Source organism: Panicum hallii, chromosome 3, assembly GCF_002211085.1.
Source record: "Panicum hallii strain FIL2 chromosome 3, PHallii_v3.1, whole genome shotgun sequence".
In the NCBI taxonomy this organism is placed as follows: Eukaryota; Viridiplantae; Streptophyta; class Magnoliopsida; order Poales; family Poaceae; genus Panicum; species Panicum hallii.
Window position 1 is genome coordinate 25684082 of NC_038044.1, and position 72089 is coordinate 25756170.

The 72089-nt window shown below is 45.5% G+C and overlaps 2 protein-coding genes and 1 pseudogene across 4 annotated transcripts; all 3 read right to left on the reverse strand.

Annotated features, from left to right (window-relative positions):
• Positions 1 to 10274: 10274 nt before the first annotated feature.
• LOC112885380 lies at positions 10275 to 33378 on the reverse strand (annotated as a pseudogene).
• A 680-nt stretch (positions 33379 to 34058) lies between these two features.
• LOC112887459 lies at positions 34059 to 36379 on the reverse strand. 3 transcript variants are annotated; one of them, XM_025953634.1, is made up of 5 exons: positions 36011 to 36379; positions 35623 to 35815; positions 34959 to 35081; positions 34634 to 34736; positions 34059 to 34475 (listed from the first exon to the last, which is right to left on the reverse strand). In XM_025953634.1, the coding sequence occupies exons 2-5, from the start codon at positions 35715 to 35717 to the stop codon at positions 34230 to 34232; spliced, it is 567 nt and encodes a 188-aa protein (XP_025809419.1). In that variant the 5' UTR covers positions 35718 to 35815; positions 36011 to 36379; the 3' UTR covers positions 34059 to 34229. The 3 variants fall into 3 exon arrangements, with proteins under 3 accessions (XP_025809419.1, XP_025809420.1, XP_025809418.1); XM_025953635.1 differs by having other exon boundaries at positions 34959 to 35070; positions 35623 to 35875; XM_025953633.1 differs by having other exon boundaries at positions 35623 to 35875.
• A 17137-nt stretch (positions 36380 to 53516) lies between these two features.
• Positions 53517 to 63591, reverse strand: LOC112885381 (vegetative cell wall protein gp1-like). The gene is made up of 4 exons (XM_025951013.1): positions 63390 to 63591; positions 63244 to 63316; positions 53808 to 54271; positions 53517 to 53695 (listed from the first exon to the last, which is right to left on the reverse strand). The coding sequence occupies exons 1-4, from the start codon at positions 63589 to 63591 to the stop codon at positions 53517 to 53519; spliced, it is 918 nt and encodes a 305-aa protein (XP_025806798.1).
• Between the last annotated feature and the right edge of the window lie 8498 nt (positions 63592 to 72089).

Genomic DNA, 72089 nt, shown 5'->3' on the forward strand with positions numbered 1-72089 from the left:
GATTATCAGAGTTATACAGCTTATTCTGGAAACGAAAACTCCAAACTTCACAAGCAATCGACCGGGGGTTGCGTACACCTGGAACTCAGCATCATCTTCAACAGGCTGCACATCAACTTTCTCTTCTGAGCAGTAATTATAACAAGCATGAGTACACTTATGGTTAGTACTCAGCAAGTGTTTGAAATTATACAATATGAAGACCAAAAGCAAGGAAAGGCTGACTGGCTTACTACGATAAGCAATTTTAGTTGGTCAAATTTTATTAGCACCTGATTACTAAGGTATAATTTCATACCAACCCACATTAAAAAGAAACAGAACAGATATAGCAGAAGCATGACCATAACCATAACATATGGACCACGATTTATTTTATCTTCAAGTTCAATTATCATGTGAGGATCCAAGCCACTTTTAATCGTGAGCACGATTGATATATCAGTTTTCACTCTGTAGAGGTTGTACATTTTACCCACAATTCGTATCTCCCATGTCACCCAGGTTAGCTAGCCTCTTAAACACTTCTAAGATGAGTAGCAAGAGATTCACTACGAGGCCTTTACAAAGATTCTCTAACTTATGACAATCCGCTAAGGTTTCAGGTCAAAGCGGTCATAATTCTTCCTAATAAGGAAGTGCCTTAGCCAAGGACCACATATCAAAGCCTCAAGAGGACCGAGCTATACCCCACCGATACAGCCTCTGTTGCCCTTTCGGTAAGATTATCATAAGATAGAGTCTCTAATTAATTAGCCAAGACCAGAGCCATGTAGTATTATAGTTGCACTATTTTTCTGGGTGGTTCTCCATGTTCCAATTAAACAGATATGATGTTGTGACTAACAACACAAAGAGCATGAACATGGATAAAATAAGTGTAGCATCGTCATTGTTATCATCATGGTTATTGACGTTCCCAAACCAAACCGGAACCGGTTATAGCAACTAAGCAGAAGCTACCCAACAAGAAGATAAAACCTAGGTTGACAAGCAATGATCATAAACACTAGGCATATCCTTAATTAGGATCCATTAGATTAAGATACGTACATGCATATAGAAAAATTGTATTTATTATGATTATTAGGATCAAAGAATGATCAAGGAAACACTTGCCTTTCTTCTAGAGAATAGTTGCTCAGTGTCTTCAACACTTGTTCTTAAAACTCTTAATCTTCAAAGCTCTTGGATTGCGCTCCTTCTAACATCACACAAGCATCGGATCCAAGCACAACAACAAACAAATAAGAACAACTAAGAACAGATACACCAAATAAAAAGAAAGCTTAAAAAAAGTGAACTAAAGGATAGGGCTGGTTGCTACGATCACGAGAGTGCAAGAAACGCAGAAAACGGAGGTACGGTTGAAAAGAAACAGCTATCGGAAGATTTATGTTATAAAAGAGAACAAAGAAACTATAAGATTTATTTATTTTAATTAGAAAACAAATATGAAGGATATTTAAAAGAAATATCCAGGTTATAATTAACTTAAATTATATTTGAATTTGTAAAGACTTAGTAGAATTTAGTCAAATTTTATTTGTGATTGTCTATTTATAAATTACACTAATTAAATAATTAATTAGAAAAGAAACAGGTGAGAGCATCTAAACGTCGAACTTTATGGTTCGTGTTGAACTAAATAAATTAAATTACAAACAAATTTGAGTGGATATTAATCAAGTTACATTAGTTATGAAAATCAAAGCATAGATCTAATTAGAAGGTTACAAGGAAACTAAACATGAAACAAGGTTATAAGGATCTAGTCGCGATTAACTATAGATTTCAGAGGCTAGCAGGGAAGATTTGCAAGACACAGATACAGTGCTCACAAATAAATCAAAAGTTTAGGGTTAGATTTGTAAAACATCAGGGCTGGGCTAGGGTTGAACAGATCTAAACTTACAGGGGGTTTTCGGCAGATTTTGCATAACACAAGAAAGAACTTGAAATTACATGTTTCTTTCTTCAGGGACTGGACTAATCTGCAAAAGCTCGGGAATAGCATCTATGGAGGGCCTGCGGGTACTGTAGCATGAAATACCGGTGATTTAGGGCACCATAGGCTTCGGGAAGCGGGGAAAAAGAAAGAGGAGATCGAGGACGTTCCGTTTTGTGTCTTACCCGAGACGGGGATGCACCGTGGCAGCCGGATTTCGATCCGGGAAGAAGTGGCGTCGGTTCTGTTTAGAACAAACGAGGAGACCTGGGCGGTTGTGTGCTGCTCGGCGAGTTTCTGGGGCAGGGGCGGCTTGCAGGGGGGAGGGCGCGGCTGCAGGGGGGCACTGCTGCAGGGGCGATGCAGGGGTCTGGCGCATGATGCAGGGGCAGCTAGCGCTCAGGAGGACGGGGAGGCTTTGGCGCTCGGCCTGCTAGGGCGCTGCAGCGATTCCTGGCGGCACGTGCTAGGGAGGCGCTGCTGCCAGGGGCACACGGAGGGTTCGTGCTTCGCGAGGCAGGGGCTGCGGGAGGTGCGGCGGCGGCGGAGCAGGGAGCGCGAGCAGAGGGGACGCGGGTCTAGGGCTGCGTGCAGGATTTATAGAGCGGGTCGCAGAGGTCTGGGGTGCGTGCGGTTGCAGGGAGGCGCGGGCACCAGGGGCACGGGGAGCAGGGCGTCCGGGTGCGCACGGTTGCGGCTGCATCGTGCCCTGCGTGGTCTTGGCAGAGACCGGCTGCTGATGGACCAGGCTGCACGGAGCAGTTCGGGTCGGGCTGGGTTGAAGCAGGTTCGGTTGGTGCCGAGCTAGTATACCAAGCCGGGCTGCGTAAGGAAGAAGGAAAAGAAAACGCTGGGGCAAAAGGATCTGCGCAGACTGACACGCGGACAAAAAGAAATTGATCATATAGAGAAATAAAAGAGGGAATGTGAGCAGGCTGCACTTTTTCTTTTTTAGGCATGGGTTGCGTGATGCGTATGCTGAGGACAATAGCAAGAATCAATTAGTCTCGAATGAAGTCGAGAACAGGCACGAAGCGAACAGCCAGCTCAGCCAGAAGGTGGCGTACATGCGTACGATGTGGTCAGCATGTGTGGCCAGATTGAACTCGGTCAACGAGTCCCAGCGTGCACGGGTAGGAAAACCAAGCATTATGTGGTATGGTCGTCGTGGTGAAAAATGAAAGGGACTGGAAAATGAAAGGGACAAGAGGGATGATAAGTGGGACCATAATGTCATAGAGAGAAAAAGCAAGGGAGAAGGGCGATAGGTTGGCCATTGTGTTGAGGAAGAGAGAGGAAACGAAGGGCGCTCGATTGGGCTGATATTGATTCGTGCCAATGGATAGAATTCGGATCGCGGAGACAAGGGTAAAGAGAGAGGCAAAAAGGTTGGGTTGCTGAGAGAGATTGGGTTGAATCTAAGATTTTAGAGCGATGGCGCTAGTCACTGGAGCTGACGGTGATCGAACATTATCGAAAAAACACCGAAGACGAGCCACGAGGCACCGTTTCAAGCATGACTTGATTGGGAAGAAAGATTAGAGAATTGGAAGCTTGATGGGGCATCTTATGGTCTCAGATAGGATAGAGGAAAAATGACGGATTCTGAAGAAATGAATTGGTCCGACTATAATGTGATATTAGGAACTCTACAGAGAAAGAAAGAAAGGGGCAAACGGAAAGGCTTCTACGTAACTCCAACTTGTCAAGGAAAGATGATCGACAGTGAGTAGTGGTCAGCTAACTTTGAAGAGCTATTTAAGCTTCAGAAAGGAAGGGAAAATGGCGAAAACAAGAGTGTTTGCTTTGGTACTTCAACTAGAAACTTTGGATTTACTTTTTGTCGATAGAAAAATAATGAATTACGAAATCAGGGCGGTGGTTGAGCTCAAGCTTGCATGCGGCACGATTCTAGGATTTAAGGCGGAATAGACCCAAAACAAGTTGAATCCAGCTCGAGATGAAAAGAAAATAAATTTATTTTCCAGAACATATTTTCAAGATTAAAATCAATCTAGAAAAGTCTAGATAAATATTTTTAAACTATGAAAAATATATCCTGAAGAATCTCAAAAATTTTGAGGAAAATTCGGAAGGTAATTTGGGACACGAAGAATTCAAATAAAATACTCAGAATTTGAGAAAAAGATTTTTAGAACTTTCTAATAAATGGATTTAGCTCTACGGAAAAAGAGAATAATTGTCAGAAAAATCTGAAAAATTCTCGAAAAGCTCTAAAGATGGATGAACACATTCTAAAAGACATTCACATAGGGTGTGATAATTTTTCAAAATGCTAGGAGTTTTTTTAAGATGTGTGAGAAATCAACAACAGTTCGGTTACTATAGAGGGTGGGAACGTGAGTGTATTTGATTAAGCTAATCACTCCATTTTGATTTCTAGTTATTTCAAATAACATTAATTCATAAGTAATTTTCTCTTACAGCAACTTTGTACAATAGGAAAGCTATGGCCGAACCGCCCGAATTAATCCGGCTCAAGTGCACTAACCATCATCCATAAAGATGAACCGGCTACCATGCACTTCAAATGGAGTAATTCGACAGTCTGTCCGGTAAATCCCGATGCGACCACTTAATATTTCGATCGAAACAAAACGTACTCTTAACTCACACGAAGGCAAGTTCACAGATTACAACATTCAACAACTTTTGCCTTGCAAGTCTGACAATTATTTATTACAAGTCGAGTTTGTAAAACGAGTACTTTAAAGTTCAAACATAGAAACTTTATTCAGAGTTTGCAAGCAGTGGAAAGAAAACACGATCATCTATCATCGATTCGGATACCAGATGAAGCCCATACGTGGCATCACTCGGTAGAGTTATTGTTGGCCGGGGACGGATCCCACTCCACCATCTAACCAGGCGGTAAAGTACTCGGCCAAATTAAACCAGTTATCATATCTTGAAAAGACACTCCTGAAAACAAAGCCACAAATAAGGCTGAGTATACTACTACTCAGTAAGGCTTACCCGACTCGTGGTATGTAAGCATGCATGACTCTAAGGTTTTAGGGTTTCTTTTGCTGAAAAGCAACAAAGAGTAAGTTCTTAATTTCATCTTTTAGCTTTCAATATTCTAGTTCAATTAACCATTCTAAGTGAGCATCTATCTTTAAGCAAATATGGTGGAAAATATTTAATCATCCAACAAGTTTCATCATAGCCATAGTTCCTCTTGTTACTCTATGTGGCAGAAGTATTAAGCAGTCTCAATTACTGCAAGAAACGGATGATTCGAATCGAATTTCATAACCTTGGAAGATAAACCTAACACACACGCCTGGAGTACCGAAGAGTCACCCCAAGCAATTTTTCCCCTTTCTTTCCGGGTTGTGGATCAGGGTCACCCTCCCCGACTACAGAGCCACGCTCTGCACTCGCATGTGTATACCCATCTGAACTTTGTTCAAGTAGGGTGAAAGTAAAGTTCACTTGCCGGGCCAATCGAGTACTTAGCTTATTGAGTACCATATTTTTGACATGTGGTTAGCATGTTCAAACGCTTAACCACCACTACCACACACTGCGGCCTTAGCATTTTTCTCTACTCAGACGGGACCTCAACCTTGAGCATCGTACCATAGCCCCGCATGTCGACCTTATAGTTGCAGCATGTGGTAAAATCATTCAACCCCTGTAGTTCTCGCGGGTAGCAGGAAGAAACTACTCGACTTTTACCGAACCTATTAGCAGAGCATCTACTCGTACTCCTAGTTCTAGTATTCATTACATAGGTGCCTAGGATCATGCAGCTAGGGTTCCAATCAACTCCTATGAACTTAAATGCATAGGTAAAAAGGAACAGTAGTTGCATAAATTGAAATATTGGGATCATGCACCGGGCCTTGCCTTCTTAGCAAAACTAGTCAGGAGTTCTTCCGAATGTTGGTTCGGGTCTTCAGCGACTTTAGTTAGATTAACTTGAGCTTCATGTTGCTCACTCTCGGACTCAGGCACGAGGTCGTAGGTTCCATCGGCGAGTATAGTCGATTCTATATGAATGCACATGAATGAATGGTTTAATGGTACAGATAAACAACTATTTCACTATAAAGTAGTCATTCAACAAAACTCAGGTTAAGTAGTCGAGTACTGCATTTTGTTGCCCTTGGGCAGTCATTTATCGGGTACTTATCTGGATTAACTGACTTTATTAAGTCTGTGAGTGGTTTTGTCATGTTGTTAACTGTCATTTCCAACAGTAAGAATGGGTTAAACAAAACTACTCATAGAGATAGTTTCTGGGGTTGAGATTTTTATGCAGAGCATGTTACTTAAGTGCAAACTCACTGTAAAAGTTTTAGCCATTTTTATTCAGCAGGTTAAACATGAAAAGAATTTATTAAATAGCTATTGCTAGGATCAAGTTTTATTTGTTCAGAACCACCCATGCAAGAACTGCTGCTCAACTTTTTATCGAACAAACTTACTTGCATGAGTTAGCTACTGTAAATTTTATAGATTTTTCTATGCAAGAATTAGAGGCTAACATTTTAGTTTAACGAGATCTAGCATATAAAAAAAGTACTCAAAACATCTAGTTGTGATTGGATTCAGCGCATAAAATTTTTATAAAAGACTATACTCTTAGTACAGAAGCTACCATCCAAATTTTATGAGCGGTTCTTTCTTGAAACTCTTGGAACAATAAAAAGATATTTAAGCTTGATTTAAATCTACAGCTAAAATTATGTGAAAACGGTCCAAGATTTTTTTACAAAGTTGTAGATTTTAACTTAAGGAGTCCAGAACATCTTAGTTTGTATTTTTAGGATTTTTTTTGTGAGTTGTTTTTTTTCAAAGTTAATAGATTGGTTTTCAAAGTTCTAGTTCTGGTTTACAAATGAGTCCCTGAGATTTTACGGAAATCTTCTCGGAAAGATTAAAATCGAAGCAAAAAGGTTCTTTGTGTAGGGGAAAGGTGGCTGCCGGCCAAATTCCGGCGACTAGGGTTGCCGATGGCGAGGCGCGAAGGTGGGAGAGGCAAGAGGGGAACAAACCGCACTTGTTCGTGGCTTTGGGTGGGGAAGGGATGGACCGAGGCGGCTTGCCGGAGGTGGCACAGAGCCAGAGACGGGTGCGGGTGGTGGCGGCGGCGCTTCGGTGAGGAAGAAGGCGCGGGGATTGACTGAGCAGCTTCGGTGTGAGGCGGAGGAGGTGGTGGGAGGGTTGGTTTGGGCAATGTTGGGGCGGAGTGGTGCGTCCATGCGCCGGTGACTGCTCGTCGGAGTTGGTGTTGGGGCGGCGAGCTTAGGGGCCTCTGGTGGGGTTTTTTATAGGCGCGAGGGGGGATGGTGACCTTGGCATGAGCCGTAGGGGAAGGCCCGACCAGGGGGCAAAACTGGGGGCGCAGCTGCCTCGCTGGCGCTGGCTTGCCGTGGCGCCAGCAGCGCTTGCAGCAGAAGAATACCGCCGCGTGGAGGCTTCCTGAGGGCGAGAGCGAGATTTTGTGAGCTAGCGGAAAATCTCCAGGTGTTGGCAGGCCCACTTGGCCGGGGGGCCTCAGCTACGCCGGTTTGCACCGGCCAGCTAGCCTTTCGGCGATGGGACAGGGCAGTGGGAGGAGAGAGGAGGGAGAAGATGATGGGACTTATGCGCGAGAAATAAAAACAGCGGGGGACCTAGGTGAAAAAGGAGCTAAAACTCATTCTTAGGCCAAATCAAAAATATTTGAATACCATTTTTTTCAACTTTTCAAGATATACATTTTCTCTTTTATGACTATATTCATTCGAGCAATGTATAAAAAGTTATTTTGAATTTCCAAAAACTAGTATTTAAATAATATATCATTTCATGTGAATTTTTGCACCTTAGCTCTTGAGTTCAACTAGACTTTTGTTGCTCTTGTTATGACAGATATGCCATTAAATTTTTAGGGTTATGTGTGATCAACTTTGAAACTTACAGGGGTTTGTTTGCAAAGGTTCATATGTATTTGCATATATACATATACTCATATACATTTGCTTGAAAGTTAAATCTTGATAGGTTGTTTTATACTTTTATTGCTCTTTTATGCCTGATTTCATGTTATGGATCTTTGTTTAGTCTTTTAGACTCCTAGGGTGTCACAAAAGTAAGCATCCGCTGAATAGCAAATAAAATATTTAATTAAACTCATTTCTCTTATAAGTTGCTGCCTTCCTCTATTCCTCCACTGCAACGGCAATGTACCACTTCAGCTTTGGCATCTTGAAGCCCAAATTTCATCCTGCGAGACCACACCAAATTGGTTAGTTCAATAGTTCATTATATCGGATTCAGTAGTGTATAGCTTACAAGAAAAAAAAACAAACATGACTAGTGACTTGCAGAATTATTTCCATCTGAGTATGACATCTCATAGACTGCTGAAGTGGTCATGCAGTTGGGTGGCAGCATGGCAACGTGGTCACATGATTCACATGTTATGAACTACAATATAGAGTACGAAAAATACTACTCTAACTTATAAAAAATACTACGCAATATAATAAAATTACTATTCTAAATTGTGCAAAATACTACTATAACTTATGAAAAATACTACTTGAATATGAACAAAATACTACTCTAGCTTGCATCTACCTTGCAGCGTGGAAGCACAAGATTGAAAAACCATAAAAAATCAAATTTACAGGTGATATTGCCTTCACCATCAGAACTCAAGCACCAGGGACAGCCATGTGTGCGGAATAATTAATGGTCGATGAAAAAAAAAGAATCAAGAACGTAACTTACATGTATAGTCATTGCTCTTCTATCTCTGTTGAAGAACTCCAGCACCAGGTTTCAGTAATCCATGAAACTTTACCGAACTGATGACCATTGAAGCTCACACGTGGCTAAGGATCTGCTCGCTCAGTGACGATGACCTATTGCACTAGCAGCCGCGCCAAAAGAGGGCTGCGGGCTCAACATGCATATCGTCCGGTCGTCATGCTGCCAGAGGAAGTAGGAATCTGCATCAGGAATAAACTCGAGGACTCAGATCCGGCATTTGTGAGTGATTATGTGGTTTTTCTTTCCTCTTTGTTCTGGCCGTTGCTTCTCCTCCATCGCACACCTGATGCAGTTCCATCTAAATTGTCCGATCCATCAAAGAGCAACAACAGATTTGAGCTTACCCGCACTGGTGCTGTCGAGGAGCACGAGCACTACCGGATGTTGTAGAGGAACATGATGGGGCAGCTGGTGTTCCACGATGATGTACCTAGACCGCATGTACGACTCACAAGATCCAGCTCTCCAAAACCATGCTAAAATTGATCCTGGTGGTGCATCTATACACGAAGCTAATGGGAAAAATATGAATTTCTCTAACAATCTATGCGCATGCAAATTGGAAATCAAAGGGGCACGGGTGGGGGCTAACCTGCTAATCGCCGGCGGAGGGATTCCTGGTGTGGCCCGCAAAAAGAACAAGGGGAGAGATTATGGCGGTGAACGCGGAACAAAACACAGGTTGATTGCCCTGTGCAGGACTAACTTTACCGGTGTTCTCTAAATCTCACCCCCCAAAGTAATATTATATTCTCCTTGCATCCTCTATATCAATTCTCTCCACCAACACTTCCTATATCATGTCCTTTATACCCCACAATACAATTTTTAATAGTTATATCTGAAACAAACTCCAACTAGCTGCCGTCGGAGAGAGAAGGCAGAGAGGATGGAGGAGCTCGGGACGTCCTCTGCATTTGGGAGCACAGGCACCGTCCTTTAATTTACGGAGCTTTTTACGGGGTACCGATGCAGCGTTTACAGGACCCAATCGTCCTCTATAATAGGGAATAGGATCTTTTAGAGGGTACCGATAAAGACAGTCTTATATACCTTGCACTGTTATAATTTTACGGTTCCGCTGAAATTTTTACGGTTGCTGCTCTAATCCATGCATTGTTGCTTAGCAATTTGACGAGCGAGGAGGGTATTAAGGCAACAAAATTAATACCAGCTAATTAATTGCCACCAATTATGGAGCGACATGACCATATAAATGCAGCAATAATACTTATTTTGGCTCAATTTGTGTTTTTAATTTTGCGGGCTTGCGGAATGAAGTTGTAGTAAACAGATTGGTTATGGTTATGGGATTTAACGCTAGCCGGCTGACAGGGAGTAAATACTAAGAGGATTTTATGGTCTGATAGTAGCCACGTGATTGTGATTTTGGCCGGAAGGCCGACCCACGGGCGGCGCTCCGCCGGTGCGTTGAATACTATTTAATAACTATGAGCCAAATAGTCAATATGTATATATATATGTCGTTTCGAACTTAGAAGTTGCTATACATATTGTTTCACTTTCTAAGTAGCTACGGATAGAGCTCAATAATGGACATAAATCCCAGCAGAGGCTTGGCCTCGTAGTGCCTAAATCCTGCTTCCGTGAATATCTTGCGCCGCACCTCCTCATCTCTCTCCTTGCCCGATGTTACCACCATCATCAACAGATCCAACAAGACCTGGGCTCCAAACATGGCCTTGCAGGGAGAACCAACAATGGCATCTATTATGATAACTTTACCTCCTCCATTTGGTTCCTGTGAACAAACAGCCTTCTTGCATTGGGTTAGGATCTTCACGCAGACGTCGTCACTCCAGTCATGCATCACGTACTGCATGCATCAATTTGTTTTTCTTTAAATGATGGTTTTCATTCATCAGTACAATAATGTCGCAGATCAGATCGTCATTGTAGTAGCTAGGTACGATGTGAATAAATATATATGCTTATTAGTGTATATATATATTTACCTTAAGGAAGACGGCATCAGTTGGTGGGATGTAATCCATCATATCACCGGGGATGTACTCATAACTAGTGTGGCATCATCAGCAGCAGCATCAGCTGGTGGGCGTATGGTGCTGATTGGTAGTACTAATCGACTTGCACATGTCTTAGATTAGTTCGTTGGCTAGTTAGTTTGTCCTGGCTGATTAGCGCCACTACACCACGACACACTTTGGTCCACACATAGAAATGTGGGCAAAAGGTACTTGTGCAGACAAAAAAACTGTGGGCGAAAGTTTTCCCGACAGAATTATTACCGTTGCGGTAGAAGCTGTGGGCTTAGCCTTTGCCGACAGTTAGAACTTTTGCCGACAGCTAGTATGTGGGCAAAACAGGGACCTACACCGACAGTTTCTACCTTTCCCGACAGTTAGGTTTTCCCAACAGTAGAACTTTCACCGACACATGATATGTTGGTTAACCACATTTTCTACAGTAAGTAGAACCATCAGGGCACATGCACATATATATGTATATATCCACCACAATCACATTTTCTGCATTAAATAGTACCGGGGTACACCTTCCATCATCTTTTAAATCACAATTCCACCGTATACGCAATCACAACCCAAATAGACATTTCAACTTGCAAAAACTAAGCAATTTACACAGCACAAACATATCCATTAATATGCATGGTTCCATAGATAATTAACTCAGGATCCACCAGGTGGCATCAGCATAGATAGATGTCAAATACAGTACCAAAATACATGTCCAATATCAAACTGTTAGGTCATAAGTTCCAGCCTATTATATGGTGCCATATGCATATGACCCACTGGGAGAGAATATACAAGCTTCTCTCTAATAAAAAAAATCTAACCACACAATCACACAAAATATATTCTTGTTGCACAAAAGGTCACTCCAAAGCTTGTAACATGCCTTACTGCCAAAAGATTACTACGTACTCCACCAGCTAGTTGCCTGTTCACCTATCATGATAAGAAAGAATAATGAGCACACAATGCAAGCAAGAGAACATTAATCTGTATATATTGTTGCACTAGTGATACAACAGCAAGAAACATGGACATCATTTATAGAAGTGTCAAATTTAGTCATTGGATTCATAATTTTAAATCCAGCTAATACTAATACCAATGCAAGAATGTATTACCTGTGATTGCATGGGCAATTAGTACTTAAGTACCTGTCAAAGAAATGAATTGAAAGTTAAGCAAAGTAAATAATATAAAACATATATAAGTGGAGATGTCAATATAGTTTGGACTGCTAAGGTTGCAATCGTACCAGGACCTGGACCTTTTGACAGCTTTGAAGACTTCATGTCCTCCTTGATCTGTAACAAGTAAAGTTGTTGAGCAAGACTAGAACTTTCTTAGAATTATATATGTAAGCTAAAATATTACTCTGTCATGTGGCCAAGCAATGGATCTCCCACGAGCATCTCCAACAGACTTTAAGGCTCCATAAGGGCGAGGTAGTATAGCTTCTCTCATGAAAACATGATTGACAACTACCTCACAGTATTGAACGCCAAGAGGAGTGCCCCCCACTATAGATGATGGGTTTGTTGTTTGCATAGTTCCCTTAGCCACAGGGAGATTATAGGGCCTCACAACATTATACAAGATCACATCTCTTCCACCCTAAAGCATTAAAAAGACAACACAATATATCAGGTATGTTATGGGCATAAGGTAAACAATAAATTGTAGATTTAGCAATTACCTCTTCATGATGTGGTTCCTCTGGAAAAAAAACAGAGTGCCTAGTCATGAGCAAGTTTTCATCATCACTCAAGTGCATGTTATCTATTTCATCCTCAGCACGTGATCCCATATCATCATGATGGTTCTCTAGTTGTTCCCCAATAGTAGGTCGGTTCTGCATGTTGCAATAAAGAATGCAACTATGGACCAATTACTGCATTAAAAACAAAGGTATATATAATACAAAAGAATGACCAGTTACCACATGAGCGGAACTGTTTGATCCATTTGGAGTGCTAGAAGGATTTATTTGCTGCTGAAGTAACTTTTCTAGCAGCTGTTGCATATTGTCCAAACGGCTTTCTAAAGCTTCCACTTTCTTATCAGATTGTCGACGAGCTTCGATTTCCATTTGAAGCCTGGTTGATGTGCATTTTTTGGCCCCAGGCATCTCCAATTCAGCAGGTGTTGGTCCTAAGCCAACAACATGAACATATCCATTCTTCTCTGGCCCACAAACATGGAAATAGGCATCACCTTCCCCTATACTCTTCTCTACTAGTTCAGGATGATCTCTGACTGCATCTTTCAGTGCATTCTACAAAAAATAAAGATATTAGCATACAATTGTTGTTTCAGCTCCAAGTGAAATGCACTTACATATCTCCATGACTTACAATTGTTGTTTCGGCTCCCTTGTGAGGTACTCCATTTTTATGTGTGTGTGTTTTAATAAACAATTCATCTCTACGTGCTGGACGTCCTAGCTCTTCACACTGTATGACAAAACATACAATTCATTCAATTATCATATTGCAGCTAAGAAATCTGAATAACGGATACAAAATTACAAGAATAGTGCATACCATTTCAAACCCAACACGTGCATGGCTCTTGCTTCCAGATGTATGGTTTTGAGTCTTCTTTGACCGATTTGCTTTCCCTCTCATTGAACGAACCTATCATCAAGTGTCATTTATAGTACTCATGATTCATATATAATAACTCTAGAAGTAGAGAATTATAGCTTACAGCTCCATCTGGAGACATCCAATGATCAATTAACCACTTCCAATCCTCCTCATGCACTCTTTCGTCTCGCAATTCAAGCAGTTCTTCGTATTCCATATCATCATGAAAGACCTTCCTCAACTCTGCTTTGAACTCCCTCCATTTTGTAGCTGCTGTTTTCATAAACCAGTTGAAGGACCCATTGTCTATATCCCAATAGAGCTGCACAGAACATATAAGCATATAGGGTAATAACAAATCACAAGCTGAAAATGTTCATAAATCATTTTCATCCAATATCACTACCTGAGCATCTGTCCACAGCTTATATTTTTTTTGTGGGCAAACCTTCCTCCAATCATCATGTGCCATCGGAAAGCCCTTTGTTCTCACAAGTGCACCAATAAAGTTAGCAAATTCAGTGCTTGAAGGTCCACAAGGCTGGCCACAGTCATTTATCTCTAGTTTGAGTTTTGGTTTATTTTGTCTTGCAAATATGTCAGCCTTTGTAGTTGGCCCTCTAACTTTTTTCTTCTCTTGTTCTCTTAACTCTACATCAAAACAATGGACCTAATAAGACCAACAAAATACAACAATCTGTTTATATAGATCAGCTAACAAGCATACCTTCATTCCTTGGCTGTAGATGAGCACTTGCTCCACTACTCCCATTCTCTGGCTGTAGATCACCACTTGGGCCATTCCTTGCCTGTAGATGAGCACTAGGTGCACCACTCCCATTCCCTGGTTGTACATTAGCCCGTGCAGCACTCAATCTCGAGCTTGTTCGTAAGTTGTGCTGAATTGTAGCATTAGTTGTCGTCCTCTTTTCTTGATGCCTCACAGCTTCCACCTTTCTCTTTTTTCCTGTCATAAGTGATGAGGAAACTTCCTGTCCAAGCTCTTGAAGCTGCAAAGCTTTGAGCTTCATGTTATTGGCTAGGACATTTGCATTTCTTTGTGCTTCATATTCGCAAACTGGAACATCCTTTCTTTTTTCTCCTGCAGTCACCATCTTTCCTCCTGAAAATATATACTAATAATTCAGTAATTGAACAGTGTAGAGGTGTAAGTACTAAGTATAGGAGAAAAGAAAAGTACTAGAACATGTAGAATTTGTTAATGCACCACGAAATTGTTACAACACACAATTGTGACTTACTTCCTCTTTTTCTCAGCAACAATAGTCCCATCAATGTCTGTCCTGACATGAACCATATCTTGAAGAAAATTCTTTAGGTCATACACTTTTGTATGCAGATCAAGAATTGGGCTATGGAACTTATTTTGATGATTTGCTTGTTCACTATCGCTTGCTGTCATGTCATAAATTTCTCGTGGTTTTGACCGACCCACTGCACTCCATTCTCTATCAACATGATCTTGAACATAGTAAACTTGTGTGGCTTGCGATGCTAAAATAAAAGGCTCATCTAATAGTCTTTCTCCTCCATTATATAAGTGATTGAAATTAACAATTGTGACCCCAAATTGATCAGTTTTCACCCATTTATCTTGAATGCGGTTGTCAACCCAATCACATTTGAAGAGCACAATATTTCCCTTATTGCGATAGTTTAGCTCAATGATTTCTTTGATCCTACCATAATATGTCTTGTTATGCACTACCGGGTCCGTGTTTCCATTTTCAAAGCAAGAGGTTTGGGCAACTAGAGCTACTCCACTATTTTGATACGGTCTACCCTCATCACTAGAGTATGTATGGAAATCGAATCCATTTATAGTATAGCTATTGTACATTGTAGCAATCATGAATGGCTCATTGGCTAAAATTTGCATCTCTTCCGGTACTTCAATACCATTTTCAACTAATCCTTCCACCTGTGATATAGAACATTCTAATCAACTTAAATTTCAATCAGGTCTAACAAAAAGAATTGTAAAAACTAAAGTTAGGTCATGTAAGGACTTACATGCTTTCTAAACCACTCAGGAAACATTTCATGATGAAGATTATTTATTTTTCGCTGATTGTGATTGCCAATTGAGCGCAGGTAATCTTTATGCTTGCTGAAAATATTTTGTAAAATTAAAAGACCTATAAGTATATATATGCATAAGGGGGGGTCCAATCTATAAAAGAAGCTTGAGGATCTTACTTCAAATATGGTTCTATTTTGTCATAGTTGAACAACACGTATCTATGTGCTTGCAGCCATGTCTTATAGTCCAAAGATATAGTGCACCTGCCACTCAATCCTCGCCCAAGGCTTCTGAAGAAAGGATTAATATTGGACATTGCATTATCCAAATCCTCCCCATTTCTTACTTGCCTAGTAAATCTGGTCTCACAACCATGTAGAAATTGTGAGCAGAATGTAAGACTCTCATCAAATTTATAGGACTCACAGATTGATCCTTCTGGATGCCTTTTGGTGCGAACATACCCTTTTAACCTCATCAAAAACCTAAGAATGAAATTTTTTTCACTATATAAGCTTAGCAATAGTCTAAAAACTAAAAATATATACTACTAATGGAAATAATAGTATAGTACCTCTCTATTGCCCACATGCTACAGTACTGTACTGGACCACCAATTCTTACTTGAGAAGGAAGATGAACCATCAAGTGTACCATAGTGTCAAAAAATGCTGGTAGAAATATGGTTTCTAGAATACTTAGTGTCTCAGCTATTTCAGCCTCAAGTTTCTGCATATCGCTTACTCGAATAGTAGATGAGTATATTTGTTTGAAGAAATTGCTCACACGAATTAGTGCTGCAGTTACTCGTGTTGGTAATATCCTTCGTATAGCAAGTGGTAGTAATTGCTGCAACAAAACATGGTTGTCGTGGCTCTTTAGTCCAATCAATTTCATTTCTGAAACATGGACATTATTCTGAATATTTGACGCAACACCATCTGGTAACCTCACACTCTTCAATACTTGGCAAAATAACTTCTTCTCCTCTGGACTCATTGCATATTGTGCTGGAGGCATGTAGAACCTATCTTCAACATCAACAGGATGAAGATCTTCTCTAATGCCAAGATTTTTAATGTCCAAGCGAGCATTTAAACCATCCTTTGATTTTCCATCAATGTTCAGAAGTGTATTCACAATGTTATCACAAACATTTTTTTCAATGTGCATAACATCAAAATTATGTCGAAGTAATAGACTCTTCCAATATGGTAACTTGAACCAGATAGATCTTCGTTTCCAAGTAAGTGGTGCCTCATTTTTTCCTCTACGTTGTGGGTTTGTTGGCTTCTTTGTAGTTGGATCCTTTCCAAAAATTGTGTGCATGTTTTCTGTCATCTCAAAAATTTCCTCTCCACTAAGTGGGGTAGGTGCTGGCCTATGCTCCTCAGTACCATCAAATAGTTCTTTAGCAGACCTCAATATGTGATTTTCATCCAAGAACCTCCGATGGCACATGATGACATACTTGCCTCCCTTTTTTAGTTGGAGAGAACACTCATGTGAGTGGCATTCAGGACAAGATACTTTACCAGAGGTAACAACTCCATGCAAATAGCCTAGGCCAGGTAAATCTGTGATGCTACATAATATGGCAGCACGCAATTGGAAACACTCATCCTTGGAAGCATCATATGTCCTAATACCATCAACAAACATATCTACCATATCATTGACTAGTGGCTCAAGGTAAACATCCATATCAGCACCCGGTGCCTTATGACCAGGAATTACTAGAGATAGGATAAATTTGTTTGCTTCATACACTTCCAAGGTGGCATATTGTATGGAATCAAAATAACAGGCCAAATGCTATATTTTGAATTGTAGGTCCTAAAAGGACTAAACCCATCACTAGCTACAGCAAGTCTAAGATTTCGACTATCAGAGGCAAACTCTGGATATGTAGAGTCAAAATCCTTCCAAAAAGGAGCATCTGCTGGATGCCTAAGCAAACCATCTTTGGTGCGTTCTTCATCATGCCACCTTACATCAGCCGCTGTTTTGGAAGACATAAAGTACCTTTGAAGCCTTTTCTTTATAGGAAAGTACCGAAGTACTTTCATAGGAACCCTATGCACACGTTTTCCATTAGGACTTCTCTTTTCTGATTTCCACCTTGATGTCTTGCACTTTGGACACACATTAGCCTTTTCATGTTCTTTCCAAAATAGTATGCAATCATTATCGCAAGCATGAATATTTGTGTAACCAAGACCAAGGCATTTTACCATATTTTTAGCTGCATTGAAATTTTTTGGAAGTGATGACCCTTCTGGCAAAACATCCTTAAGTAACTGTAGTAGCATGTCGAAACTTTTATCACTCCACCCCCCAAGAAATTTTATATGCAGCAATCTAATCATGAACCGAAGCTTCGAAAAGTTTCTACAGCCAGGGTACAGTTCTTTGCCAGCATCTTCTACCAATCTGTGGAAGGATTCCATATCCTTATCATGTTCTTCTTCATTACCTTCTAAGTCACCCATGTCATCTAAACCACCAGCTAAGTCTCTAAGTAAATCAGAAATGTCATCTTCTTCATTGGACTTCTGCACTTCTACTCTATCAGGTTGTTGGGTATTTGCAAAAAAGCTGGAGCTTGGTTCTCCATGATACAACCAGGTTATGTACCCCTCCGAAAACCCCTCACAAATCAAATGCTCACGTACTACATCGCTAGCTCTCCAACAGCTGTTTTTACATACCTTACAGGGGCACAATATTGTGTTTCCTTTAGCTGACTTGCTAAAAGCATACTCTAAAAAACTGTCAACACCTTTTATATATTCATCAGTTTGCCTTGGTAAATCCATCCAATTTTTATCCATGACGCTCTTGCTAGAAGCTGAGTAAAAATCTCAACTATATGAACAAATCCACCTAGATAGCAACTCCAAACCTCAGATATATCTCATTTTGCCACATTCAAACGTCTATAGCACATATATTACTTCTGAACGAAAATTCATCTCACACAATGAGAAAGTCTAGAAGAAAAGGAACATACCAATCACTGTTCAATAAAAATGAGAAAGTTGCTCCTTCAGTCCTTGGTCCAGTCCTCTCTGAATTTTGCCCCTGAAACCAAACGTAAATAAGACTATGATTAGATGAGAAAAGGTAAGAAAGAACTGATAGCACTCTCACTAAATCTTTGGTTTCACAGTACCCTTCACCAAAAAAAAGTATATCTTAAATCAATAGGATTCCAGCAAAATAATAAGTGGAAGGTTCTGGATATATAACAATTTAAAACTGCAGCCATATATATAACAATTTAAAACTGCAGACAATATAATGCAGCACACAATTTAATCTACCACATAATATATTAAAACTGGAGCAGTTAAAAGCATTAGACACAAAGTAAAAAAAATAGTGAAACACATCTAGCAGAGCAGCTCTGTTTAGAAGACACAAAGAAACACATCTAGCAGTGTGCATCATAAGCAGCCTGGTCACACATGTTCGATTAGTAGACCTTGAAATCCAACAGCTAGCGGAGCTAATTCCATAAGCAGCCTGGTAGGCAGCAGAGGTACTAATTCCATCTCATGCGCAAGAACAAATGAACCAAATCCAACAGCTAGCTAGCAGAACCAAATCCAATCAATTTCTATGGAAGAACAGAATCAAGACAGCTAGCTAGCAGCCTAGGGTTAAGGCTGCAGTGCCTGCCCGCGTGCAGAAGCTGCAGGAGGCTGCCGTGGGTGTCTTTGCGCCGAGATGAACGAGGGGGCAGGGGCAGTGGGGATTCACAGCTGCGGTGAGGGAGAAGGCGGTGGGGATTTGGGGATACGGTGAGGGAGAAGGAGGTGGGGATTCGGGGATTGAAAGTTTTGTTGTGTGCGCGGTACTTTTTTCCTTTTCCCGCGCAGCTGAAAAAATGGGCGCCAATGATGTTTTTCGCCAGCTTGGACACCCCTACGCCGACACATAAACAGTAGGTGATTCGGCCTACGCCAACAGTTGAGCTGTCAACATTTTTTCCCGACACATTATCTGCCGTCGTAGAAATGCCGACACATAAGGTGTTACTTAATACTTCCATTGCCGACAGATAATGTGAGGGTACAAGGTCTCACTATTACCCACAGATTATATGTTGCCAATAATAACCTTTTGCCCACACATCACTGTAGCCAATAGTGTACCATGGTGTAGTGCGCATGCGTGTGTTGCATGTGTTAGTGGAGGTAGCTGCAGGCGCTGGAAGCGGAGCGTCCAGGCCTTGGCTCACGATCAGTTCGGAGGGCGTCCGGGTCTTGCGGCGGTTGAGGGAGTGACTCACGTACGTGAAGACCGGATCAGTTTGTGCGTACGTGCGCACGGGTGATCGCAGGAGTTCGTTGCCAGGAGCTGCGGCTATAAAACCACCATGTATTCAGTTTGTTCGGTTTGAGCCGAGCTGAGTGGAATACAAGAGAAACAACGGCATTCAACGCCGGCCGGGCGTTTGGCGCCCCGTGGCGAGCGTAGGTCGCCCACCAAATTGTGTGTCTCGTGTTCTTGTGATTGTCCGGCAATCCTTGGTTCCAACAATTGGTATCAAGAGCCAGTTCGTCGTCGTGGGATTTGTTCGTGCTTGTGGCGGCCGGCACGAGGTGGCGATCAACAGCGCGGCACGTTGAGGACCAGGCCGTGTGTCGGTCCGCGAGTGCATGCCTGTGGCGGCACGAGGCACCATGGCAATGGTCTGTTTGTCCGTCCCTACCTTGGTGCGACGGAGGCGTGCCGGTGGCTGCGATGCAATGAAGCTCCCGCCGTGTGTCGGCCTGTGGAGTTGCGAGGAGCTGCGGCTGCCTTGGTGAGTAGGAGGTGGAGGCGTGGCTCCGTGTCTGGGCGTGTTTGTTGCCAGAGCGGCGTGTGTCGCCGGAGAAGAGGCGTGTGTCGCTGAAGAAGGAGAAGGCTGCGGCGTTTCGTGCGGAGATGCACTACGCCAGAATCCCTAATCTGAGATGCGCCCTAGGCAAAATACGAGACGAGCAGGGGTCGCGTCCCCTATTATCACGTCTCAGATTACGCAAACGAGAGACGCGCCTCCCATAGGGCGCGTCTCGCATTTTTCTCCCCCCGCGCGCCGGGGGAGCCAATTGCGAGACGCGCCTTAAGTAAGGCGCGTCTTGCATTAGTCTACCTCCAACAGGGGCCTTTTTTCTTCCCGGCTGCATCCTGAAACTAGCCAGGATTTAGCAGCCGCAATCAAATACCTGCAAAAGATTTCAATTCACAGAATTCACCGTAATCATCGCACGCATCCATACAATTCACACAGTGCGAGACACACAAGCAAAGATAGTATTATATAACACATATACAATCATCCACAGCAATTAGCCTCGTCCAAAACTCAAAATAAGTCTCAACCTAACTTAAAACAACAATCATCGACAAGAACAATAGAAAAAAAGCAAAGCAAGTCTCAATCTAGCTCAATTTCGCCTGCCGTACTATGAGAAATGGAACTCCCCCTTTGGTTTGATCACCTCGATCATGAGGAACCCCGCTAGCCTCTCTTAGATATCCTTCACGTTATCAATCGTCGTATGATTGAAATAATCATCTTCGTCCTTCAAAAAATAATTACAAGCAGTTAGAATATAAGATGAAGACAGATATACTTAATTAGAACACGTGAGAATTCTTACCGTGAAATCTAGTACCGCTGCAACTAGAAGCATGTTGTTGCAAACATAGAACCCACATGCATTACCCGAGGGTTGCTGTGTGCACTACATGTCAAAGATAGATAGAAATTAGCATTTTGCGACACTTAGAACCAAGAAAATATCGTAATAGTTAAGCGATTTAGTTATATTAGTTACCGTGCGGTGTGATGTGTAAATACAACTTGACGCTGCTCTTTGTATCCTTCTGCGGCCCTAAGATGCCTGTCAAGAGATCTAAACACAGACATCCGGATGTTATATTAAAAATGATTGTGAAATGGGCAAACAATAAAAAACTAAAGCAAACAACAAACTTACTCGTCAAGGATTGAGATGACTAGAGAATAATCACGTATCTGTGGCTTTCCCCACTCATCTAATGGAATTCTCGAGTCAAGGTAAAGACTTGCTTGCTCTTGACATTGATGACGAGTGTAAGCCAATGGTTGCCTGGGTTGTACGGTACCACAATGCGCTCCTTGTCAGCATGTTCTCGCATGCACTTCACCATGTACCTGACCAAGTTGAAATGGAAACAAACGGTTACATGTGTTAAATGGAAACAAGTGACTACATATGGCTACAAGTTGAAATGAAAAAAAGTTTAACTGTTGCATGTGCGTACCTGACCAAGCCATCTCTATCTAAAGTCATTAGTGTCACCGTCATCATCTGTGGGTCAATGTACCCACACTTCTTTCCGGTTCGACGCCTTGTCTCTTGTTGCATGTGCCTACACGATCCATATGCATTGAAATAGAAACGAGTTAAATTGTTGAACGTATATCAAATGCATTGAAATGGAAACAAGTCTTAATCGACTTACAATGCAAAGCACCGAATAAGAGAAAGATCCAAAGTGTCGAGGTTGAAAAGGTCAAACAAATCAGAGAAGGCAACAGTAAAGATGCCTTCAGTGCCCTCAAGCTGCAGAAAGTGCCGCTCTTTGAATGCCACTATGATATCCTGGAGTTTACCGGCATTCTGTATGTAGTAGTTGTGCAGGTCCATACAATATTGACCTGCTCTCCGAAGCTCAGAGGAACTAAGCAAGGCCTTTCCAACCCTGTACTTTGGATTCTCAGAAGTGTAATGTAATGGAACCGGGTTTTTTATCTCCTCCACCTTTTTCTTACCCTCTGAGATCTCCTGCTTCCTCTGCATCGGCCTACTCTGCTTCTTCCTCACAGGATTAGCCTTGCTTGGCTTCTTGGGAGCGGTAGCTGGCTCTGTTGGAATAGGTGGGGGGGGGGTAATCTGAGGCTGAGTAGGGACAGGAGGATGCGGATCCGAAAACGCTTCCCATGGATCCGGCAGCTGTGGCCGTGGCTCAGAAAACGTCGGTGGCAACGGAGGACTCTATGGCTGAGGTTCAGTGGTCCGTACTGAATCTGCATTTGCTGGATCAATATCAATACCAGCTCTCCGCCACTGAACCCTTCTTGCAACTTCATCCCGCAAAGTGGTGGTCATGTCATCTGGTGGCACATCCAGCTTGATATCCTTAGCAAACTCATGCAGTAAGTCAATCTTGACCACAGCACAATCAGCACTGATCTGCAACAACAACAACAACAAAGCCTTTAAATCTCAAGCAAGTTGGACAAACCAAAAGAAAAAAAACAAAGAAACAGGAGAAAAGAAAAGAGAGGCAAAGACCAATGCACTGACCTGGACATCGTCAAGCTGGGACACACCAGGATACACAAGCCCTTTCCCGACCTCCAATCGAGATGATCCTCCGACCTGCACGAGAAGACTGCATCGGGTCGGACGAGCCAAGCCATCTATCATATCCGGCTCCACTGATGTAGGCACTGATGGCCTCTCTATCCCTCTACTCTAAGAAGCATCCGCTGCAGCAGAAGTGAAGCTGCTCCTTCGCTCTTCAGTCATCCTCATCCCCGGCAAATCAGGGAATGACAAACCCTGAGACTCGAAGATGGGCTTTAGCTCTCCAAACATCTCCATCTTTAGCTCCCTTTTGATCTCCTCTATGTCAACCTTTGATGAAGAGACTCGAGTCCGCTTCCGATAGCTGCCTTTGTGTTCAGAGAACCCCTCCTTCCAGGTCATCTGACTAGAAACACCACGGACACGACCCCGTTGCTCATAGGTTCCCAAAGCCCTGGTGAGCGCATCAAACTCCCTCTCTCCTTCATTTGAACCTTGGCTGCTCTCCATCAAAGCCCTTTGAGCAACTTCCTCAGCGCTCGTGCTGTAGAAACTGATACTGCCATCCTCCATGAGCCTTGACCTAGCACGCATAAATGGTGTCAGCCGTCCCTCAAACGAGTCATAAGGATTCTCAATGCCCCTCTCTGCCAGCATCTCATCCTCCTGCTCCCACTTGCGTTGCTTTCCAACATATCCCGTTGAGCCAAGGTGGTGGTCAAGCTCATTCTGCGCTCGGAGCTACCGATAATACTCACTTGACTGTTGGAACTCGTGAGTATTCCACTTTTGAACAAGCTCCTCCCAGGCTTCTGCTGTCAAATCCCCATACTTGTCGAAAGGGTTCTCGTTCTGCTTCCAACACTTTAAAAGCCTGCACAACAAAACAATAAATCTGCATTAGTAACAGTAGATAATGAAAAAATAACAGTAAATGACAATAGTAAGTGACAACACTTTACTTGTTCTTGTAGCTCCTCCAGGCTTTAGAGATGATCTTCATAGCATGCTTCGTAGCCTTATCATGCAACTCTCTCGGATATTCAACATAGGGTTGAATATCGTTTGCAAAGATATTCTTTTTGTCGTCCCAAGATAAGTCATCGAAATGTTCCAAAGTGAGTGGCACCCTTTGTCGGGCAGCAAGGCCACAAACCCGTCCTAATCTCACTTTGATTGACGGGTCTTCGGGTGCTGCCTCAGAATTGACCCGGCCACAACTTTTCACATCTGATGGCCACGTTGTCTGTGACCTTTTCTTTCTGCTAGCACGAGACGTGCTAGCTCCTAACTGCGACCGTGACGGCCATTCTGTAGCTGCTCTGTCATCTGTAGGTTGCTGCACACGGTCCTCACCACTGGGCATCATGCTACACGAGAAAGAAAAAAGAAAATCAGATACAACCATAGAGGAAGAGCCATCCATCTCTCTCATTACATTAGTTGATTGGAGGAAGAGAAGTAAAACTCTTTCCATTGATCACATCATACTAGGAAAAGGAAAACTGAAATCATAGCATCTACAGCTTTTCCATCGGGAACAGCAGCGTGCACAAATTCTACTGAAAGAATGCTACAAGGATGAATATGAGGTAGACTGGAAGCTGAAGCCAATAGACCAATGGAACTAATCAATCACTTGCTTTCCCGAACTGGATAGCAGGATTTTATCAGCACTGGACTTGAATCGAGGGTATTTACTTGCATTTCTTTGTCCTACTTGAGCTTTAAGAAGAGAGGATTTATTAGCACGACGAGCATCGCATGCTAACCAGGGGATTGAATAGGATATCATAATGTAGCATATTGTCTGAACTTATAGGGTCTTTCCTTACACTAACTATACTCTTTTCTGCTCTTCAAATATATATAATACCTAATTCAAATATATATAATACCTAATTCAAATATATAATACCTAATTCAAACACAGGTGATCTAGCTGACATGGATGAAAAGGAAAAGGAAAACTCTCATTACCAAACTAGGGCAAGGACGGCGGCAGTGGACGGTGCCACGGGGCCGGGGAGATCGGGGAAGGGCTCGGGGCGGCGCTGCGGGCGACGGTGGCTCGCGGCGGCGCCACGGGGCCGGAGATGACGGCGCGACGGCTCGGGGAAGGCTCGATGGCGGCGGCACTCGTGGGCGGCGCGAGAGGATGGCGGCGGCGGGGAGCAGAGCACGGGGATGGCGCGGGTGTGAAAATTGGACTATAGTCCCAAGAAGGCAGAGGGGCGGGCCAATTGCGAGACGCGCGTCCACTAAGGCGCATCTCACATTCGGTACATGGGGATGGCCCCAAGAAGGCAGAGGGGCGGGCCAAATGCGAGACGCGCATCAACTAAGGCGCGTCTCGCATTTGGCCCGCCCCTCTGCCCTCTTGGGACTTTAGTCCAATTTTCACACCCGCGCCATCCCCGTGTACCAAATGCGAGACGTGCGCCTTAGTTGACGCGCATCTCGGATTTTCTCCCCCCCTCCTACCCACTCACGCAATTCAGTCTCCAGAACTGAATTTGTTCAGTTCCAAAACTTTCATTCAAATATTCACGCATTACCATATTTCACAAAGGAACAATTAAAGTCACACAATTACCATATTTCACAAAGGAACAATTAAAGTCACAAAATAACCGTATTTGACAAAGGAACAATTAATATACATTGTGTGCCCAATCATTTTGCTACTTTCCACTGCTCCCTTGGTTTTTTGAAATTCTTGACTTTTTCTTGATGGTCGTTGCGCAAGTAGGGAGTTTTGTTGGCGAATGGTATTCTTGGCTTGATCATTAAGGTGGCGAAAGGAGGTATCTCATCAAACTGATCAATCTCTTCCTCATCGACCGCATTCTCAACACCGACGATTCGCCATTTTCCATGTATAACCACCTTGAGTCTTTTGTTTGTTGTGTCAGAAACATAGAACACTTGAGCCACATGTTGTGCGAGCATGAAAGGGTCCGTCTTGTATCCGTGATGGCTAAGATCGACACTAACGAACCCGTACTTATCTTTTTGTACACCTCTATTTGCATCAACCCAATTGCAACGGAAAAGAGCTATTTTAAAACCGTGAAAGTCAAGCTCCCATATCTCTTGTATTTGACCATAGTACGCGGTTTTGTCCTCTCCGTTAACATCGTAAGCATCAACACGTACACCACTATTCTGATACATGCTTTTCTTATCTTGTCGTTCGGTGTAGAACGTGTATCCATTTATGTCATACCCTTGGTATGTCATAACGGTGAATATAGGACCAAGAGCCAACTTTTTGAGTTGTTCACTTATAGGAGTATCTGATCGTGAAATTTGATTCCGGAGCCAACCACAGAATTTTTTCATGTGTTCCTTTGCTAACCATGATTCACTGTGTCCAGGATTCTCTCTAAGCAACAGCTCCTTGTGCTCATCAAAGTACTCAGACACAATGTCCATCTGTTGCAACACGTGGAAATGCGCCATATGAAATAAATCTCGATCTGGAATTATAGCCTTCTTCCCGATCGTCCCTGTGCCTATGAGCCTCCCCTCATGACGAGACTTGGGAACACCAACCGGGTTACTCGGGTCAGCGTAGTTTAGTGCCCACTCAATGGCTTCCTCTGTACAATATCCTTGTACCATGCTGCCCTCGGGGAAAGCTCGATTTCTTACTAGTGACTTCAAGATGCCGTTGAATCTCTCGTATGCATACATCTGGTGAAGGAACATAGGACCAAGTAGCTTTATCTCCTTGACAAGATGGGCCGTGAAATGAAGGCTGATATCGAAAAAGGCAGGTGGAAAATACATCTCAAGAACGCACAAAGTTTCATAGTGCTTCTTTTCCAATGACTCAAGATCTTCTTCACTTAGAACCTTTTGACCAATTGCATTAAAGAAAAAGCAAAGGGTCATAATAGCCTCCCGAACATTGACCGGTAGGATATTCCGAATTCCTACGGCAATCATCTGCGTCAGCAATACATGGTAATCATGAGACTTTATGCCGGGAGCTAGCTTTAGATCAGGCATTGAAACAAGCTTCGAGACGTTGGTTGAGTAGCTAGTTGGAACTTTCACACTTTTCAAGAACTCGCAAAACTCCTTCTTCTCATTCTTTGAAAGGGTGATGCATGATGTGGGCAGCTCCATTCCTTTCACGGAGTCATCATTGAGCCACAACTCTTCTCTAATTTTCATTTTCTTCAGATCAGCTCGTGCATGTGCGTGATCTTTTGTTTTTACGTCCATGTTAAGCAATGTGCCGAGAAGGCTCTCACACACATTCTTCTCCACGTGCATCACATCAATAGAATGATGGACGTCTAAGTCCTTCCAATACGGTAGCTCCCAGAAAATCGACTGCTTCTTCCACATCTCATCTTCTTCAACAACGACCTTCTTGCCTTTCTTCTCCCTTTTCTGCTTACCGAGGACAACATGGACATTCTTAACCATTTCATAGACATCATGACCTGAGAAATGCGGTGGAGGACGCCTCTTCTCGGTCTTACCGTTGAAGTGATCACACATGTTCTGGAACGGGTGTTTCATTCCAAGGTAGCGTCGATGTCCCATGTACACTATTTTTTTTTACTCACTCAAGTACTCAGAGTCTGTCTCTCTCAAACAATGTGGGCACCCGCAACCTACTTTCTTGCTCTGTCCAAACAAGTTACGTGCCGCTGGAGAGTCACTGATAGTCACGAACAAAATGGCTCGAAGCTAAAAGTACTCACGCTTGTACTCATCCCAGACCTCCACTCCTTTATACCACAGCAACTTCAGATTGTGAACCAAAGGCCTGAAATAAGTGTCGATGTCATTCCCAGGTTGATGTGGCCCTGGCAGCATAATGTTCAAGCCTGACAGCATAATGTACTTCCGTTTGTTACACAACTAAGGCGGAAGGTTGTATATCGTCAGAACAATTGGCCAGGTGCTATGTGTGCTATTGTTCATGAATGGGTTCATGCCATCTGTGCTCATTGCAATACTAATATTCCTCGGATCTTCCGCAAATTCATGATTTCGCGAATCAATGTTCCGCCACTGTGTGGCATCAGTAGGATGTCTTATCAACCCGTCACCCTTATGCTTCTCCTTGTGCCATCGCAACAATTCTGACTCCTTTTTGTTTGCAAACCAGCGCACGAATCGAGGAATGATTGGAAAGTACCAAAACACCTTTTTAGGTCCGCCCTTTGTTCTGTTGCAGTCCTCATCATCACCACCATCTTTTCTATGGTTGAATCGATCAAGTCCACAAACAGGGCACTTCTCAAGGTCCTGATAATCCGAGCCACGATAGAGAATGCAATCATTCTTGCACGCATGGATCTTTTCCACCTCCAATCCCAACGGGCAGATAATCTGTTTGGCCTCATAAACAGTCTCAGGGACGGTGTTGCCTTGTGGAAGCATGTCCTTAAGGAGTGCTAACAACTCCTTGAAACTGCCATCACTCCATCCGTGGCTTGCTTTCAACTGGAAAAGCTTCACCATTGCAAATAGCCTTGAGTAATTCAGTGAACAACCAGGATAGAAAGGTTTCTTAGAGTCTTTGACCATCCTCTTGTACGTTGCGAATTCGCCTCCTTTGTACTCATCATCGCCGTGTCTCTGAACATTGCGAACCATCTCCTCTATGTTATCAACCTGTCAAGCCGGACATGAAAAGTCATATTACCATGACCTTATTATACTAATTGTAAGCTTTATTATGGGGCCGGGTTTGATTACTACCTGATCCATGAAGTCGTCATTGCTCAACCCTAGTATATCCGCCTCGTCCACATCGTCGTCCTCTTCTTCGACAACGGTAGGGTCCTCCCTCTCCACGTAGGAATCCCTACTCTCTGCTTCATTAAGTCCTTCTTCACCGTGTTTATTCCAACATCCATAATCCTCCATGAATCCACGTTTGATCAAGTGTGATTTCAACACGTCCTCTTGAAGATATCTCTTCTCATTTTTGCAATTCTTGCATGGGCAATAAAGATACTGTCTACCATTGTCCACCATATCTTTCTTCGCGTTCTCAATGAAGGCATGAACACCATCCATATACTCCTTGTAAAGGCGTGGACCATACATCCAACTCCGATACGACATCTATATAGAATATGAAATCAAAATGTTAGGATTCTCATACTACTACAAATCAAAATGATGAAATAATTAAATCTTGTGTTCGATAAGCTATAAATATAATTCATGCATACTAACAAATTTAACCAACTAATATAAAAGAAAAAGCAAAATCCAAACAAAATTCATAAATTTTGAATATATCCCAAATATATGCAACATGCACTTAAAAAAGCATAAAAGAGGAGGTAGGAAGGAGAAGAATTTGGAGAAAGAATTAACCTTGGAAGAAGATCACACCTAGAAGAGGAGGGAACACGCCCTAGTAAGGCACGTCTCGCATAGACAAATGTGAGACGCGCCTTTGGGTGGCGCATCTCGCATTACTTTCCTCAGGCGGGGCGGAGGTGAGGACAAATGCGAGACGAGCCTTAGTAAGGCGCGTCTCACATAGACAAATGAGAGACACGTCATTGGGTGGCGCGTCTCGCATTACTTTCCCCAGGCGGGGCGAAGGTGGGAACTAATGCGAGACGCGCCACCCAAAGGCGCGTATCAGATCTCAACATGATCTGAGACGTGCCACCCAAACGCGCGTCTCTCATTTGTCTACAGTAGAGTAAAGCGAGACGTGCGCCTATAGCGCGCGTCTTTCTTTAGTCCCCTCCTGCTATTTAAGATAAGAAATAGTCACGAGATGTACTGCTGAATGATGAGCACTGACAAAATCCCCCTCCCCAGCGTCCCGGAGACTGCGGCGCTCGGCATCACCCTCCATGGCGCATCCTTCGAGACCGCCGCGCTCCCGGAGTGCACCACCTCGGAGATCACGGCGGTTGCCACCACTGGCAGATCTGCGTCGCCTCCTCCGAGACCGCCACCAGTGGGCTTCTCCAGCAGCACGCCAACACGGGGACCACAGCGCCCATCACCATCAACATCCCCCGCGCATCAGGATCGGGTACCCCCCATTGTTACATGTATTTGTTGGAATCATCGCATTTTGCCTGTATCTGTATCAGCAAACCAACAAAACCCACGGATGAAGTTTCTCTTTGTTTGCTTTAGTGGTAGGATTCTATCGATTTCTATTTTCTCACAAAACCCGAGCTGGTCCAAGATGAAATTTCCGAGCTGGTCGAACCTGTTTAGCTGCTTCGGTGGCTGCCTCCCCTGCAGCAACTGTTCAACCAACGTAAGTTGCTGTGGCACGAGCACGATAACCAACAATTACGGGGGGCAGGAATCAGAAAGTCAAGCTAGCGCTAGTAAGCAAGCTGCATTGCCTGATTTAATATCGATGTAATAATAATTGCTAGATTTAGCTAGACCAATTGCATCTGTGAGATGATTTGTATTGTGAGATATGAGATGTAATATATTGTTACTTTTGGAGCCGGGAACTAATATAATATAATGTAATGAGATGTAATGTATTGTTACTCTCGGAGCCGGGAACTAATGTAATGTAATATAATGTAATGTATTATAGGGTAGGTACGACAAATGCGAGACGCACCTTAGTAAGACGCGTCTCGCATTACTTTCCTTGGGAGGGGCTTGTCTCGAAGGTGGGAACTAATGCGAGACGCGCCACTCAAAGGCGCGTCTCAGATCTCAACATGATCTAAGACGCGTCATCCAAAGGCGGGTCTCGCATTTGTCTCACCATGCGGGCACGTCTCAGAACAGTAAAGTAAAGCGAGACGCGCTCCTATAGCGCGCGTCTTGCTTTAGTTTAGCGAGACGCACTCTATGGGGGCGCGTCTCGCTTTACTCTCCCCCACACCGCGCAGTGCCGCGCCCGTATTTTTAGCGCGTCTCTTTTTCTATAATCTGAGACGAGCTCCTAGAGGCTCATCTCAGATTGCTCGCTTCTATTTGCTGTTTTGGCGTAGTGATGAGGCATGCCACAGTGGTCGCGTCAAGTCTGGAGGCTGTAGTGGCGGCCGTGGCGACGATGACGATGGGAGTGGCAGCATCTACTTCGGGAATGGCGGCGCAATGCAGAGGCACTCCTCGTGGCGGCCGACAAAGTGCACGTGGATGATGCAATTTTGTTTGAATAAACCACGCCACGGTGTGTTCATTGTTGTGGCAAGTGTTGCAGGCAATGGTGCACGTGCGTGTATGTGCACGTGATGGTGTCCATTGTCGAGTCAATCGTGTAGGTCTAGGGAGTTAGCATCCATTGGCGGACGAGTCCGAGCTTGGATTCGCGCCATGGGTAGTCTGAGTTGGAACGCCAGTGTTGGCGCGTTCCAGGTCATGTCGGGCTAGGACAGCATGTGCGTGCACACCCTAGTAAGTCTGTGCAGGGATGGCCAAGAGGTGGCGGTGGGCGGCAGTTGCAGAGGAGCGCAACAAGGCTCGGGATCAGTTGAAGACTGGTTCTAGCGGAGGAGTTTGTGGCTCAGAGCGTGGAGATGCTCGGGTCACCAGGAGAGCGCGTGCGTGCATGTGAAGATCGCCGGAGTGCGTTACGTGGGCGCTGTGTCGCCGAGAGGCTATAAAGGGCCATGTAATCCTTGTGTGTATGGTGAGCTGAGTCCAATGAAATACCAGCCAAGACACAGGCCGTTCAGCGGCCGTGGCATTCATCTCCAAAATTGCACATACTGTTCATCATCTTCTACCTCCGTTCGGTGCGTGAGTGAGAGAAATTCTAGGGCTAGGTTCCAACAATTGGTATCAGAGAGAGGTTAGGTCGTCGGCGGGTCCGTTCCCCTCGCCAGAGATGTGCCGACGGTCCTCGCTGGTGGCTGCGATGTGATGAAGCTCCGGGCCATGTGTTAGCCTATGGAGGTGCAAGGCACTGCAGTTGCCTTAGTGCCTGTTTGGATCCAAGGGAAAGAGAAAGAGAAAGTGTAAAACTTTTGCTCTTTTGCACTTTTTTTGCACTTTTGGATCCAAACACCCAAAAGTGCAAAAGGGCAAATGCTACCGTAATTTTGCTAATTATGGATTAATTAGGCTTAATAGATTCGTCTCGTCATTTAGTCCTCATCTATGTAATTAGTTTTTTAATTAAACTATATTTAATACTTCTAATTAGCATCCAAACATCTGATGTGACAGGAGCAAAAATTTTACCATTTGCCCTTTTGCCATTTGCTCTTGGATCCAAACACGCCCTTAGTGAGGCGGAGGCGGAGGTTGGGCTCCCTATCTAGGCGTGTTTCGCTCAGCGGTGTTTATCGCCAGAGAAGGTTGTCGTGTTTTGCGTGGAGATGAGGCCTGCGACGGTGGTGGAGTCACGTCGAGAGGTTGTAGCGGTGACCCTGGCGATGAAGACAACGGGAGCTGTAGCAACCCCAGCAACGGCAAGTCAAGATGGTTGAGGCGTTGTTCGCCAACGCCGACGATGAGCCGGCACTCTTGTCGGGCGGGACGCACGGTGGTGTCATGGTTTAGGGGAAATTTGTTAGAATAAACCACGCCATGGTGTGTTCATGGTTGTGGCAAGTGTCGCAAGTAGTGGTGCACACACGTGTATGTGCACATGATGATGTCTATCGTTGAGTCAATCGTGTAGGTGTAGGGAGTTAGCATCCGTTGGCGAACGAGTTCGAGCTTGGGTTCGCACCATGGGTAGTCCGAGTTGGAACGCTGGTGTTGGCGCGTTCCAGATCGTGTTGGCCCAGGACAGCGTGTGCACGCACGCCCTAGCAATTCTGTGCAGGGATGGCCAAGAGGTGGCGGTCGGCAACAATTGCAGAGGAGTGCAACAAGGCTTGAGATCAGTTGGAAGGAGTTTGTGGCTCAGAGCGTGGAGATGCCCGGGTCACCACGAGAGGGCGTGCATGCGTGCGAAGATCGCCAGAGTGCGTTGCGTGGGCGTTGCGTCGCTGAGAGGCTATAAAGGGCCATGTAATCCTTGTGTGTATGATGACCCGAGTCCAATGACATAACAGCCAAGATACAGGCCGTTCGGCGGCCGTGGCATTTGTCACCAAAATTGCATCTACTTTTTGTCATCCTCTACCTCCGTTCAATGTGAGTGAAAGAAATTCTAGGGCTAGGTTCCAACATCGAGCACTTGACATGCGGGAAAGCCCCGGCAATGGCGGGCGCCGGTCCCTCCGGCCACGTCAACCAACGAGCTTACCCCAGCAATCAGCGCTTCCCCGCACCCGGCAATGGCAAACTCCAGCGCGAGGTGGCTGTCAGTTTCCATCCCGGCGTTGAACACCTCGTTGAAGTGTGGGTCAGAGCGCGCCGCGTCCCACGGGCCGCCGTACGCCATCCTGAAGGGTGTCTCGAAAGCCGCCGCGCCATCCCCGCCCAGGAACCACTCCGGCAGGTGCTGCGCCACCGTAACGTGGTACCTGGTGGTCTGCCAGAGCACCCATGGGGACAGGCTCGTGCACCCATTCACCGTGGCATCGTCCATCAGGAGGCGAGACATGGGCGTGAGACGGTAAGTAGTAGTATCGTCGGCATCATGCTGGGCACGGATTCCTGTGGCTGCAAGAAACAATAACCAAAGAACCGATCGGTTTGGTTCGGTTACACTAACCAAATTTGGTACAATAACCGAAGAACCAAAAATACAGCATGAAGTTTTTTGCAACAATCAGCACCAAACACGGTTAACATAAGCTACATCAAGAAGGCAAAAAAAAATGTATCGGATGTTGAGTAAGACCAATCAACAGTTCAACCATATCCCTCAGAACGCCAGATCTCAACAGTGCATATCAAAATGCTGGTTCCTTCAACCTCCCAGCAGAGTGATGAGGAGGGAGCACCAACTGAATGAGTGCTCAGATTACTAAAATGTTCATCACGAGGATACGAGGAAAATGCATTGGCAACATACAAGGGAAAAAAAGAAAGAGATGTTCTGCAATTACTGATATCGTCTAGTTTTATCAGTTGTGCAGAACATTCCGAATGACGCAGAATGCATCTCAATTTATTTGCAGATAAGCTTTTCCCTTTTGAAATTATAGAAGTTCCAATGGGGTAGGCCAGGAACATATGATCCAGCATGACTAGTTGCATCAGCAGAAAAACATATGGCATTTCATAGAATTTGACATTTTTAACTAAACAGTACAGGAAAATTCAGGCACCACAACATCAACAGCTTTTCTCATGCAATCATGTTTGTGCATAATGGTGCACAACCATCATATAGCATTATAGCAGAATGGAAGAAGAAACTCAATTTGGAAAATACTGAAAATCTAGTTTCGGAAAGAAGATAGCCCAAAATCAGGCCATAAAGGAAGACGGAAATAAGGACAAATATTGAATTTCCGAGCAGACTTACCATCTCAAGAGATGTGTAAAAACAAAGTTTCATGTTTGCCATATCAATTTCAATTACGCATCCATTATTTTTATAATGACAGTTGGCCAGTTTCATAAACATAATACCTAGTCGGCCAGTCCAACTAATGCCTGTTACTACCACTGACCTGATGCCACTCTATCTTGAAGCAACATATCTCTCTCCTCCTTCATCTTATTCGCAATCTCAATTACCTTAGGGTTATAGAAACGATCCATGACATACTTCTTTTCCTCTGCTTGTATTTCCTTGATTGCACTTGGGTATGGGTTTGGCGGTGGTTCCTTTCCTTCACTGCGGGCAATTTCTTTAAGTTCCTTGTATGCTTTCTTCTTGGCTTTCTTTTCTTTGCGATACTCAAACTGGATAAGGCATGGTAGTCATCAAATAAAACTGGCAGTTTTTAAACTTGTACAATTCTGTAACTTAAAATTCAAATATAGTGGGCTCAGAATAGGATTTTGTGTTAAGGGTATTTGATAAAATTTACAAAAGGATATCTTGAGAAGAGGATTATTACATCTGCTACAGCCATCGCATAATCTTCACTGACTGCTTGCTCTTTCAACTCCAAGACACGCCAAGCAAAAACTCGTGCTGGTGGCGGATCAAATCCACTTATCCTGTAAAGATTGGACATATTAAAATCATGTGCAAAAGGAAGTTAAATAATAGCACCACTTCTGTGTGCAAAGAAAATAGATAACAATCGAACATTTTGTCCTTCCCGAACCCCCTTCGAAAATTTGGAGTCTTAAATACATGTATACTATTTCAACTATACAGGTGCTGCATTGGTAATTTTTTTTTATATGGAGACCACAAAGCACAAGAGAAGGAAGTACTTGATTGCATCATGGTAGAGCGAATCTGGATGCTTTTTGAAGAACTTTTTAACGTACACATCCTCTGGCATCTCAATCTTCTTGATCTTTCCATCCACACGAGGAAATGTCACTGGAGGTGCCCTAATCAACAAGTCTTGTGTTTCAATTGACCAGCAAGCAATATGGCAAACAAAAGAAAGGCATAGCAGTTTGAAAAAATAACAGTAAAGCATGCATAGATCCAGCACACCTCCAGTTTACTGTTTACAAACTTCTAGGCTCACAATGTAACACAATGGAACCTCACTAAAAAAAATGTTGCAAACCATTTGACAACAGAAACGATATAAAGCATCAGGAAATACACAAATCCCAGTTATACGCAATACCATGGCGTTCAGGGTGATTGATGGGATAGCAATTAGAAATCAACCTTGTTTTAGCACAGAATCATGCCATTTTACAACATCTCAATTCATAGATCCATGGATAAGCAACGAAATGAACCATCTATGATGTCACGTAGAGCTTTTCTCGACATAATCAGCGAGGTGCAGCAAAGTTTACACATGGATCTGATCCCAACCTCAGCGCCAAAGGTAGGATAATGGAGAAATGGAGACGTAATTGCACAGACACAGCTAGGGATGGAGATGCAGGAGTAGGGTAGGAGAGCACTGACTCTTCCATGGCCTTGAGCCATGTGGGGGCGGGCTTGGCGAGGCCCTTCACCAGCTTCCGCGTCTTGGTCAGCAGGTCACCGCGCATGTACGACATCACACTCGTCTCGTGAGTGAGGACCTCCCCGTCGGAGAGACTGCAGCCGCGCCGGCGCCGCCGCAATTGGTGAAGACTCGAGACCTCTCCGGCTAGCCCTGGGCGTTCGGGTAATTCGGGTAATTAAAAGTTCGGATTTTCCAAATTGCTAGATTCATCTGAAAAAAAAACAAAACCCGAGTTTCCATCAGTTCACATGCACAGCAATCAGCCAAATCACCAGATTCAAGTATTCGACATCAATTTTAAGCTACAATTCTAGTAACAGGAACAGTCTAGCTGACAAGCAATACCAATAAGATTCCTCCCTTGTTGCTAACGTCCTTGAGTTGTCGTCGTCGTCGGAGCCCAGAGGCGATGGCGCGTCGGAGCCTTGGCGCGACGGCGCGTCCCCTGCTCCCCGCTGCGGCGCGGCAGGTGGGAGGCTGGCCGCGACGCGAGGTCGCGAGCGGACGGGCGGGCGGGTCAGCGACTCAGCGGGTGGCCTGGGCGGCTGGGCCCTGGGTGCCTTGCGGTCGCGGAGTGGCGGTGGCGGCGCGGCGCACTGAGGCCTACGGCGTGGCCCCGTAGGCGCTGGGCGGCGGGCGCCAAGGAGGCTGGGAGCCTGGGAGTCGGCCGTCGGGAGGGAGTTGGGGTCGGGGGAATGGGAGGCCGGGAGGGGAAGGGGCTCTGGGGAATCTCAGTTAGGGGATGCTAGGGTTAGCTGTGGGCTACTGGGCTGCCTATCTGAGATGGGCCTAAATGGACAGTTGGTTCATTTCGGGTAAGTTTGAGAAATTCGGATACCGTAGGTGCAGCCACTCGCCGACTTTAAAAAAAAAGTTAAAAAAAATAAATTTGAAAAGGGATGACTATTTGGAAAATTTTCAAAAAGGGTTGGTCGGGCGGGAGGTGCCAAATCTTTTTCCAGACCCCTCCCGAAGGCCTCTTCACGAATAAAAAAAATTTCTTATTCGTGAAAAGGCCCCTGACGCGGCCGCGGGGGCATCCCGCCCGCCCAACGGGCGGGAGGTGCGGGGCCTATAGTGCGGAGGGGCATCCCGCCCGTTGGGCGGGCGGAAGGTTCCCCCTATATAAGCCCCCACCTGCTCCCTAAATTCTCATTTTATTCAGCAAAAATCAGGAAAAAAAAGAAAGGGAGGAGAGGAAGAGAGGAGAGGAAGCGGCGAAGCCCTGTTCACACGTCGGTTTAGAGGTATATTCTTATTCTAATCGTATAATTACTTGAAAATAATTATAATCTAGGAAATATTTGTTAGGGTAGTTATATTTTGAATAGTTTTTAGTATTTTCAATTATTTTTAGTATAATTTATATTCTGAATAGTTTAGAATCTGAAAAATATAATCTGGGAATAGCTGAAACTTATGGTCGTTGTGTATTAATATGTACTATAACTAGTATAATTATACTATAACAGATATGTCTTCCGAGAAGGGTACTTTCAGTATATATTACGGAGAAGGAAATGTGATTTATGGGCCAAATGGGGTAGATTTAAGTGAATTTAACTGTGCGGTCAAAGAAATTACCAGATCGCGCGAGAGGACATTTGAATCCCTATGCAACTGATTAATGAGCGGATTAAGGATTAATCAGGATACACACACTGTGAGTGTTCAGTGCGTCATAAATCGTACCACTCACGCTTTGATCTGGGAGCTGATGCCACTTGCAAGCAACGATGACTGGTTAAGTTATCTGCAAAATGAAGTCATTGGCAATAGCCACTGGTACTCCTTGTCAGTGTGTATCAGATGTCGGTGTTTTACCGGCTGCCCACCGAGGGGTATACCCAAGGTGGTAGGTTTAGGTGAGGAGACGCCGAGATCAGGAATTCGAAAGTGCAAGGAACACAAGATTTAGACAGGTTCGGGCCGCAAGGTGCGTAATACCCTACGTCCTGTATGGTGGTTTGTATTGCCTTGGGTGTAGATATTGCATTTTGAAGGGGTCCCTGCCCCCCTATATATCCGGGAGGACAGGGTTACATGAATCCTAATCCAATACTAACCAAGGAATCGTACCCGAATACAACTCGAGTAGTTTCCTTCTGTACCGACTAGTCCTAGTCTCATACGAGTAGAAAACACCATAAATAAGAGATAAAGCAAGCCTTATCTCCTAATCCTTTTTAAACTACGTTATGTACACAGTCCCGTAGCCCCAGATCTGACACCAGAAGACTTTGATAAACATCGAAGCTGCTGCGGGGGATGAAGATGTTGATGAAGAAGTTGAGGAGCCAAACATTGAGGTAGGTGGCACTGCAGCACCTCAATGCGTGGCTGATGAGGGGGAGAACATACCCCGTATTGTTGAACAGCTGCGAGACGAAGATCGTGAGCTGGATGAAGCAATGAATGCTGATTCGTCTGATGATGACGAGGATGTGCCTGAAGAATGGGTGAGTAGCGACTTCAGTCATCTTGTCATAGATGAGGGACCCAGCGTGCCTTGGGATTGCAAGGAGAATGAAGTTGTCCAGGGTGCGAGGTACCAGTCAATTGATGAGGTGAAGGAAGCTGTTAAGTGTTGGTCTCTCTCTAATGCGAGAGTTCAAAACAGTCGAGTGCAAGTCTCATAAGTACAATATGGTATGTGTGAAGGAGGGCTGTCCGTGGTGGGTGCATGCCTATATGGGCAAATGGAAAGATTATTGGGAATGCTCAATTGTCACTCAGCATACTTATGATTTGCCGGGCGTGCAGAAGTCTCATCGCAACCTTACATCGCAATACATTGCAAACGAGATGTACGGGATGATAGTAGCCAACCTGTCATTTGAACCAAAGTCTATTATCAGGCATATTCAGGAGAAGTACAAATATACCATCTCGTACGGGAAGGCGTGGAGTGCAAAACAGAAGGTGTTAGAGATGAGGTTTGGCACGTTCGAGGCTGCATATGATAATATTTCTCGATTGTTGGCCGTTATTTGTCACATGAATCCTGGAAGCTATTATGACCTGAAAAGTCTAGACAGAGAACAAGGTCCGCCCTTCATATTGCTTCCGGTTGCTTTTGCTTTTGTTGAGAGCGAGAACACAGATAGTTGGTACTGGTTCCTGGAACGGGTTAAGCTTGCAGTTGTTCGGGACAGGGAAGATGTGCGCCTGCTACATGATCATCACGCTAGCATACTAAGGGCAATACTAGATTTGCAGGAGGTGTGTGTGGAGACCGGAGAGCCGGCCAAGTGGCGTGATGTTCGCAGTAGGTGGTGCATGAGACACATCGGTGCAAACTTTTTCAGGCAGTTCAAGAACAAGCACCTTATGGATATGTTCAAGAGGCTATGCAAGGAAACAAATCAACAAAAATTTAACAAGCAGTGGCAGAAACTTGATGAACTGACCGGGAAGAAAAGAAACGAGGACACAGCAAAACCAGAACTGCACAAGAAGCAGAGGCTTTGTGTCCTTTGCCAACATATACTGTACGTACTCGGAGGAGGTCTGGGTCAGCGGTGAAAACCTTTTCTGAATGGATTGAGAATGAACTGAAGGAGAAGTGGGCGCTGCTTTACGATACCGATGGTGCAAGGTGCGGTATAATGATCACCAACTTTGCCGAAGTTTACAATTGGATGATGCGAGGTGTTCGTGGGCTTGCACTGGTTGCAATTGTGGAATTCATCGTCCATGAGTGTACCGATTACTTTAGGGATCAGTTCATTAAAATCAGGCAGACATGCAAGATCCTGACAGATATTTTGGGAGCATGATGATAGATTATATGACCAAGAAGGCAGCTAACGCCCAGCTACACCATGTACGGCAATGTGGTACACAGGAGCTCAAGTTTGAGGTAGCTCCCAGAGACAGAGCACGACGTGGCATGAGACATCAGACTCCTGTAAAGGAGTGCATCCTCAAGACTGATGGTACTTGTTGTTGCTCATGCATGAGGCCAAAGTTGCTGCACAGATCTTGTTCTCATGTAATGGCTGCTTGTGCGGATATTGTACATTCTGTCGAGCGTTCCAGGCCGTGCCGCGCAGCGTACACGAGTAAGTTTGTGATAACTCATTTTTTATTAATTATATAACCGTTATCATGAAATAATATTGTCTTTCAAATATTTGCAACAGATATTCGCGCAGGGGATATCATGGCAACGAAGTCAACTGGGTTGTCAAGCTGCAGGAGTACGTAGGAGCGTGGCTAGATGCACCTGACGATTTGTGGGACGAGCCGCAGCCACACACAGAGGCGTCTTACAGCGCATACCTCCACTGGTACCTCACTCGCATGCGTCCGTACGTCACTCTTTCACGTATTGATGACGCAGAGCATCAGCACCCGCCGACCATCTCGGACACGTATCCCTTGTGCCGTGATCAGGCGCAGCGTGGCGCGGTACGTCTTTCGCAATTTCGATTATTAAATCTTTTTTTAAAAAAATCGATAACAATATTACTCTGCTTCCCATTACTCATGCAGATCGATCTGATCAACTGCGCGGAGGTCGAAGCTACATCTCAGATTACGTTATTTGACCGTGAAGTACGTGTACCGGAGGCACAGTACAAAGAGAGCTTTCATCGGATTCGTGACAACTTGATGCGAGCGTTACGCGCACTAACGTGTTGCAGCAGAGATGACATGGGGGCCTCCAGTTCATCTCAGGCGTCCGCCCACGTGTACACAGCTGGCCCATCGACCTCTGCAGCACCACACGCAGCGTCCAGCGGTACTGCCGCCGGTTCGAGCTGTAAGTCATTTATAATTTCCATTTGGATCAACTTTGATTTACACAACTAATTTTGTTTCTTTTTATAGTGATGCACTCGACGGCAATAGGGCCTCCTCCTGCAAGAATGGGGCCTCAAACGTTTGGCGCCTATGCTCTAGGAACGTCTCTCCCCCCGGGTTCGACGCCAGCTGCTTCGTATTCTCAAGGCTTTACTCAGCATGCATGGTCGATGGGAGCTTCTACACACGGTGGTCTGTTCGATGTGCCGGATTGGGACGGCAGCTGCGTCAATTTGTCGGAGTTGGATGGCGGCGGCGCTGGGGCAGTCATGATTGGCCCCTCCAGACGTATGATGCTCCACCTCTAAAGATCCAGGATGACCCATTCACGCTGGCGCCTCCTCCGCCTCGTCCTCACCGTGCTCCAGATGCACTCACGTACTCGGAGGGGCACATACGCCAACGACCTAGTATTAGGGGGGAGGAACAAGAGAGCGCGAGGACCGGGACAGGCGGAGTAGATACTCCTGATTCGGTGGACTCTGTATATTTAAACTGTTTTTTATATCATACTATTTTATTTTTAATGGTTTGATGTATCGTACTATCGTAATATTTGGATTTTACGTTGCAAAACGTTATCGCTTAACCATCTTCATACGAGTTTTAGATAGCGTAATCTTCTTCGTAAAATTGAACTAAAATTTAGGGGAATTTAGGGGGCAGGTGGGGGCTTATATAGGGGGAGGGGAACCTCCCGCCCACCCAACGGGTGGGATGCCCCTCCGCACTATAGGGGAACCGCACCTCCCGCCCGTTGGGTGGGCGGGATGCCTTTGCCGCCGCGGGAGGAGCCTCTTCACGAATAAGAAAATTTTCTTATTCGCGAAGAGGCTCTCGGGAGAGGTCTGGAAAAAGATTTGACACCTCCCATCCGTTGGATGGGCTGGAGGTGTCCGGCTCCACGCCTCCCGCCCGTTGATCGGACGGGAGGTACCTATTTTTGAAATTTTTCCAAATCAGCACCCTTTTTCGAATTTAATTTTTTAACTTTTTTTTTTAAAAAATCGCCACTCGCGTGGCTTGCTCGCAGGCCGCCGGCCACATGCGCAGCTCCCTTGCATGAGGTCTTGCGCTGCCGTGCGGCTCGTTCGCTAGCATGCCGGGAAGGAAACGCGAAATGGGTTGCCTCACGCGCGCCGCAGTCCACACGGCTCACTGATTTATTTGGTGATTTCTGAGATTTTTTATCCTATTAACATGTGGATATTGCAAACGAACTTCTATTTGTTGAACAAAGTTCAGGGGCGAAATAGTCTTTTCAGTAGCCACTTAACAGCGTTTCTGCTTCAAATGGATGGTAGTGTCAATTTAGGAATAAAATTCAGAACTAGTGTTAAATAGGGAATTTTTTTTACTTTGGAAGATCAAGAAAGTAATTAGTAACTTTAGTATTGTCAAATAAGGAATTTTCTCCCTAATAAAAGAGAAGAGGCGGACGGTCAAAACGGGCAGCACAAACATGCTCTGCCGCTCCCCTTGCATTCCTGACCAATTACAATTAATTATTGAGTTGGAATCGGCCAATTAGCCTCTTTGCTTGTGCATTTGTTGCATAGGAAACGTGAAAAAAAAAAATCAATGGATATAAATGTAATGCGTGAACTTTTTCTTTCTAGACCACACTATATCCCAATAATAAAACTTTCCACCCACGATTTAGTCTACACCACAAAATTAAAAATATAGTATACACGATGAAATTAAAAATTATCACTGATAAATAATTAATATACTACTAAGCAGTAAATTAGCAAGATAGAAAATAGGGGCCTGTGCAGTCGCATGGGCCGCACGCCCATGGGCCCTAACCAAAGGCCCACCAGATACAAGTGCCTATAGCAACATAAATAAACAGTGGCGAGATAGCAATTTGTTATGGCAACGATTTAGAATTTTCCTTGCAATAAGCGCCTAGCAATTATAACGCCATTGAACATTATTACAGCCACAAAAAGCCGTGGCGATATAAATATGTTACTGCATTCATTGATAATATTCATTGCAATAACCACCTACCTATTGCAACGCCACTGAATATTATTGCAAAACAAAACAACTGTGGCAATAGTTCCAAGCAAAAGCAGCCAAATCCAATATGGTTGCAATAGCACCAAATAATTGCAACGAAAATCAATACTAATGCAACTACAAAGTGCCACGGCATTACTCCCAACCAATTGCAACACAATCCTAAAATGGTTGCGGTGGCATCTTCTTATTGCAATGAAAGACACACATATTGCAACACAATTTATTCGTAGCAATGTAGTCACATATTGCCTCCATTTTGCAGAGGTAGCAATAAGACCTACCTATTGCACATGAATTAGTGGTGTTGCAATGGTGCCACGTGGCATTAGGAATAAAACCTGCGGGCTTCACATACTCTTCTCAAATACTCTAAGGAAGATGGACCTGGACATCACCAGCAAGCTTACCCTCTCCAAATCTCCTTTCTACACCATTGTCCCATGGGACGCAGTTGTACCCCTTGGTCATGTTCTTGCCAGTTACTTTTGGGACACGTGAGAACTACTGGACAGATATATCAAGTTCGAAATAGAGGACTTTGAGACCTCCTATCACCCCGTAGGTCGGTGTTTTGTACACCAATCTACCGAGGCATACCCTGATATAGTAGAGTTGTAGGCAGGGTGTCATCAAGATTAGGAACTCGAAGGTGTGCTGAAAGGATATTAATGTCGCCTAGAGGGGGGTGAATAGGCTTTTCTGCAAATTACAACACTTAAAACAGCTGTCAGTGCACCGACCGATCAGAATGGTTGGACAGACCGGTCTGAGACAGAATGCACACGAAAAATAGAGATACTTCCCTCCTAGAGCTCTAGCAGGAAACAAACTTGGTGGAGTGCTTTTGAATGTGTTTTCTGATGTTTCTACCAAGTCATTATACACAAAACAAGCACAACCAAGTAGATCGATTTGGAATTAACAAGTAAGTGCTAGAGAGCGAAGAATCTAGACAAAGCAAATGTAGACACGAGGATTTATTTCCTGAAGTTCGGATTCACCGCTATGAACCCTATGTCTCTGTTGAGGAACTCGTTGGGCTTGAGTCTATTTCAACTCGGTCCCTTGAACTCGGTCTATTTCAACCGCTCCTCATTTCCACTAGATGTGATCTTTTCCCTTGCGGAGGCAAGATCCCAACCTTCACAAACTTGCCGCTACTCACCACAAGCTTGGGAGCTAGCCGGCAATGCCTAGCCGTCTAGGAGGCTTCACCTCCAAGAGTAATGAATGCTTCACGAGTTCTCTTGACATCAACCACAAGTGCTCAAGCTATGGAATGCTCTCTTGTGCTCTCACACACTCAAGCTCTCAACCCAACTCAAGGATTTGCAATCTAGTTAGCACAACTCACAAAGAGAGGTTAGAGAAAGCTTGCTGGTCAAAGATATATGTTTGGGAAGCTCAAGAACCAGAATGAACCAGCAACCCATGAAGGAGGGGGCCAAAAGGTATAAATAACCAACTTCCCAAAACTAGCCGTTGTTTTGTCAAAGGCAAACCGGTCATACTGGTGAGCCTGACCGATCAGAACGGATTTCAAACTCAACTAGCCGTTAGCACGTAGACCTGTCAGACTGGTCCTCACACCGGTCAGAGCTTGAGTAAAAACACTTCCAAGATAGAGAGCTTCACCTGGTGGACCAACCCAAAACTTGGTCGACCAGATTTCTCACAGTTAGTAACCAGGGGTTTCTCTTAACGATTCTCACATGGGTAAACCTATGAGCACTTTTGTATATTGTCAATCAACCAATGTTGCATTCATCTTGATAGTACGACATACCTATACTCAAGATCAAATATGAAATTTAATTCAATTGCTTGAGCTTAAATTACTTTGTTCTTGCCATACTCTATCTTTCTCAACCTTGGGACCAACATTGCTTATCCTCTTGAGCACTTCCAACTTGAGCTAATGACTTAGAGACTTCCATGATTGATATTTCTTATCTTGATCTCTAAGCCACTTGATCATATGATTCAATAAAGATTTGATGCTTCACATTGCTTTGCTCTTCCAAGGTTTGACTTGATGCTTCAAAATCCTTCAACTACTAGCTACTTCACCCTAGCAAATACATCATGATCCAAGTCATCACTTGACCACACTTTGCTTAGTTCCTCGTTGCATAGTCACTTGCTTGATTCCTTCATCCTATCTTGCCTTCTTTGAGCTTAGCTTTGTTTTACCATCAATAATGAATGTCCAATCTTAAATTCATATCTTCGTACACTTATCTTTCTTTTGCAATCACATATATGTAGCAAGCCATTTTTCATGATGCCAAGCCATATATAGAAACCACTGTAGAAATTCATAACTATTTGTTTCTATTTCTCTTTGCATATGCTTGTCATTCTTCAATATATTCCTTTATTTTATTGCATATCACATGAGCCAACACAATGACTTGATTCTCAAATAAATTCATGTTCAATAACTCTTTAACAAACATGTCAGTCCTTTAATCGCATTGTCATTCAAGTCACCAAAACCCATTAGGGGCCTAGATGCACTTTCAATCTCCTCCTTTTTGGTGATTGATGACAATCTGATTAAAGCTTACACATGAATCAAATAAAGAGTTTCAAATTCTCAAATATATCATGAGCTCCCCCTAAATATGTGCTTTTGAATTGAATTTCAAAACATGGCCTCATATACCAAGTGCACATAAGAAAAGAATGGGAGCTCCCCCTATATCTTAGAATCCATGGGGTGCAAAAACAAGGTGTATGTGTCAACAAATACAGTATGTGATGCGCATGACATGATATTTCACTTCAACAAGAATGACGAAAAAATGGTTGTGTCTAGGTGCCAAACAGTCAGACCGGTCTGCAGTTCCTCAAAAACAACATTACAACATTCAACCATGCATATCACACTAACACAAGTTCACTTAGATAACATAAATAAGTTCACTACACCCAGTAGCACACATTACAAGTCCTCAAGTCCACAAATAGATAGTGTTCGAATTATTACATATCTAAAGTTCAGAAAGGAAACTACAGACCGGGCACACCGGTCTGCCTGGAATAGAAGCACTAAGACCGAAACATATCAAAAATAAGTCGCTTTAATCCACGCACTTCTCCCCCTTTATCATCCATCACCAGAAAGGCCCTGAGGAGAAGGTTATCTTCTGTAGTCACCGATCATCTCCATTGCTCCCATTCGAAGGTGAAGGAGCAGTCCAATGAAATCCTTGACTTTGATCTAGCCAAACATTTGAAGTCACATAATCATTTTCAGGTAGGGTTGTGGCTTCAAAAGAGGTAGGGCGACACCTAGTGAAGTAGAAAGAGATGGAGTTGCTCTACTAGATGTACCAGGATGAGGACCAAAGATAGATGTAGCCGCACTTGCTATAACTTGATCCGCAACTGAAGGACGATGTGGCTGTGGTGGAGGAAAAGATGGAGGAGGTGACATACTGTAAGCTTCAGTTGTACCATGAGATGAACTTGGAATGTCACCAAACTTCCGGCCCTAGGAGGTGGTGGAGGTGGATAGCTAAGAGGATGACCATAGATCATCGATGAAAAGTGATCATATGAAGCACCACAAATAAAGCCACGAGCAATAGGTGCTTGAGGTGGGAAAAACTGATCATAGATGTTTGCTTGGTGAGCCCTTTCCCACTGCTGTGCTACTATCTCAGGTACACTCTCTTGCCCTTCAGAACCAATAGGAGATGGAGGATCATTTGGAGTGAGCTTCTCTTGCAATTTCTTAAGCCTCAAAGTATCTTTCTTTCTCCCCTGCCTCACCTTGTGTTCTCTCACATTTATTGTGTTACACATTCCCAGAAAGAAGTTGAACATTTTGCGAATGGGAGAGGTCGGCTTGTTGTGCTGAGAGGAGGAGGACCCATACTGGCCAGACCTGAACCGGATACACCAGTTTGGAGACTCAATCAGACCGGTTGCAACTAGAGGCTGCTTGAAACTGAGGCTGCTCCTCTTCAACTCCTTGCTCATGTCGTGCCTCTTCTTCACCCTTTGAGTATCTGTGTGGTGAGGGAGTTATTCTCTTCTTGGGCACAAAAGGACAGATATTCTTATGCTTCACATCTGTTTCATATTTTGTCTTCGTTGCTATTCCAATTAATTCCATCAAATATGGTGCATGTCCACATATCTTCTTGGGAGAAATGTACTTGATTTCCTCCCAAATAAAATCAGCAATACTAAAGTCTTCTCCTCTGGGCCTCAATCTAGCAAGGAGATTTCTAGTGTGAAGAGAGATATCCGAAGGATTTCCACCTCTTGGAGTGAGAGTCTTTCTAAGCAACCTATTGAGTATCAAGTAGTAGGTGTATAGCCCTGTCACCTTCCCTGCATTGGGTGCCTCACGCCTTGGATACATAATGTTCATTTCTTCTACTAGTAAAGGATTTTGATTATGTATCTTTGGCTGATTGACATCATACTTGTCAAGCTTGAGTACCATACAAACTGGTTGAATTTGACCTTATAGTACTTTCCCTCAGTCATCCAGAACATAGCTCTATCTCCCTCAATAGATCCGAAGTACATGGTGGCATAAAATTGAGCAATGAGCTCTTTATTCCAATTTTTCTTGAAACCCATAAGTGCTTTGTTTTTCTTATCTTCACATGCACTTATGATTTCATTGAATAAATGATCATCTGCCCGTTCCATATAGTCCCAATCCACTCATTGTGCTTCGACTGCAATCTTCCTATCACTCAAAATAACTGACTCATAGAAATCTTGCTGAAATAGGTTGTAAAACCTATAGTTAGTTGAAGTCTAGTCTCCAATATAAGGATCTATTTTCCTCAACCTCTTCACTTCCTTTGTCATTCCACTAGCCTTATAATCAACACACTTCCTGGTGGCTGGTCTAACTGGCTTTTGGATAGTGGGAAAAGGATGATCCTCTTCTTCCTCACTATCATCACCTTCCTCTTCTTCCTCATTGCCACCAGCATCACCCATATCTCCTTCATCATCACTGTCTCCCTGTGCTGGACACTTACCATGCATATGCTCAACACGGAAAGTTCCATCCTCAACCTCATCATCACTACTTGATTCTCCTCAATGTCATCATCAACTGGTGCTCTTTTCTGCCCTCTTGGCCTCAGATTTCTATCATTAACCACATGAGCATGACTTGATCCACCTTCATCAATATTAGCATCCGATGGTTCGTGGCAGATTTTCTTTCTTCTCTCATAGTGATTTCAGCATTTTGCTGCTTTTCCTAGGTTCAACAGATAGTACAAGTGTGCATGAGACCTCAGAAAATGATTGGAATGGAAGGGAAATACTAAGATCAAAATTTTAGAGATTTTAGAGCCTCTCTGTGCCAAACCGGTCAGGGAGACTGGTCAGACCGGTCCCACACATATTGGACCTAAAAATCTCTATCATCCCAATATAGGTAGTATAGAATGTGGACATGAACAACCGATATCAATATTGATCATCCTAGGACAAGATATGTCGAATATACAACGTGAATGCATGAGCTAGGGTTTCAATGGGCAGACTGGTCAGACCGGTCGATCCAGTCAAGCCCTTGATCATGAATCCACACAATATATCCAACGAAATTGAAAGATCTCCTAGGGATAGGTTCTATGACATGCCAGTAGATGATTCACTGAAGGAAATTTGAATCTATAGCCTGAGTGAGTAGGTCGATGAAAAACAAGGTTTAGGGTACCTTAAGATGAGTTTTTGAAGGTGAAATCGAAGAACAGGCTTGGGAACTTGGTCAGGCTGGTTAAGAGCACCAAATCCCCCAAAGGAATCACCTTTTCCTTGGTTGAATCTTGAGATCACCAATGGGGGTGTGTGGATCTCAGGTTTGAGAGAGGAACAGTGAAAGAGGATGAGAGGTGTCGGTGGTTGTGTGAATGGGGAAGTTTGGCACTGTTTTACTCACGAGTGGGGTAAAAGAGGTAACTACCTAGTCAGACCGGTTGGGACAACTGGTTAGACTGGTCGCCCCCAGAAAGTTATATTGAGATATGTATTAGAATCAGATTTGAATCTCCAACATGTGTTTCACTTGGAAGAACATGAGATTTGATTATGATGTTGATAGATAAGCAATCCAATTTTCAAGCTTTTTTTGGTACTTCCAAGAAGAAAGGGAGAATTAGTTTGGATTTACGGACTTGAGTTGATCTCACTATTTGTGACTAGCCAACAAACAATCAGGGATAACCATAGTCATAAATAGATTGGTTGGGTCATAAAGACCAAAAACCAAATACTACCTAAAGCACTCACACTTCCTATCAAGCTAGTGGAAATGAGCACACTAGCATGACAATAGGGCCTAGATGCACAAGGGTAAATCATGAGTTCATTGACACATACCTTTGCCATTTAGCCACTAGCATTGTTCAATATTTAAAAGAATATATCCATTTTACTTGATCTCATTTAATTTTCCATTTAGTCACAATATAAGAGAGCAAAAAGCGTTTAAATTGCACAAGTTTCTAGTTTCACTTTAGTGAACCCTTTGAGTTGGAAAGGCATTAGATCCACTAAAGATGAAACATCACAATATAGGCTAAATTCCTCTTTCATTAGTGCATATGTGATGATATGTGGAAGGCAAATTCACATGCACTAGTTTGGTCAATCGAGTCCAAGATAAGGAATTTAAACTATATTATGGCGAATAGCTATGCAAGAGTTAGTAACATAATCAAAGAATAAGCATGAGTACGTGACCACTTTCATTTGAACATGACATAGCATACTCCAAGGTGAGAGTCTCTAACTCCCTTGCATGAGACCATAATTTCACTAGAAGAAATATTATTCCCAAGACGGCCCTAGTTTGAGAATTCCGTAAATCGGTGCTTAAGAATTTTGAATATCTTAGACGCAAAGCACCTTATCCAATTAAGGACATGGAGACACTTAATCACATACTAGGCCAATGCACAAGAATAGTATTCAAATTGTGCTTAGAATTCTTACTGTCACTTTACATGTACCCAAAATTGTGCCATGAGTAAGAGCAAACTTTAGATTATGTTTAATATGTATTTTCTCACTTTTCAACACGAAGTTGTTTTACTCTGGGCAGGACCGGTTTGACCGGTCTGCCAAACCGGTCGGACCGACCTAGTTAGAGTAGATCCAGCTAAAATGTTAATTCATATAACTTGTCTTGATAGCAGCTTTCACCTAGAATTTTCTTTCTGCACTTTGATCAAGACATTTCTCTACTAGAGAGACATTAAGAGCATCATATGGCCCAAAGGAATAGTTGCTAAAGATAAATCCAAAGTCACTATATCAAGTGTCTCACAACTAGAAGAAGTGTGATACACTCTTGCACATAAAGAATTGAGAGTGATTATAGCATAACAGTTAGCACATGTTATCGAGATGCCATTGGATGTAGATTCCATCAATGTAGCTTCTCACTTGGTTGTTACTTGAGTCAAGTCATTTTTTATTACAAACCAAGTCTCCAATGCATCTCCATGGTCTTACAAGCTCAGCAAGAACCTTTTGGTACCCAAATCTCTTTGGGTCCATTTAAGTTAGTCACAAGATGCTTGGGAATCCAAATGGCCCTTATGCTAGTTCGAGGAGAGTCAATCACTCTAATAGCACAAGTACCAGCTTTGTCTTTCCCAAGCTTAGCAAAATCATAATGGACAAGATTTGATTTGGGCAAGTTACTATCGGTGTTTTACCGCCACGCCCACCGAGGGGTACCCCAAGGTGGTGAGTTTGTAGGTAGGGTTTCGCTGAGATCAGGAACTCGAAGGTGCAAGGGACATAAAGTTTAGACAGGTTCAGGCCGCTGAGAGCGTAATACCCTACGTCCTGTGTGGTTTGTATTCCCTTAGGTGGTGATCGGGTGATCTCCTGGGTGATCTGTTGCATGAGGCACGAGTTGTCCCTCATGCTCCTGCTTGAGGAGGGTCCCTATCCACCCATATATAGTCTGGGGAGATAGGGTTTGTCAGACCCGGGGCCACGGGACTGTGTACATAACGTAGTTTAAACAGGGTTAAGAGATTAAGTCCGTCTTATCTCTTATTCACCTTGTTTATCTCTTATTTATCCTGTTTAAGTAGGAGATAATGCTAACCGATACAGAAGGAATCTACTCGAGATATGTTCTGGTACGATTCCTTGGCTAGTGTTGGTTAGGATCCTTGTAACCCTGGCCTCCTGTAGGGATGGCAACGGGTCGGGTTCGGGTTGGGTAGAGCAAATACCCGCCCGCGAGCGTACCCGCGGCCACAGATCATACCCGCCCGCGAGCGTACCCGCGGGTAAAATCTCATACCCATTCCCGAACCCGTCGGGTTTCGGGCGGGTTTTGGGTACCCGTCGGGTTTTCAAAAACAGCGATATACAGTTAAATACAACAGCATAACCACTGACCAGCTAACAAAACTCTAATGCAATAGCATTCCAACAGCAATATTAAGTAGAACCACATTGAATAACATGAAAATATGAATATGAAAGTCAGTTGATACAACCAGAAATTACTATCATACACGCATTATTGAGTACAATTCCAACCAGAAATTACAATTCATACAACCAGCAGCATGGCAGCAGGCAGCAGCTAGCACATATGAAGAACCACCAGCAGTTAGGCCTACCAACAATCCAGCAGGCAGCAGCAAGCAGCAAGTAGGCCTAGCAATATGAGAAAACACCTCATATGAGAAAACAACATGAAAATATGATGGTAGAATCACTTGACAGCATGAGGAAACACCTCACCTAATCACTTGACATGAAAAAGCAGCATGGATTGTGTTGCAATCTTCCTATGTTTCAATCAATGATGGTAGAATCAGGATCATCCTAATAACAATGATAATGTTAAGAGTTGGTTCAATAAACAAACAAAAATAATATAAATGCTAATGAGTTTAACTTTAATATTACCATTTCCTCCTCTTCATCCTCTAAACAAGTCATTAGTGCATTCATGAAACCAGATTGATTACCTAACATATCAGCACGAGACCAAGCTTGCATGCACATCAACCCTTCAACTGTTTTAGGAGCAAGGCTACTTCGATGCGGGCTAATTACCCTTCCACCAGTACTAAACACAGATTCTGATGCCACTGTTGTAATAGGAATTGCCATTATATCTCGAGCAATTCTTCTAAGAGTTGGATACTTAATTCCTGCATACTGCCACTAGCTAATGATGTCAAGTTCTTGAGTTCTAGGCAATGTTGGCTCCTCCAAATACAAATCCAACTCAGTGCGCAAATAAGTTGAGGATTCTTCGGGTTCTTCCGACAAGAACTTATCAAATATACCAAACATAAGATCATCTCCTTCATTTAGTGCAACGTTTCTATTAGCTGCACCTAGAGCATCAGTTGTTGCCATACCCTCCATGGAATCTTGGTATTCCAATACCAATTCATACAATAAACTTTTAACTCTAGACACTTCAATATCTGTAGCTTCTTCCCCATAAATAGTTCTATAAAATGCTTTCATGAATATCAATTTATACCTAGGATCTAAAACAGTGGCTATCTCCATAAGGCCATGCACATCTATCCAATACTTTCTAAATTTATCTTTCATCAAGGCTGACATCTCTTCTACCTTTGGGATACCACTAGTTTTCCATTTCTCAATAGCTAAATAGATACCACACATTTTGGGGAAAAAAAGATTTGCTGTCACATAATAGGAACCTGACAATAACTCTGTTGCATCAAAGAACATTTTCAGCCTGCCACATAGCTCCCTAGCAAATATCCAATCATCCTCCGTTGGCTTAAAAGGAGCACAAAGTTTTTCTTTACTTGCTAGGCGATCAAAAACTGATTGATACTCTAATGCAGTGCTAAGCATAATATAAGTAGAATTCCATCTAGTTTTACAATCTAGAGCTATCCTTCTATCATATTTAACATTCATTTGGGCTGCTGTGCGCTCAAAACGCTCATGTCTTTTGGGAGTGGCACACCAAAATCTAACACTATCACGCACCCTTTCAATGCCCTCATCCATCACAGCCATTCCATCTTTGATAATAAAATTTATAATATGTGCCGCACAACGCATATGTAACAGTTTACCATGTAACATGAGAGAGGAAAGAGGTAGCTTATCTTGCATAGTATTCATCAAAGTATCGTTGCTGCTGCAGTTATCAAGAGTAATTGTCGAGATCTTCTTTTGAATTTGCCAATCTTGTAGGACTTCATAAAGTACATCACTTATGACTTTACCGGTATGTGGAGCGGGCACATATATAAACCTACAAACAGCATGCATCAACATAGGATAGTATGATTTTCAGCTAATAGGATAGTATAAAAATAGAAAATACATCATTTACCTCAAAAGAAAAGATTTCAACTTCCAATCATTATCAATAAAATGCACTTTAACTGACATATATCCCTTTTTTTGATGATTTGCTGTCCACATATCAGTTGTTACAGCAATTCGAGATTGACATTGTTGGAAGAAATTCACCATCAAACACCTTTGCACCTCGTACATATCCAATATGTCTTTTTTAATAGTGTTCCTAGACATTACTTTAAAAAGAGGTTGCATTGCTGCACAAAACCTCCTAAAACCAGCATGATCAACCATAGAAAGTGGATACTCATGAAGACATATCATTAGTGGGAGTTCTTTCCTAGCAACTTGCTTATCAAAGACATACTTGTCCAGTAATACTACCCCATTCTCATCTTTACCCAACTTCAAGGTTGATTGCTTTAAACCTTTCCTAACTTGTCTCGATTGACAACTTGCAATGTGATTACGCAAGTGAGTCGTGCCTGCTCTACCATCCCCAACTAATGTTTTTTTACACCATTTGCACTCAGCTCTAGTTCTGCCACTAACAGTTACTTGTTCAAAATCTAGCCAAACATCAGATTTGAGCTTCCTTTTCTTCACAAAAGGAACATCATCTTCATCATCTATAACCACACGATCTATACCTTGTTGTGGTTGTGCTGCCGTAGGTTGAGCTTTAGCACTTGACAATGGCGTACCACTCGGAGTAGTAGTAGGGATAGCACTTGATGTTGGGGTTGTAGCGCTGCCGGCGCCAAAGCTTGAGGATGGAGTACCGCCAGCAGCAGCAGCAGCACGAGGAGGACGAGGAGCTCGCGAGCCAGATCCACTTGTTGATGCCATAGATGAGGATGACTGAAGATGTTGAGTAGAGTCACCTCGAGATGCCGAAAGAAACCAAGGATACTTAACCGGATCCAGGACGATGGGCGCAGGGGGCTGAACGGCGCTGGTGCAGGGGGCTAACTGGGCAACGGGCTGAGTGGCCGGGGCGGCGGCCTGCGCGGTTGCGCCTGGCGGCCGGGGTGGCGGGCGGCGGCCTGCGCGGCTGCGCCCGGCGGCCGGGGCGGCGAGCGGCAGACGGGGCGGCGCCTGCGCCCGGCGGCTGGAGCGGCGGGCGGCCGGGGCGGCGGCTTGGGCGGCGCCTGCGCCCAGTGGCCAGGGCAGGGGGCGGCGGCCTGGGCGGCGGGCACCGAGCGGCTGGGGCGGCGGGCGGCGGCTTGGGCGTTGCCTGCACCCGGCGGCGAGCGCGGCGGGCGGAGGCCTGGGCGGCGCCTGCACCCGGCGGCGGGCGCGGCGGGCGGTGGCCTGAGCGGCACCTCCGCCTCGCGGCCGGGGCGGCGGCCTGGGCCCTGGGATGGGGTCACGGGGAGGGTGGCGGCTGGTCTGGTAGTGGGGTGGGCGGTGGAGGTGGAGTGGTGTTGTGGTGGTCTGGTGGATAGGGTTGAGATTTGAGAGTTACGGTTTGTACTGGGCTGGGCCAAATCTAAATATGTGTTGAATTCGGTAACCCGTCGGGTACCCACGGGCGGGAATTAAGACCCGCGCCTGACCCAATTTTTTCGCGGGTCGGGTTCGGGTAAGACCCACGGGTCAAAATACGTACCCAGACCCGTGCCCGTCGGGTCGGGTACCCGCGGGTAACCCGAACCCGCAGGTTAAATTGCCATCCCTAGCCTCCTGGATATATAAGGGGGGATAGGGACCCTCTCAAAACAAGATCATCAGATCATTCGACAAACCCAAGGCAATACAAATCACCATACAGGACGTAGGGTATTACGCACCTCGCGGCCCGAACCTGTCTAAGTTTTGTGTTCCTTGCACCTTTGAGTTCCTGATCTCGGCGTCTCCTCACCTAAAACTTACCACCTTGGGCATATCCCTCGGTGGGCAGCCGGTAAAACACCGAAAGCTGGCGCACCAGATAGGGGTGCGCATCAAAGATCCACCGGCGAACTCGATGGCATCTTTCCAGTTCACCAGGTCAGTACCTTCTCAGGGTACAACTTTTATTTTTGGCTCGTGGGTCTGCATCGCAGATGGCGAGGGCGATTTCCGTCATTTCCTCATCGACATGAAGCCGAAAACCCCTGCGGCATTCTCTCAAAGTGACCTCGACAAGTTCGTCGATGATCTCGATGATTTGTCAATTCATGGGTCCGCAACGAGGATCAAGGAGGAGTCCACTTCCAGCGCGACTTCATCCGGCGCTGCAACAACTTTCCTTGGGTTGGACTTGTTCCAATCTGAGGACTCGCGTAGCCGATCATGAATCAGCCAACGCGATTTGGCCACTGATCTTCAGGAGGCCAATGCGTCCGAGTCCCTCTCCGTATTGGAGGAGGACTTGGATTTCCTACTCCGAAAGCCTGAAGCCACCATATGTCGGGGGGCTTCGGGTTGTTTTGGCGCCAATAGTCTGATGATCACCTCCACTCCGGAGGGGCGCTTCGTGCATTGGAAGGGCATGAGCCTTTCTGATCTACTCGAAGCCGATGATCGACTTGTGGCACACCTCGAGCCTTTGCCTTTCCAGGAGGGCAGGCCGTTGGCCACCGTGGCAGAGGGGTCGATTGAATTAGTCGATGCGAGCTCTGATGAGCTCGTCTCTCGCCAGGTGCTAATGGCGGAAGAAGGCGAGAGTGATGGCGATTTCCCCATCACCGAATTTGATGATGTATCTGAAGATGAGGTCACAGCCAATGCCGTCACCGAAAATGACCCCGATCGTGAGGCACGGAGGGCCAGGAACAGAGCCCGCACAATCCGGCGGAGGAGGGTCAACGAGCACAGGTGATCTATGCAGCGCGAGCTTGACCCTGAATTTGCCGCCGTAAGTGAACGGGGCTTCAGGACTCCGGTGGCCAACATCGTTAGGGTTACGGCCATACTCGAGCGCAGTAATGATCCGAATGTGCGTCAAGCACTTCTTTACGCGCAGAGGGCCTGGATCTAGCTGGACCAGCACAACCCAGCGTCTACCATCAGGGAGGAGCGCGTGGGCGAGAGCCAGAGTTAGGCTCACAGCCGAACGACTGGCGGCAGTCCTCGACCTCAGCCCAGCCACAACAACGACAATGTTCACGGGAGCCAGGCCCCTGGCGGGAGGCAACAGCCACCTCCAGGGGGTAACCCACGACAGGCCAATTACCGGCCTCCTCCAGAAGACCTGCGCCAGCACATTAATGAAGGCCGTGATGCACGGTCCGTGATCGACTCCAGGCGCAAGGTTCGCGAAGAAGTCGAGACCAAAGGTACTGACTGCAGCGACCGTTTCCCAGCTTTCTCAGCACGATTCAGTAGCTACAAGTACCCTGAGGGCTTCAAGCCGATTGGCATCACCAAGTACGATGGCAAGCAAGCTCCTCAGCAATGGCTACGTTGCTACTCGACGACCATTGAAGTCGCAGGGGGCTCCAACATCACCAAGGTCGTCTACTTCCCGATGGCTTTGGACCCTGCGCCGCTCACGTGGCTGGAGAGCCTCAGCAACAACTCGATCGACTCCTGGGAGCGGCTCAAGAAGGTCTTCATCGACAACTTCCAGGGGGCAATCGCTCGCGTAGGTACTCATCACGATCTTGCTCAGTGTAAACAGGAACGTAACGAGCTCCTGTGGTCCTACACACGTCGCTTCTTCGACGTTCGCGCTACCATCGTGAACATCTCGGAGGATGACATCATCGACTGCTTCTACAACGGCATCACCGATCCAGGCATCTACATAGACTTCGGGCGGAACAGGCCGAAAACTGTTGCGGGCCTTCGTGATATGATGCACGACTGGTCTGAACAGGAGGAGAAGATGCGGGAGCGGTTCTCGTGGCGCCAAGATAGCAATCTGAGGCGTCCAAGCGACAACCGCAACGACAAAAGGCAGCGGGACTATTCGGGTCCACCCCGAAAATGCAGGCCGGATGATCTCATCGCGGCCGTCGAGCGTCCTTCGCGAGGCAAGAAGTCGACAACGCAGGAGGAGTTCGAGAATTTCCTACAGAAGAAATGCCCATGGCATCCAGGTGCCAATCACGCGGCCATCGACTGTTAGCACCTCCGGAGGACATTCAGCAACCCCGGTGGTGGCAAGAAGAACAAGAAGCCGGTGAACAAGGAACCCGAGGATGACGACCAAGAGGACCAAGGGTGCAACGCGAAGTTCCAGGATTCTTCGAAGACTGTCAACGTAATCTTTGGGGGAGAGGGAGACTTTGGCTCTAGGCGGGATCAGAAGCTGCTTCTCCGGGAGATCATGTCCATCGAGCCGGCGGTACCATGACCACTCCGTTGATCGGAGGTCCCCATCTTGTTCTCCCGCGATGATTAGTGGACAAGCTTCTCGGAGTCTGGTACGTTCCCCCTGGTCTTGGATCCAGTGGTGGCAGAAGTCAGGCTCACCAAGGTACTCATCGACGGTGGGAGTGGTCTCAACCTCATCTTCACCAGCACTCTGAGGAAGATGGGTCTGGACTTCACGGACATGTTGGTTTCGAGCAAGTCTCCTTTCTATGGCATCGTCCCAGGTAACGTGGCGCACCCACTTGGTACGGTAGTTCTTCCAGTCACCTTCGGCACGAGGGAGAACTATCGCACCGAGATCATTAAATTCGAAGTGGCTAACTTCGAATCTTCTTATCATGCCATACTGGGCTGTCCGACACTCGCCAAATTCATGGCAGTACCACATTATGTTTATCTGCTTCTCAAGATGCTAGGTCTAAGTGGAGTACTCACTCTCCGAAGCGACTTGAAGAAGTCGTATGATTGCAATCAGGAGGCGATCCAGTATGCTTCGACTACTCGTGTGCCAGATGCTTCAGGGGAAGTACTCGCGGCCGTGCAGCAGCTCTCCCAGTCCGGGCTGGAGATCCTTTCGAGAAAGGCCAGCAAGTCGAGCATTCAGTCGACTGACAACGTGGCTCTCAAGTTGATCCAGCTCCAGGAGGGTGACTCATCTAAGACTACTGTCATCAGCGTGGGCTTAGGTGAAAAATAGGAACTCACGCTCGTCAGTTTCCTTCGGGCTAACCGAGACATATTCACGTGGAAACCAGCGGACATGCCAGGGGTGCCCAGGGAACTGATCGAGCATAGTCTGAATGTACACCCACAGGCTATGCCCAAAAAGCAATGCCTGCGGAGGTTTGCTCACGACAAGCGTGAGGCAATCAAACGGGAAATAGCTAAACTCCTCGCAGCTGGATTCATTAAAGAAGTAATCCATTCAGAGTGGGTAGCTAATCCCGTCCTTGTAAAGAAAAAGAATAATGAATGGAGAATGTGTGTTGATTACACAGATCTCAACAAGCATTGCTCGAAGGATCACTTTGGGCTACCGCGCATTGATCAAGTCATCGAATCGACGGCGGGATGTGTGCTCCTCTGTTTCCTTGATTGTTATTCAGGTTATCACCAGATTGCGCTCAAGGAGGAAGATCAAATCAAGACCATGTTCATCACCCCGTACGGGACATACGCTTACAAAACTATGTCCTTCGCGTTGAAAAACGCAGGAGCTACCTATCAGCACGCGATCCAGATGTGCTTTGCTGATCAGCTGCATCGAAATGTTGAAGCCTACGTGGATGATGTGGTCATCAAGACCAGGAATTCCGATGACTTGATTGCAGACTTGGAAGAAACGTTCAGCAGTCTGCGCAGATTTCGGTGGAAGCTCAACCCAACCAAATGTGTTTTCAGAGTACCATCAGAGAAATTGCTCGAGTTCATCATCAGCAACCGGGAAATTGAAACCAATCCTGTGAAGATCACGGCCATCACTGATATAAAGGCTCCGGCCACAATCAAAGATGTGCAGAAGCTAACAGGATGCATGGCAGCCCTGAATAGGTTCATCTCCCGACTCGGGGAGAGAGGACTACCCTTCTTCAAGCTCCTGAAACACCAAGATAAGTTCCAATGGATGGAGGAAGCCGAGCGGGCCCTGCAAGATCTGAAACATCACCTTCAGTCTCCGCCGGTCCTTACAGCACCACTGCCGGGGGAAGATCTACTACTCTACATCGCGGCAATAACTCATGTTGTCAGCAGTGCTATTGTAGTCGAGTGAGGCGAGGAAGGCCATGCATTTGGAGTGCAGAGGCCTGTAATTTTGTCAGCGAGGTACTCTCCGAATTCAAGGTACGGTACCCGGCAGTTCAGAAATTTTTATATGCAGTTCTGATTGCCTCAAGAAAGTTGCGCCATTATTTCGACGAGTACAAGATCACTGTGATTACGGATTTCCCTTTGGCGGATATTCTACATAATCAAGATGCCACAGAGTGTATATCAAAGTGGGCAGTAGAATTGGTGGCTTTGTCTATCGACTTCAAGCCACGCACTGCAATCAAGTCTCAAGCTCTAGTCGATTTTATGGCTGAGTGGAGAGAGAATCAAATTCCAAGTCCAGTCGACAAGCCAGAGCATTGGACCATGTACTTCGATGGATCTCTCAAGCTCGACGGCGGCGGCGCCGGAGTCCTATTTATTTCTCCACGGGGCGAACAGTTGAAGTATGTCCTTGAGATCCTTTGGGAGGTATCCAATAATGAAGCCGAGTATGAAGCCTTGCTTCACGGGCTATGTTTGACGATATCACTAGGGATCAAGCGACTACTTGTATATGACGATTCTCTTCTTGTTGTTCAGCAAGTCAACAAAGAGTGGGACTGCAATAAGAAGACGATGGACGCTTATGTACAAGAAGTGCGCAAGCTGGAAAATAAATTTTCCGGCCTGGAGGTTCATCATGTGGTACGGGAGCATAACGTTGGCGCGGACTTACTGTCCAAGCTAGGATCCACCCATGCACAGGTTCTGGCGGGAGTTTTCATCCAGGAGCTGAAACAGCCATCCATTAAGTCCTCACCTCAGGTAACCACTGATGATGGCCTTCAACAGCCTGATCCGGAGGTTATGATGCTTGGGAAGGACTAGATCGAGGCTTACATTGACTTCATCCGGGATCAAAAACTTCCAGCAGGGGTGGACACAAGAAGCACACAGGCAGCTCGTGTCATGCGCAGAAGCAAGGGTTTTGTCCTGGTCGACAGCAAGCTCTATCGGCGTGGCGCACGATCAGGGGTGCTCATGAAGTGCGTCATGAAAGAAGCCGGCTATGACATATTGCGGGAGATACATGAGGGTGTTTGCAGCAACCACGCAGCTTCGAGAATGTTGGTGGGAAAAGCATACAGAGCTAGTTTCTGGTGGCCCACTGCAGTGACCGATGCTGAAGACCTCGTGCGGAGATGCCAAAACTGCCAATTCTTTGGAAAGCAATCTCATGTCCCAGCTCACAGTCTCATCACCATACCACCATCTTGGCCGTTTGCTTGCTGGAGCCTAGATATGATTGGGCCCTTCACAACAGCGCCAGACGGTTTCACCCATGTATTGGTGGCTATCGACAAGTTTACCAAGTGGATCGAGTACAAGCCGATAGCCAAGCTCATGCCAGATCGGGTTGTTGATTTCATCTCTGATATCTTGCATCGCTTCAGCTTCCCGAATACCATCATCACGGACCTGGGATCAAACTTCACAGCTAACCAGTTCTGGGAGTTCTGTGAAAATGCATGCATCGAGGCCAAATATATCTCTGTTGCACACCCAAGGGCCAATGGTCAAGTCAAAAGGGCGAACAACATGATAATTGAGGGCCTCAAGAAAAGACTTTATGATGAAAACAGCAAGAAAGGAGGAAAGTGGATACACGAGTTGCCACATGTCGTCTGGGGGCTCCAGACTCAGCCGTCCAAAGCCACAGGACAAACTCCGTTCTTCCTCATCTACGGCTCTGAAGCTATCTTACCGGCCGACATCATGTGGAAATCCCCACGGGTTGAAATGTACAATGAAGGCGAGGCGGACGAAGGGAGGCAGTTAGAGCTCGATTCTGTCGAAGAGGCTCGCTACACCACTCTTGTTCAGTCAGCTCGATACCTGCAGGGGATTCGGCGATATCACGATCGCAACATGAGGGAACGGTCATTCAGCATAGGCGACTTGGTCCTACGTCACATCCAAGACGAGTTCAGCCTACACAAGCACAACTCAAGGTGGGAAGGTCTGTTCATCGTCAAGCAGGTCACAAGACCGGGGTCGTAGCAACTACAATATCCTGAGGGCCAAGATGTTCCGAACTCTTGGAACATTCAGAACTTGCGCAAGTTCTACCCATGAGAATATATTCGGAGATAGCTGATCTCCTGGCGCTCTGGTGGTCTTTTTTTCCGAATCAATTTGGAGGCTACGTGTCACAAGATTCGGATTGTAAATTTCTCTATGAACATATGGAGGCTACAGCCACGTGCATGTTTTATATAAATCGACTTCTTGTCATGAGTTTCACGGAGGCTACGGCCACGTTCATGATACATCGACTTCTTATCATGAGTTTGACGGAGGCTGCGGCCATGTCCACGCTTTGTCGACTTCTTGTCACAACTTTGACTAAGGCTACGGCCATGTCCATGCTCTATCGACTTCCCGCCATGACCTTTGATGGTCGTTTGCGATGATGATCGCATCTTTCCCAACAAGATCGATCTATTCGATTGGTTTATACCTAACTTGTTGGATGGGCTCGCATAAGGAGCTATGTCGACTACGCCCACAGTCGTTGCACTCGTGGCAATTTTGACTCCTTGCCAGAAGCATGGCAGCTGCATGATGATGCTCGCGTTCTTTCCAACAAGATCGATCCGTTCGATTGGTTTATACCTAACTTGTTGGATGGGCTCGCATAAGGAGCTATGTCAACTACGCCCAGAGTCGTTGCACTCGAGGCAATTTCAACTCCTTGCCAGAAGCATGGCAGCTGCGCGATGATGCTCGCGTCCTTTCCAACAAGATCGATCCGTTCGATTGGTTTATACCTAACTTGTTGGATGGGCTCGCATAAGGAGTTATGTCGACTACGCCCAGAGTCATTGCACTCGGGGCAATTTTGACTCCTTGCCAGAAGCACGGCAGCTGCGCGACGATGCTCGCGTTCTTTCCCAACAAATTCGATCCGCTCGATTGGTTTCTACTTAACTTGTTGGACGCACGCTCATGAGGAGCGATTTCGACTACACCCAGAGTCGTTGCACTCGGGGTAGCTTCATTTCTTGCTGCCATATGTACGGCAATTCTGCGACGATGCTCGCGTTCTTTCCTAACCAGTTAGGCCCGCGCGATCGGGTTGTATCTAACTTGCGGGATGGTTTCCTACTTGGAGCTATGGCTACTTCCAGGGTCGCCGCACCCGGGGTAGTGACTACTGCTTAGCCTTTAAGCCTGGATGACAATTCAGCTAAGGCACACACAAGTAGAGACATCAAGTAAAATATATATATACAAGGAAACAAGTACTTGTTTTAACATTCTACTCTTGCAGTACATTTTCCACTATTTGCTCTGCTACAGGTCGGGCTTCTCGGAGGTACTTGGTGAATTGGTCTTTGGTGCACTCCGCAGCCACTCCTTGAGCAAATGTCTCTAGTTGAGCCTCCGGCACAAAGGATTTTACGAAGGCGAGGGCGTGGCTGACACACGCGACCGGGGCTTCTGAGAGGAACTTGACGACCTTCTGCGGTGCTCCGTGAAGTCGCTCCAGCAAGGGCCGCTCGCCTGCTTCGCCTTCTTCTGGTGGATCCACCATGTCCACCAGCTCCTAGGCGGCCCCCCTGAGGTCCTCCAGCTCTTTCTGCCGCCGCTCGTCCTTCTCGCTCAGCGTCTTGATCTACTGAAGGCTGCCGACGAATTGTTGTTCGGTGTCGGCGATGACCTTCTGCAGCCTCTCGATGTCATCTGTACGGCGATACAGCATATTCTTCACGTTAGTAAGCAGCTCTTCCTTATTTTTAGGATTTTCCTAAGCTCTGCAGTGAAGATGTTTTCAGAATTCAAGACAAATTGCTAAGTGGAAGTACTCGAGGGAAGAAGGGGCTTGCCTTGGTGCGCTTTCTTTTGTTCTTTAAGCTGCTCCTGGTGCGCCTTCTTCTCTCCCTCGAGTTGTTCCCGGAGCTCGGAGTTGGCCTTCTTGAGGTTGTGGAGGTCGTTCTTGAGGAGCCATGTCTCCCGGATCCGCTCCGCCTTCAGCTTATCGAGTTCTCTCCTGAGATAGATGTTCTTCATCAGCTCCTCGGATACGCGCTTGTCCTTGGCAGCAAGCTCCTGGTGACCACTCACGACGGCTTTCAGCTTCTCGAATTTCTTCTATGAGTGCGTGATCACATTCTGTATAGAGGAGGAGATTAAGACAAGCCGTTCGACAACGCATACAGGCAGAGGAGTTGTCACGTCTTACCATGGCATAATCATACAACTCCTTGTAGGCCCTCTTGAAGGTTTTTATGTTACTGGCCGTCAGCATTGGGTCATCCACCAGATCTGTGGTGATGATATTTTGGTACCCAGGCCCGGCCATCAGCGGCTCTCCAGGACTCGAGGTCCCTGCGGCTTCTTCTAAAGGTGGTTGCTGGGCACCTACAAGTCCAGAGGCTTTCAGTACATAACGCCTGGGGTCTAGGCAGCTAGCCGTGTGCGGTCAGATGCTTACCTATGCCATCAGCAGGAGCGGCGTCAGGGGCCTCGACTTGTTCCTCACCACCAGCCCCGGCTTTGGCTTGTTGTGGCTCAGGGGATGGCAGGTCGGGCAGCGTTGCGTCTGCCTCGGAGGCTGCCTCCTGGGGCATGGGCTCCTCTTGGGCTGCTGGCTCAGGGGCTGGAGTAGTGGCGGCCGGCTTCGGCTTGAGCTTCATGGTGCTTACAGACCTGATGAAGCCGAGTCAGTTATCATACAAGTCGAAAAGAGCAGAATGTTTACTATGCAACAAGATGCAAACTTACAGCGTGGACTTCTTCATGACAGCCTTCTTCACCGGCATAGCCCGTCGTGGGGTACTTGTCGCCAGCGGCGGGGTCACACCAGCTGATGGCGCGGTGCCTGCCACGGCAATGGTAACAGTCGCAGCAGCTGCTGGATTTGTTCCCATTTCTTGAAGCTTGGGCTTGGGTGGAGAAGCGGGAGGACTACAAATGGAAAATGTCAGCATGCAAAAATATTGATGTATGACAACAAGTCAGAATATTCATACCTGGTGGACTCGACTTCTTGCGCTTTGCGTTTGCGCACAACCCGGCGACCCTGCGGGACCGCAGGCAGAGTGTCAGCCAACTCCACGGATGGTCCGGGGGAGTTGCCTCTACTTGCCTTCCCCTCGGCTCCTTTCTCCGCCAGAGGGCTTCCTCCTTCGGTGGACTTGCTGCCGGGCAATGCCTCGGCTACTCGAGCCCTCCTGGCTTCAGCTGCAGCGCTGGGGAGGAGGTGGTTTGGCCGAGGGATGTCGGGTTGCGGCGCGTAGCTCCGGTACAATTCTGTGTGTCCCTACAGAAGATTTTCAGTTAGCAACGGCAAAACAGAGATCATTTTCAACAAAAGTGGTCGAATACTTACCGGTTCGGAGGATTCTGTGATGCGAACAGCTGCAGGACGTAGGGGACTGCATCCACGTCTAACAACACCCGCTTGACTCGGAGGAGCGCGGCTTCATCTGACAGCTCCTCTACGCACATGCGAGATGGATCTTCAATGCCCTTGTACTCGAATCCAAGTATGTGGCGTTGCTGAATTGGCTGGACTCGGCGTTTGAAGAAGGAGAACATAATAGATGCGCCGATCACTCCCATCAGCTTATGCGCAGCTATGATGTCTAGCAGTACCTCAAATTGATCCATGTCCCCCCTGGAAAGCTCAATATTCCACTCCGGCCTCACAACAGGTGGACTATTTGATTTCTCTGGGAGTTGGGGGGCATGATTTTCGATATGAAACCAATGATTTTTCCACCCGGGAATGTTGGAGGGGAATTTGTATGATAGGTACTTGTCGCCAGCTTGTTGTCTCAGTTGGATGCCGGCGCCCCCCACAACAGAAGGATTTTTTTGAGGTGGTTGTGGTTTGGCTCGGAAGAGGAAGCGGAAAAGATCCCAGTGGGGTTCAATTTCGAGAAATGCTTCACAAAAGTGAATAAGGATGGAAATGTGGCAAATGGAGTTCGGGTTGAGGTGATGGAGCTCAAGCCTGTAATAGTAAAGAAGGCCACAAAAAAAAGAACAAGAGGGGAGGGCCAGACCCCGTTCGGCAAAATGGTAAAATTTGATGATTTCATCAACATTTTCCATGGGGAAAGGTTCGCGGAATGAGGGGCGCCAATTGACAAGATTCTTGTCTTGGAGCAACCCCTCGGAAACAAGCCTATTAAGATCGTTGAGGGAGCACTTACTGTGTGTTCACTCCTCGGATGGCGGCTGCGCCTCCTTCTTCTTCCCATCCTTCTCCGATTTCTTGGGCGCCATCTCTGGATCCGCTCACCACGAGTTGCTCGGGGGCTGTGGGGAGAGGGGCAGGGAGATTTGGGGAGGATTGGGATTCTTGAAGAGGATGAAGGCGGAGCGCGGTTCTATTTGGGGGATTTTGGCGGCTCTTGGCAAATTGTAGATTGGAAGCACAATTTTTTACTCAATGTTACCGTGGGGTTAAATAACCAGCGGTTGGGTGTAGTTTTACTGTTTTGAAACTGAAGATTCATTTCAAGGAATGTTTGGAAGTTGAGGGGTCATTTGATGGATTGTTTAGATAAAATATTCGATTAATCATTTTTTCAGGGTTAATTATCCTGAAAAAAGGGGTTTTTCGAATTCCAGATCTAACTTTCATCATTTGTGCCATCACACCAGTTCTTTACCATATGGACATTTTAACACTGCATGCCACGACTTTTGGATCCTTATTTCCAAACTTGAGAGATTTGGATTCAAGACTCGGGGGCTGCGGGATACGTGGCATCGACTACTTATTTTTTCGAATTTATTTGAAAAAGTAAGTAAGGAAGATTCAAGACTAATGCGACCCTCAGCCTGATTCTCCGATTCAACCTAAGGCTCGGGGGCTACTCCATATAGAGTGCGATTTTTCAATCGCACACCATATCAAAAATATAATTCGGGGCACGAGCACCTCATAGCTTCGATGCAGCCAAGTAAGTACTCGAAGAAGGACTTCAAGACGGAGCTTCAAAGAAGCCGAAGACTACTTCGAAAGTACTCGATAAGCCTGCAGTACTCAGCTACGAAGAGCTCGGGAGCTTGTTAGACCCCGAGCCATGGGACTGTGTACATAACGTAGTTTAAACGGGTTTAAGAGATTAAGTCCGTCTTATCTCTTATTCACCTCGTTTATCTCTTATTTATCCCATTTAAGTAGGAGATAATGCTAACCGATACAGAAGAAATCTACTCGAGATATGTTCTGGTATGATTCCTTGGCTAGTGTTGGTTAGGATCCTTGTAACCCTGGCCTCCCGGATATATAAGGGGGGATAGGGACCCTCTCAAAACAAGATCATCAGATCATTCCACACCCAAGGCAATACAAATCACCATACAGGACGTAGGGTATTACGCACCTCGCGGCCCGAACCTGTTTAAGTTTTGTGTTCCTTGCACCTTCGAGTTCCTGATCTCGGCGTCTGCTCACCTAAAACTTACCACCTTGGGCATATCCCTCGGTGGGTAGTCGGTAAAACACCGACAGGGTTACATGGAAGTACTAGTCAGATACGAGCCCTAGAGTCCTACCTGAGTGGTTTTCTAGTAGTTTTCTACTGTATCCGACTAGTTTTACTACTGTATGAGTAGTTCTACTAGGCTACGAGTATTACAACCAATGTAGGGCGTGGGCCATGCCCCACCCCTTATCCTGTAAGATGTAGGCCATGTGCGTAGTCCCGTATGCCCGGGTCTAACAAGCCCCCGAGCACTCCGTAGCCGAGTACTGCAGGCGTCCGAGTACTTCTGAAGGCGTCTTCGAGTTCTCCTAAACTCCATCTTGAAGGTGTCTTCCGAGTACTTCCTTGGCTGCATCGAGGCTGTGAGGTGCTCATGCCCTGAGTAGTTTGTCAAGTCTTCTTTTATATGGGGTGCGATTAAACTCGCACTCCATATGGAGTAGCCCTCGAGCCTTAGGTTGACTCGTAGAATCAGGCTGAGGGTCAACTTAATCTTGAGTCTTCTGTCCTTATCTTCCAAAAGATTTGAAAAATAAATCGATGATGACACGTGTCCCGCAGCCCCCGAGCCTTGAATCCAAATCCCCAAGGTTTGGAATAAAGGATCCAAAGAATCATAGCGTGCAATATATGACAGTGAAGATTTGATGGTGAAGATGGGAAAGTTGACTTAGTAATTTGAAATCGTTTTTTCGGGATGAATTCCCTAAAAAATGGTTAAACAAATAACTTCTCCAAAAAATGCCTTAAATTACTTCTCACATCAAACCTTCGTTGCTGAGAGCCATGTCGTATCCAGCCCCCAAGCCTGGGAGCTAGATGAATCGTATAGGATATGCCTAGTAGTCGGTGGCGCCAGCCCCCGAGCCTAGGTATTGGCTAAGTTGCTGCTGAATCTTGAACTGTCGATGAAGCCGACTAGTCAGAGTCGATTCTGGTTAGATTAGTAGGTGAGACGAGTAGTCGAAGTAGTCGCCAACGTATCACCGAGCAGAGTCTATTCCGACTAGCTTGTAGCAAAACGAGTAGTCGAAGTAGTCGCCAGCGTGTCACCGTGCATTCTTCACGAAGTCCAGTAGTCGCCGATCGTTGTAGATGAACCCATCTAGTCGAAGTCGAATTTGACGAGTAGTCGTTGTAGTCAGCGACGTGTAGTTGAGCGTTCTCGCGAAGTCGGAGTAGTCATTGGTGATTATTGATGAAGCTAACTAATCGGTGTTGAATCCGAATCGACTAGAAGCACGGTCCAGACCAGGTCCCCTGCAAGGAAAATATAAAAGTATGTCGTAACTGATATACATGAAACTGTGTTGGGAGCAATGCACTTGCAGTAAACTCCATGTATAACTAGTTGAAAACTAGTAAATGGAGTAATGCTGAAGGTATGGGAGCAAGGCCCCTTCAATAACATAGAGTACTAGGCGGAGACTAGTAGTCTGAACGTATAATCAGTAACATCAAGTATGGGATTAAAACCCCTTCATTAACATAAAATACTAGTCAGAAACTAGTAATCAGAGCGCTACTTGAAGTATGGGAGCAAGATCTCTTCCGTAAACTAGCACAGATACTAGTCATGAACCAGTAAACGGAGTTGTATTGAAAATATGGGAACGAGGCCCGTTCAGTAAACTTGCACGGATACCAGTCGTAAATCAGTAAACGGAGTTATACTGGAAGTATGGGAGCGAAGCCCCTTTAGTAACATAGTAAACTAGTTGGGAACTAGTAATCTGGGGATTACTGGTAGTTGGGGGGCAAGGCTCCTTCAGTAACATAGAGAACTAGTCGGGAACTAGTAATCTGAGCGTTACTAAAGGTATTTGATACACAATCACGTAGGTGTTTTATTTGACTAATGAATGGGTTCCACTTGTTATTGCCAAACAAGGCAACCACTTTTGGTAGTTATATGGTTCGGCTGTGATAGGGTTCCCTGAGTTTAGCGAGAAAGTCGTGATTAACCCAAGTAATAAACATAAAAGGCAACCCTGATTAAGTGGTAAAAAGGGGTGCTTTTAGGTGTACGGAACCCCTTGTTTCGAGATGTGGTCCCAAAACAATGGTTTAAACAAGCGAAACACCTAAAAGACCCTCAGAAAACCTCCTTCAATTGGGTACTTAAATTTATGTATAAATCATTATTCGGGTAGTCTCGTCGCCGTTCTTGGAAGTTTTAGCGGGGCTCCTAGGGCCCTCCAAACGGTTTGACATTCAAACGCACAATGCTTGCTCTTTGGGTGCCACAGGCATTGCCCGTGGAAGGCTTCCTCGAATAGTTTCTTCGAACTGAGAGTCTTCTTTCTATGGTTAGATTGTTCCCCAGCTTCTGGTTTGCGCTTCCGAGTAGTCTCCAGGTAGTCGTGAGGGATTTGATAGTGGGTGGGGTTGTATGCTTCCGCTTCTTCACGCTCCTGCTACCTGGCAATGATGACATTGCGGGCGTCCCAGCCAGCTTTAATGATGGCACAAAGGTCGCTCGTGGAGGAGTCATGGAGGTTGCTGCTCCCCTACTGATTCGTCTCGACCGCGTGGTGCCTGCGTTGGGCCTATTTCACATTGATGAGCCTACGACATTCCTTCTGGATGTCATCTACGTCTTCTACCTTGATGCTGGTTGGGGATTCACTATCCATTGTTGCATCCACGTCTTCGTCAAGTGTATCAAGGAGGTAGTCATCGTAGTCATCTAGCTGGACTTGCTCTAGGCCTTCACAGTCCTCGTCAACGTGAATCATGGGTATTCCTCGATTGGGGATGAAGCGTTTGGCACTCCGTACCACCTGGCCCTTGTCTTCGTCGTCAGATGGAGGGAGGGGTCTGCCCTCTTGAAAAGGTAGTTCACCGGGTGTGGCAATGAATTATGGTGGACTTGATTTGAGAGATCTGGAGGGTTTCATGCCCTTCTAATGCCCAAACCTGCCCAACAAGGCTGATCCCCTTACCAGACTCCGGGTCACATTAGTAGCTGAATCCGAGTAGTTGTCAGAAACAATGGCCCCCCGACGCGTGGTGGCTTCTCCTTCTCTGAGTGGTGGTAGACGATCCAAATCCTCTTCCAATGCAGAGAGGGTCCTGAGTTGAATTACCTTGAACCGATTTTGATCCGTGAGCGTTTTGTCGATGGAGCAAAATAGTCGGAGTTGATTCTGACTAGTTGTTGACCGTGCGGAGCTAGTCACCGAGTAGTTTGAGACTCGTTCCTGACTAGTTTCTAGTCGAGACGAGTGGTTGAAGTTGTTGTTGGCGCGGCCTTTTTGTCAAAACACTCGTAACTACAGTGCGAGTCGAATAGTCGAGGTCATCGCTGCGGCGCGTCGATGTCATGATGCGAGGTGGAGTTGAGCGAAGTAGTCAAATTCTTCTGGCTTCCTGGGGTTGATACGCTGAAGGGTGGATTTTACCATAAGGAAGGAGTCGTATTCGAGTAGCTCGGAGGGTTCTAGACCCTTCCAGTACACGAAACGGCCTTGCAGCATGGATGTTATGGTTAAACCTGGATGATTACCGGAAAACAACTCAGAGTAATCATCGGGTTGCGAGTGGTTGTCGAGAACTGGGGCCTCCCGACGAGCATGGCTCCCTCGGCCTCGAGTCCTCATTGGCTCGAACTTATAGTTAATGGGTACTCTTCGTTTGAGTTTGAGTCGTAGTTGAGAACGGGGGGCCCCCCTATGCGCGGTGGCTCCCTCATCTTGAATCTTGAGAAGACAATCCAACTCCTCCTTGATTTTTAAAATTAGAAACTTAAATAAATTTCGCTAGAACTCTCTTAGGACCCATAAGGTTTTATTTCCTCATTTTTATTTTTAGAGCATTTGCCTTGAATTAATAGCAATTTAATAAACTATAAAGAAATATAAGGAACTATAGGTTTTGTGCATTTCATGCCCATTGTATTGTTTTATTGTTTGTCTTCCATTTGAATTTAAAATTTAAATTCTAATTCAAATGCATTTGAATGCATTTATTTTTCTCTCTCATTTTCTAGATGGGCCTGGCCCACTTCTCTTGTTCTTTTTCCCTTTCTTTTCCTCCTTGCGGCCTAGCCCAGCCGGCTCACTCTTCTCTTCCGCACGGCCCAATCGAGGCGACCTTTCTTTCCTTCTCCCCTTTTCCCTGCGAGGCCTGGCTTGCTTCCTCTTCCCCCCGGCCCAGTCCGCCCGCACCCTTCTCCTTCTCCTCTTTCTTCCGCTGACAGCCGGGGCCCACCCGCCAGGGTCATCCCCGACCTCGAGCCGGACTCGGGCTCGAGGCCGAGTCCGCCCCGACCCTTCACGCGCCGCGCGAGGGGCCTCGGGCCCACACGCAAAGGCCGCAGCCGCCCCTATTTAAGCCCGCGTGCCCTAGCTCCTCGTCCCCAAGCCATAGCCGCCGCCTCCACCTGGGAAAACCCTAGCGCATCGAGCTCCACCGCCGCTCGCCATTGCCGAGCTTCGGCCACTCGTCACGCCACTGGTCTGCCACCTTTTCTCCTCCGCAAGCCACCGTAGACGCTCCGCCGTGGGGTAAGGATGCTCGCCCGCCGTTTCCCCCTTCGCCTATGTCTTCTCGTGTCCACGCAACCTCGCCGTCGATCTCGAGCCACCGCTCGCCGCCGGCCGCCGTCTACGGCCGTTACCTCCACCCCCAAAGCCCCTAGATCGATTTCCTGTGTTGCCTGCTATCTCGCAGTACAATCCCCGCTCGAAACCGAGGCCGGGAGTGCATTTACACATTTTCCCCGGCGATGCGCCGCCGCTCACCGTAGCTCGCCGCCGCACCGACCCGCCGCCAGCGCTTAGCGCTTCCGCTCCCGCTCCGCCCCTGCGTTCTAGCCGTCGGATTTAGATCCAACAGGTTAGATTAGATTTAACCCGAGTCAACAGATCCAAATATCGGTCAAACCGAGGCCGTTTTGCGCTTTAGCCCCTGAGTTTTGTGGAAATCAACCCGCAGTCCATGGTAGTTCAAAAGTATTCACGAATAGATCCGTTTTTCTTCTGTTTAGGCCCTTGACTTTTTCAAAAATAGAACCCGCAGTCCTAGATCCTTCTATTTTACAATCTAATCCCTAGGTCTAAGGTTTAATTATGATCTAGCCCTCGGTTTCTTCGGCCAGAGCCTTTCTAGTTTGAAATTTTCTACAAATAAACCCCTAGAATCATGTTTTAGCCCTAACTTCTCCATTTAAACTCTATTTTCATCGATTCTTGCGGTCACGCTATCCTTACGACATATGCAGTAGCTTTATTACATGATTTTGCTCAGTTTATATTGATTGGTGTACTGTTTCTTATTTATTATATTTTGCTTGTATATACTTGTGTGTTACAATAGATGGTACGCAATTTGAGGGTCCGCAAGAGCCAAGCTTTGAAGACATTCCCGAGCAGCAGCAGTGCTTTGATGAAGGCAAGTGGTCCTTGATCATGCTTCAGTCCTAATAACTTTATAAACACACATATTTACTTTATATGTATGCATGTATCTAGAATATGATGGATCCCAAATTAAGGATGTGCCTAGTTTCTATTATAATTCCTTGATTAAACCTGGGTTATGATATTTATGTTGTAGCTACGCTAATTGTTTTTACTTAGATTTTGGCTGGATAACCTGGAAATCATGTTACACCGGTTTACTCATGTTCTGGAATATTTTATTGTGATAATTAAGATTATTGCAATAACTGGAACACGGAGAACCAC

Bases quoted from the DNA above. Each gene is read 5' to 3' on its own strand.
- LOC112887459 (XM_025953634.1), bottom strand. From the start codon at position 35,717: ATGTCGTACATGCGCGGTGACCTGCTGACCAAGACGCGGAAGCTGGTG. The intron at 35,082-35,622 runs GTCAGTGCTCTC...CTTGTTGATTAG, and splicing joins TGGCTCAAGGCCATGGAAGA to GGCACCTCCAGTGACATTTC. The intron at 34,737-34,958 runs GTACTTCCTTCT...CAATCTTTACAG, and splicing joins CTCTACCATGATGCAATCAA to GATAAGTGGATTTGATCCGC.
- LOC112885381 (XM_025951013.1), bottom strand. From the start codon at position 63,591: ATGAAGCTCAAGCCGAAGCCGGCCGCCACTACTCCAGCCCCTGAGCCA. The intron at 63,317-63,389 runs GTAAGCATCTGA...CTGGACTTGTAG, and splicing joins CGCTCCTGCTGATGGCATAG to GTGCCCAGCAACCACCTTTA. The intron at 54,272-63,243 runs GTACCAAAATAT...CCTATCCACCAG, and splicing joins CCGCTGATGGCCGGGCCTGG to ACCACCACAACACCACTCCA.